Source organism: Hemicordylus capensis, chromosome 1 (assembly GCF_027244095.1).
Source record: "Hemicordylus capensis ecotype Gifberg chromosome 1, rHemCap1.1.pri, whole genome shotgun sequence".
Classification (NCBI taxonomy): domain Eukaryota; kingdom Metazoa; phylum Chordata; class Lepidosauria; order Squamata; family Cordylidae; genus Hemicordylus; species Hemicordylus capensis.
The window spans coordinates 448,745,059-448,817,147 of record NC_069657.1 but is presented as its reverse complement, the minus strand read 5'-3'; the positions used below and the strand labels follow the sequence as shown (position 1 = coordinate 448,817,147).

The window sequence follows — 72,089 nt, the reverse complement described above, 5'->3', positions numbered from 1 at the left end:
GGATCATCTCTGAGACCTTGCTTGCTCTTTTGCTGCTGGTGTCTGCTGTGAGTCCCTGCTGACTGTGTGTCACATTAGTGTGTGTCTGTCTCTCTGCTCTCTCTGTGTGTTGTTGTGTGCCACCTTGTCCATCTGCCCTCTGTCTGTCTCTGTCCAAACCTCTTTAATACTTTCCCCTCAACTTTTTCCAACTTTTCCTGTTGTGTTTTCTGTTCTCTTCACCCTTTCTCTCTCAACCCTTCTCCCAAAGTTTTGGCTTTCCCTCCTCCCCCCCGCCATCTTCTGCATTGCTTTCCTGTTTTTGTGCCTTGCCTGCCTTTTGTTCCACTTTTTGAGTTTCATTCAATTATTGCTTCTGTGTAAATTTATATATTTGCTGATTTTGGTTTTTAATTAATAACTTCTGCTATTGTTATTGCTGGCTGCCTGTCTGAGTTGTGTTTCTGAGGATTTAGTTTATATTATTGCTGCAATTTGATTCCTTGTGTTCTGATTTTGATTGTTAATTTGTTCCCCTCTGGCCCTGCTCCTAGCTTCCCCCCTCCCTCCCTCCCTCCCTCCCACCCAGATAAGATTGTTTCCCTCCTCTGCTGCTGCCTGTTGAGCCTTGCATTCTTTGGATTTCTTTGTGGAATTAGGTTCTGGTTTTGGTTTTGCTCCCTGTGTGTGTCCCACCCACTCCCCCAGTCCCTCCCCCTGGTAGTTGTTACCCCCCCCCCCGCCCTGAGACTTTCTGGCTGCCCTTTGGTTTCCTTTTTTTTACTTTGTGTATAGATTGTTCTGATTCAAATTTGATTGTTCCCCTGTGTGGTCCTGCTCCTAGCTTCCCCCCTCCCTCCCCTCCAGAAACCCACTCCCCCCACTGCCACCTCCTCCTCCTCCACTCCTGCCCTGCCTGCCCCCTCCCACCCAGACTGAGTGTTGTTCCCCATCCTCCCTGGTGCTGCTGCTGCTGCCTGTTGAGTCCTGTCTTAGTTACTTTGGTTTTTTGTGTGAAATCAATTAGCTTCTTTTGGTTCTGGTTTTGCTGTGTGTGTGTCCCATTCCTCCCTGCTGGTTGTTGTTGGTTCCTCTCCCCCCTCCCCAGACTTTCTGCCCATTGTTCCCAGGTGTTTTTTTTTTTTTGGACTTTTTTTCATATTGTTTGGTTTGCTTTGATTGATTCATTGATTGTTCCCCTCTCTGTGTGGCCCTCTGCTCCCAGCTTCCCCCCTCCCTCCCCTCCAGAAACCCACTCCCCCCACTGCCACCTCCTCCTCCTCCACTCCTGCCCTGCCTGCCCCCTCCCACCCAGATTCATCCCCCTTGACGCATACTAATCCCCCCAAAACACACCCTGCCCTCTGGTCTCTCCCCCTCTTGCCCCCCTGACTCCCCGCTACATACCCCAGACCCCCTGAAACACACTCCACCTCCCAAACACCCTCTGTTGGTCTCTCCCCCTCTTGCCCCCCTGACTCCCCGCTACATACCCCAGACCCCCTGAAACACACTCCACCTCCCAAACACCCTCTGGTCTCTCCCCCTCTTGCCCCCCGACTCCCCGCTACATACCCCAGACCCCCTGAAACACACTCCACCTCCCAAACACCCTCTGGTCTCCCCCCCTCTTGCCCCCCGACTCCCCGCTACATACCCCAGACCCCCTGAAACACACTCCACCCCCCAAACACCCTCTGTTGGTCTCTCCCCCTCTTGGGACCGTCACCGCTGCTGCTGCCTCCCACACCCGAATCCCCCTCCCTGCTGCTACATTACAGCTCCTCCTCTCTTCTTCCTCTCTCTCTCTCTTTCTCTCTCCTCATCCCTTCACTTCTTCTTCCTCCCACAGCTGCAGCCACACAGTATCCTACCTCCGACCTCACCTGGAGGTCCCCGCCATCGGTTATTTTTCTTTTGAAAGTTGTTTTATTTCATTTGTCTCTGCTTGGGGGTGAGTTGAGCAACAACACATAAATAGTGTGGTCTCCTCACTTCTGCCCCTCCATCGTTGAACTACCCCGGTTGCCTGTGCCTCGTGCGGCCGCCCTGTTGTGTCCCAGCCCAGGGGGTTGGCTGTTGGCGGCGCATCCGTGACCAGCAGTGAGCGGCAGGAGAAGGACCGGAAGAAGAGGGGTTAGTGCGTGTGCAATTGTGCACCTTTTGTTGCCCCCTTTCTCTCCCTAGCTGGCGGTTTTAAATAGGGACACCCCTATCTTGAAATGCATTTGGGTGTGGGGAGGAGGGAGAGGAGATGTACCGTTGCAACTTGTGTCTTCATGCCCAATAAAGAAATTGCTGCTGCTGTGTGTTGCGTTGCATTGCATGCGTCTTGCAGGTGGTTTTTGAACAGGTGCCTTCTTCCAGAGTGTTTCCTTGCCTCTGGGACAGTCTGAGTGGGGTCAGGGGATCGGATGCTGCCACTACATGCTGGGCCAATGCCATGCCAGAGTGTTTCCTTGCCTCTGGGGCAGTCTGAGTGGGGTCAGGGGATCGGATGCTGCCACTACATGCTGGGCCAATGCCATGCCAGAGTGCTTCCTTGCCTCTGGGGCAGTCTGAGTGGGGTCAGGGGATCGGATGCTGCCACTACATGCTGGGCCAATGCCATGCCAGAGTGCTTCCTTGCCTCTGGGGCAGTCTGAGTGGGGTCCTGGGTTCTGATGCTGCCACTACCTGCTGGGCCAACACATATGATGATGATGTTCAATCCATGATGCTGCCATCAAGTGTTTGCTGCTGCTTGCTTGCCATGGCATTGGGCGGGCAGAGTCACAGAGTGGGTGGGTTCAACCTCTGTTTAGGTGTGACTGGGTTCTGGTTTTGGTTGTGTGCAATTTAGAGTCACTAAATAGGCTGCATTGAGTTTGATGCTCCCCCCACAGGAGCATTACTTGAGAACCACCCCCCAGAACCCACACTTTGTGTTCCAGTTCACTAAATAAGGCTTTCCTCCTTTGATCTGCAGGTTCCCAAGCGTTGACTGCGTCCCTCCCCCACCCCCGGTAGGTGCTGTGCCCTCCCCCCATCCACTCTCCCCCCAAAAAAACTTAAAAACTTGCCACCCACACCACAACTACTCCACCCAACTGCCCGTGCCACCCACACCAGGGGTCCACCCTTTAACCCCCTATTTTTTAAAAAAACCCTCCCAGACCCATCTCCCCAATTGGCTTGGTTGACTCCCGAGTCCCAAATTCTAAAAGGACACCCTCCCCCTCACTTCAATTGGCTTCCCCCACCCATCAAAAAGTCTTCCTTTCCCCCCCCAATTGGCTTCCTTTTTTAAAAACAACCCCCCCCCCGCTGTCTCCAAATCAGCTGCCTTTTTTTTGGCCCCTAAGCCCCTCGAAATTATTTTTTTGACCCTGTCTCTGGCCTTCCTCCTAAAGTCTCCCTCCTTCTGACCTAGCAGCATGTCTGAGCGCCGTGTGGCGGGCAGGGCTCGCTCAAGGCTGGCAGGCAGAGGTGGGAGAGGCCAGGTGCGGGGTGCGCCTGCGGCACGGGGAGGGAGAGGACGCAGGGAGCCTGAGGACACCCCAGTTCTCCCCATTGGAGAATTATTTGCTCCGGCCCCATCTTTGGTGCGCAGGATTCAGTTCCCCACGCCTGCTGCCGCCAATCGCGGCAGAGGCAGAGGCACCGTTAGGGCTGTGGCGGGTCCCTCCTCGCCGGCGGCACCAGGTGCTGCTGAGCTACCGCCAGTTGTTGAGGTGGAGGAGACTGTGGAGTTGGAAGAGCAGGTAGAGGGCAGTGAGGACCGTGCGGCTGGCAGCGATGCAGCCAGGTTCTCCCTCCCTCTGGGGCCCCTTCCCCCTATCCTTTCGCCGCTCAGTGGGGCCCCCCCTCGTGAAGCCCGACACTCTGGTGGGGAGCGGTCTGGCGAGGTGGTGGAGGAGAGGCCTGCCTCTCCGATGCCAGTTGAGCCGGGCCCTTCCTCCGCTGTGGAGGGCGGAAGGGGCGGGTTGGGTGGCAGCAGTGGGCAGGCAGCGGCGGCCGCCCCCCCCCCAGGACTGCAGCCACCCTGCGAGAAACGGCCTAGGACGGTGCCCAGGGCGCAGGAGGCCAAGGGCAGTGGTGCATGGGTGCATTTTGAGGTCCCTCAAGATGGCCCATTCCACGCCCGCTGTGTCCACTGCAGGATGCTTGTCAGCCGTGGAAGGGACCCTGCGCACCTGGGTACGACGCCTATGTGGAGACACCTAGAGCGTCACCACCCAGGTCTCAGGGGACAGGCTGGCAGCGCTAGTGCGCCTTGTGCATCTGCCACTAGGGCGGGCAGCGGCAGTGTGCCAGCCAGCAGGCAGGCTACACTGCCCGTCCAGCGGTGGACGCAGTCCTCGGGCAGCCAGCGTATTGTTCGCGTGGACCATCATCACCTCACCCGCCTCATAGGGGAGATGATTTCCACAGATGACCAGCCGTTTCAGGTGGTTGAGAACAACGGCTTCCGCCGGATTCTCCAATACCTGGCTCCCGAATACGTCATCCCCTCAAGGACGACGTTCAGCCGGAACGTGGTCCCCTCCCTGTACCGCCGGTGCAGGGAGCTCGTGTCGGCCGAGCTGCGTGCAGCTCTGGCAGGGACAAGCGTGCATTTCACGACTGACCTCTGGACCAGTGTCAGTGGGATGCACGCTTCTTTCCTGGCCCTCACTGCCCACTGGTGGGGACCGGAGAGTGAGGGGACCTCCGCGGGCGATGCTTCCGGGTCCGGCGCGGCTCCCGCTGCACTACGGCACAGGTGGGCCGTCCTGCACGTGGAGACGATGGACACGAGGCACACCGCGGAGGAGGTGGCGGCCGTACTCGACCGCCAGATAGAGGAGTGGATTGGCGGGTGTCCACACCTCTCCCGCGGCTTCATTGTCACCGACAATGGAGCCAACGTTACCGCCGCTGTCGAGCCAGTCATGGACTGTGTGAACATACGGTGTATGGCACACACGCTCCATCTGACCGTCAGGGACGCCCTTGGCCTTAAGGAGCTGAAGGCGTCCCGGGAGAAGGGGGCCCGCCCCATCCCAGCTGCTGTTGCTGCCACGGCCACGCTTGTGGATAAGTCCCGCAAGCTGGCCGCCCACTTCCACCGCAGCGAGAAGTCCAGGAGACTGCTTCGCCAGAAGCAGGATGACCTTGGCCTTCCTCGCCATCTCATCCCTACGGATGTGGAGACGCGGTGGAACTCCACCTTCCTCCTGTTCCAGCGCCTGTTGGAGCAGGAGAGAGCCCTTGTCGCCCTGGCGAGGGACGAGTCCTTGGATGTCTGCGACTTCTCGAACGCAGAGTGGAAGCAGATGTCCGAGGCGGTGTCGGCACTCGAGCCCTTCCAGCTTGCCACGAAGGGCTTGTGTGGCGACACCACTCCCTTGAGCCAGGCGCTGCCCACAGCTGTTGGTCTCGAGAAGCTGATGGGTGGACTCCATATCTCTCTGACCACGCCAGAGGGTTGTGCTCTGGCTGGGAGGCTGAGGTCTGGGGTTGACAAGCGGCTCGTTGATGTGCTGGGAGACAGGGAGGAGTATGTCCTCGCTTGTCTCTGTCACCCAGCCCTCAAGGGCAATGCCGTGAGTGCCGACAACTTGCCCAGGTGGAAGGGCATCCTGGTCGAGAAGGTTAGGGAGGAGGAGGCCGCTAGGGCCCGCAGAGACCAGGGTGTTGGTAGTGGTGCGGGGGCAGCCCTCGCGGCCCAACCCACACCCAGCAGCATCATGGGCGGCCAGCCGGCGTCAGCTTCCCCTTCCCCTCCCTCTTCCCAGTCCAGCAGCGCGGCATCCCAGTCGGCGCCATCGCAGCAGCCATTTGCTACCGACTCGAGATCCGCCCAGTGGTTTCAGCGGTTCTGCTATGGCGCCATGCCTGGTATGCGGGAGGCTCGACCTGCCAGGCCCCCCTCCAGTGCTGAGCAATGCGTTGCGCAGTACTTGGAGGAGCCTGTGGAGGGAGACGGCGTGGACTGCGCACAGTTCTGGGCGAGCCGCCGCCAAGTCTGGCCGGACCTGGCGGTGGTGGCTGTGCGCCTCCTCTCCTGCCCCCCAACCAGTGTCCAGAGTGAGCGGGTGTTTTCACGTGCCGGGGACGTGGTGACACCCTCTCGCTCCCGCTTGGACCCTGGTCTGGTGGAGCAGCTGGTCTTCCTTAAGGTGAACCTCCCCCTGTTGGGCTACCCCAAGCTGCAGTTTGAGATGGGCGAGTGATTACCGTGGGTTGCCCCATGGTTGGTCACCTGCCTGGCTCGACCTCTGTGCTTATCCCTACCCTCCCCCCTTCCACCTCTAGCTGAGCTGACATGACAGATGCTGAGCCGTGCCAGCCAGTCGCAGCGTGTAGTGTGCCCACACAGAGATGCAGTTGTAGTAGTAGTTGTAGTGCTGCGACTGGCCAGATGTTTACAATGCCCACGCCCACCTAAAAAGAAACCCAATGCTGACCAGCACAGGCCCTTTATCTATCCACCTGTCAGCATTTGGGGACCTGGCATGGGCACGGCACACACCCCCAAAGTAGCACAGCCCACGGAGTACTAGACTTAGCGGCAGCGGCGGGTATACGTTCTAAAATGCAGTGTAGATATGTAAATACTGTATGTAAATAAACATGTAAATAATTTTTTCTTTAAAAACCCCATGTCAAAATCAAGCCTCAAAATTATGCAAAAGAAAGAAAAAAAGGTGACAGAGGGAGAACAAAATGATGAATGCCAAATGAATTGATTTTATTGAAAATGTTGCCAGAAATCATGTGTGGGGGGCTTGGTTTACATGGAGAAAATGACTGGGTGATTTTTTCAAATGAAACGAATGAATTATTATCATCTTATGTTCATCTTGATTGTGGTCACTGTTGATGTTGGCTGATGGCAAAAAACCCAAAACCATCAGAATAGCAATGAACTGGCTGCCAACACAACATATTGATTGATAACTGTGCAGGGGGGGAATTGGGTCTGTGTGTGTGTGTGTGTGGTGCAGGCTCAGTCTGTCTCTTCCTGTTGTGTGTCTGTCTGTCTGTCTGTCTGTGTGAATGGATGCCTAGCACTGTCTCTGTGTGTGGATGCTTTCTGTGTGTAGTGTGTGTCAGTCTACATGTTTTTTTTCCTCCCCCCAACTCCCTCCCCCCCATGCCTCCCTCCATCCTTCCCCTCTCATCCTCTCCCCTTCCTCTTCACCACCTTCCATCCTCCCTCCCTTCCAGCCCACCACCGCCTCACCTGCCCCCAACCCCGGTCTGGCAGATGATGAGAGTCTGGTCTCTCCCACCGAAGCACACACGTGAGCACGTGTGTGCACAAATATGTGGCTGACCAACTCTGAGCCGGACCCTCCCCCCTTCAATCCCCTCTACATCCCTCTCCCCCTCCCCTTTCCTCCCCCCTGCCTCCCTGCCTCCCTCCCTGCCTCCCTCCCCCCTCCTAGCTAGCAGCGCACACATACACACACAAAACACCTGTGGTGGCAAACACCACCAGCACACATGCACTCACACTGGTGCCACCACCTCTGCCTTGGGCCTCTGTGTCCTTGAGCAGATATGTGGTGGTGGACCAGAGAAGCATTTCTTTCCAGCAAGGCAAAAGGCATGCACTCACTGCACACACACACACACACACACACACACACACACACACACACGAAGAGGTGAAAAGACGAGAAGAGGCAACTTCTAGAACCAGCAGCAGCAGGTGAGTGTCGTGTAATTGTGTTGCTTCCCAAGGCCACTGCCCATGCTCAATGCTCAGTCTGCTGAAACTAAAGAACTAGCTACAATCATCCTTCCTCACACGCAGCTCAGCTGCACAGCACACTGACTAACTAGACACTACAGCTGGTGGTAGAAAAAACAGAAGTCTAGATTCTAGAAGATGTCCTGGTGGATTTTAAACTTTCAAATCTGTGCTAGGATTGCCTTGCCTCCTCCTCCTCCTCCTGCCTGTAATTGTGCCCTCTCCCCTTGCAGTTGCGCCGTCGTGATGGGTTGGTGATGTGCGTGCGCCGTCTACTTAGCTCTCTCCTCCTCATGTTGGCTGGGCTTGCCAGGCACTGGCTGGCAGCAGCTGTTGGCTGTGTGCTAGGCTCAGGCTGTGGCGCGCGTGACTGGACTGGGAATGTTATTGTAGCGGCAACACTGGTTGTGGTGGTAGCAGTAGTAGCTGTTGTTGTTGCTGGGCTGGTGGCTGCTGGCCTGTGCTGACTCTGCGCACTTGGTCTGGTCTGGTCTGGTCATTGGGATGCAGATGTAGGGTGTGTGTGCATCATCCATGGGGAGCATCAGAGCAGAGCAGAGCAGGTTGGCTGGCTTCTGTCTGTCGGGCCTAGTCACTGGCAGGCACTGAGTGAGGCGGTGGTTTCTTTGGGCATCACGTCACCCATCATGCAGAGCGGCAGGTCTGCTGCTCTGCTGCTCCGCCTCCTGCTTCTTCTCTGTGTGTGCTGCTCTTGTGCTTAGTGTGCTGCTCCGCTGCTGCTGCTGTGCTGGCAGGCAGCACAGCAGTGGCCTTTTTGTTAGATCAGAGAGTGGGTGTTGTCTCTCTGAGCGTCCTCCTCTTACTTGCTTGGATAGGAGTGGTGGTAGTAGGTAGGCATTAAGATGGACTGACTAGGTGTTACGTGTTAGGGCGCCCAGAGAGAGGGGCCAAAAAGATGGGGTGGCAATTGTTGGGTTGCTCCTAGTATTATTGGTGAATTTCTGAAGAAAATTTTTTTTCCATTGGCTAGAATGGGGGTTCGGGGCTGCCCCAGACCCGCCTCTGTGGGGTGGCAGCACTGCCAAAGTGGGTCCGGGGCCATGGCAAAAATGCCCTCAGTCCCTCCCAGCAATCCCCGTAGAGATAGGAGTGATGGTTCTGTTGTTTTTCTGAGGTGTTCTGAGTGAGTGTGGATTCTGTGATAGCAAATGAGAGTGGATTCATGGTGTCTCATTGGAAATCTCATAAGCTATCATAGAATCTACACTCAGAATACCTCAGAAAAACAACAGAACCATCACTCCTATCTCTACGGGGATTGCTGGGAGGGACTGAGGGCATTTTTGCCATGGCCCCGGACCCACTTTGGGGGTGCTGCCACCCCACAGAGGTGGGTCTGGGGCAGCCCCAAACCCCCATTCTAGCCAATGGAAAAAAAATTTCTTCAGAAATTCACCAATAATACTAGGAGCCACCAATTGCCTTGGGATTTTTGGGGTGGAGGACACCCATGGGTGGCTACCACCCACCCCAGCTTTTTGCCCCTAAGGGCTCCACATTGTGAGTTATGGGCAAAAATTTATTTTTTGAAAAAAAATTGTAAAAAATCAGAGGAAGGTCCAATCGACTTGAAATTTGGGTGGCAGGTAGAACACAATGTCCCCTTCAAAACCAGCCACTTTTTGTGATCCGAACCGGTTCGGTTCGGATCCGAACCGATTCGGATCCGAACCGGACCGGGGGGTGGTCTGGCAAAACCAAAACCGAACCACCCCGGTCCGGTCCGGACCCGGTTCGGACCCGAACCGGGAGAACCGGTTTTATGCACATCCCTAGACCAATGTCTTGATCTCTCTAGCCCTGTGACTCACTTGTCTGTCCCCCTCTGTCATTAAGACATGAGACAGTGCAAAGTCCTGCACATGCAACAAGCAGTGCCTTCCCTGTGTCCACTTTCCCTCCCACCAGCTTTTAATTTTATTTTATTCAGTGGTTATTTTAATTTGTTTGCTTGGGTGGGTGGGCAGCTGGAAGGTTGTTCATTCTGCCCTCCCTTCACCCCGGCTGTGCCCGCCTGCTGCCAGCCAGCAAATGGTCAGGATGGAAAGCTTCTTTTTTTTCCCTCACCAGTGTGTGGGGCAGAAGATCTTCTGGACAATGTGGGGTAAGTGGTTTCTTTTTGGTACCCACTTTGTCCCCTTTAGTTTTCCTTAAATAGGGCCTCATTTTTTGTTTGGGTGTGGGAGGTATATTTTCTGTGGGGGGTTTTCTGTACAGGTTATCTCTTGTTATCTCAGATTGTTTCTCATTTTCAGATCACCTACTCAAGAGCTTTAAGCCTTGGGGGTGATGACTTGGGCAATCCAGCTTGGATGCTGCAGATGATATACTACACAACCATCAAAATACTCAGACTTTCACCTAGCAATAAATATTAGACAGTTTAACTTTGTTGACATCTATGATTTATTGGCACAAGATACAGAAATTCAGTGAGTAAATTTTCCATTTGTGAAATATTAGCATATTAGCAACTGGATTATTATAACAGGCCCCACCGGGATCCATAAAGTTAGCATGACAATAAAGATGTGATGCAAAAGAATGCCTATTAATCACCATATCCAAGCAATGAAAGAAAAACCATTGCAATCAGGCAAGTTGAACGTCTGAAGCATCCATGTTTCTGTATTTGTTCCCCAGTCATCTTTGGTGGGTGTGCGGATTATTCAGCATCAGCAAGTCAATTGTGGATATTGCTGGTGATGGTGGTGCGGTACCCAAAGATGGATGTAAAAACAAAAGTTGTCTAGCAGTTGACTGCTTAGACCTGCAAAGGAAAACAAGGAAGCTAAAATATCTGAACCCAGCATATGCTGAAGAGGTGAAGGAGTTAAAGCTCTCAGGTTCCTGCAACTGTAAATCCGCAAATGCATTTGGGTGAGATAAGAAACTAGTAAACCATCTCTAAGTAAACGCTATAGCAGTTTCTTACTCCTGTAGCAGCATCGAAAGACTGTTGGCTTCTGTCTCCCTGACTGCCATTGCCCCAACCATCTCAGAGGAGTCAACCTGGATGGCTTAACCTTAAAGTCAACTTGGATGGCTTTAAGAGGGGTTTGGATAACTTCATGGAGGAGAGGTCTACCATCGGCTAGGAGTCGGAGGGCTACAGGCTACCTCCAGCCTCAAAGGCAGGATGCCTCTGAGTACCAGTTACAGAGGAGGAGTAACAGCAGGAGAGAGGGCATGCCCTCAGTTCCTGCCTGTGGCTTCCAGTGGCATCTGGTGCAAAACAGGATGCTGGACTAGATGGGCCTTGGGCCTGATCCAGCAGGGCTGTTCTTATGAGTCAGGTAAAGCCCCTTCGTGACCCTCAGATTTGAAATCCTGGGCAAAGGAGCCAACTGGACAAATCCTGGATAGCCCTGGAAAATTGGAGTATTCTCCAGGAGAAAAGAGGACTCCTGGTCACCCCACAAGGCTGTTACATCTGAGGCAAGTCATTAAGGAATTGCACTGAATTACTATTGGAGACTACATGTACCCAGAAGCCACTGCACCATAGCCTTGACTATGGGGAGAGAGGAAGCTAATCTTGGGCAGTAGGCAGCATACTGCCACGTCAATCTAAACAGAACAGAGGAGAGAAGGTTCGCCTGCTCCTTTTTGCCCTGGGAACGGGTAAGTAAAGGGTGGGAGGCAGTGAGCTGTTTTTTTGGGGGGGGAGGGTGGCGGCTGGTGGAGAGACTGCTTTCAGGGGAAGGAGTTGCTCAGACTCCATTTCTCTAATATGAGAGGAAAGAAAGATTATTTCCAAGAAATTTGTGGAGGGTGGTGGTGGACCCATCACAAGAGTTATAGAGTGCAGTAGACCCACTACCATCTTTGAGGCATATTTCACCATTCTGGTACCAGGGAGCTTTACCCACTGGTGATGCACCTTCCCAGTAATGGGATATTATGATTCTCACACAGCAGTAACTTAAACCAATGGAAACGTGGCAACATTATCTCAAGTCTTCTGGCCCCCAAATCCTCTTTAGTCTGTTCTCGGTGGTATGGTTTGTGCCATCACTAACCTATGTGATAAAAAATAATGTTTAACTTGCATGTGTGTGGGGGGGGGGGCGGATCCAAAGGCTTTTAGATCCAGGCTCCAAAATTACCTAGGTGCACCTCTGGGGTGTAGCATCAATTGAACCAGAAGGGACAATTGTCCCCAGGCCTGGAGGTTTGGCGGGGCCTCACAAGGCTCTCCCTTGCTCAGGGTGCTACTTTGCCCCTTCCTGTATCCAGTGGGCTGCTGGGCTGGCTGCAAAGTGGCTGAAGCAGCACCCACCCAAAGAGCCTGACCATGCTGGCAGGGAGGAGGTGGTGGCGGCAGGTTTCCCAGTGAGTTCTGTACAGCAGTTAATTGCCTCCCCTCCTTGCATCTGGTATCAGATGCAGGGGCTGTGGCTTGAGGCATGAGTGCACTTTGCACATGCGATGGGAAAAGGGGGGGGGGCGCTCCTGGCTGCACGTTGTCCTCCGGCCGCCTGTAAGCTCGCGATGTCACTGCTCTGGAGATAAGGAGAGAGGAAGGGATGGGGTCGGGAACCCAGGGTATGCTATATAAGGACAGCAAGGTCAGTGATGAGGCTGCTGTAACCAGACTCTGGAGTAAGCCTGGAAGGCAAACAAAGGATGAGGAAAGGCAAGCAGCTTTGGGAGGTGAGGGTGCTGGAAACCCTTCACTCCTGGCTCGGAGACACAGCTTGGCCTGAAGCCAAAATCGTAAAGGCCTGTGGAGAGGCTTTACATTAGAAACAATATTTTCGTTCTTTCTTCCTGCAGTGTTACCAGTCAGGCTTTGGGCTCACCTTCTGCAGCAGGGATACTCATCTGCACATTTCCCAAGGAAACTTTCACTTTCCGCACATGTCGACCTGGTGCATCTGCCTCCCTGCTTTTTACAAAGTGCTACTGGATCTCTGCAGAAACAGAAAATATAGACCTTGAAGAAGAGAGGCCAAAAAGCTCGTAGGCCAGCTGAATTAGGGAGCCAACAGAGGCTGCTGGGAGGTGAGACCCTAGCAACGTGTCTGAAGCAAAAGGGTTGCAGCGGATGGCCCTGTAGCACCCTGGCCTAAGAGCTTTCTCCTTTGAGCCCCTTGCGTCTGGTGAGAGGGCTCTTCCCCAGCTTCTGCTTCCATTTCCTCATTACTGCCTTAAATCGTGGCTTCTGCCTGGCTCTCTCCACATACCTTATTTTGGTCCAAATGGAAAAGCCATGGGATCTATTCTTTCCCACTGGAGAAAAGAGCAGCCATGTGGTGTACGCGCACACACACACACACGCACACGCACACACATATACACACTACAATCTAAATTCAATCCCATGTCCTTAACACAGTCCGAAGTCCCCTTTCCCCCCCACCTTATCCAGATCCCTTACTGCACAGCTGCTCTTTAGCACACGCACAAAAAATCTCCCACCGAAATCAGAAAGACCAAACATTGGAGGGTTGTAAAAGTTTCCATATAGAGGGAATGTTTCATTAATTGGGCCAAGAAGTTGTTCTCCCCAGCAACATGAATATGTGTTTCCACACCTGTGTACACACACACACACACACACACACACACACACACACACACACGTTTCCCTGAACCATCTGTCTGTTTGCTAAGCCAAATGCCACAGTCCAGTCTGCAGCACCCAAAGTTATTACTTTACAATCTTATCTTCTCCCTGACTGAAGCTGGGAGACAAACTTCCACCTTAGCTTTTTCTGCTTTGATAGGATCCTTCCATAGTTGCATAGGAAACTGCCTTATACTAAGTTCAGACTATTGACTGACAGTGGCTTTTCAAGGTTTCAGGCAGTACCTGGAGATACCTGGGACCTTCTCCACACAAGCAGATGCGCTACTACTGAGCTACAACCGCATCTCCTATGGTGAATATCTTATAACAGATAGTGCTCACATGTCTTCACCCATCCAGTTACAAACCAAGATGAACCCTGATTAGCAAAGAACAATTCATGATTGCTGCCAAAAACCTGGTTCTCCACTGAGAAAATCAACAGAATCAACACAACTGACACCTTTCTTAACTTGTCCAAAACCAGCAGTAATTTGGCTAAGGTGGTCTGTGAATTGAGCAAAACCTGTCCACACACTCTCCTTGCATTACCCATTTTTGCAACCATGTATGCTCTACTGCAGGGGTTTCTGGCCTGTGGTCCTCCAGATTTTGCTGAACTACAATTCCCATCATCCTCAGCCATAACAAATTGTGGCTGGGGTGCGATGGGAGGTATACTTCAGCAACATCTGGAAGACCACAGTTTGGGAACCAATGCAGTAGTGCAGGGTTTCTTAACCTTGGGCCTCCAGATGTTGTTTTCCTACAACTACCACCATCCCCAGAAAATGGCCCTGGTGGCTGGGGATAATGGGAGTTGTAGGCCAGCAACGTCTGGGGGCCCAAGGTTAAGAAAGCCTGCAGTAGTGCATGTGTTCATTTTTTTGTAGAGGCATCTACAAGCCTTCTCAATGGCAACACACAGGCACATACATGCGACTTATTATTGATTGATTGATTTGATTTGATTTGATTTGATTTGTATACTGCCCTTCCAAAATAGCTCAAGGCAGTTTACAATTAAAAACAAACCACTAAAACAATAAAGAGCTAAAAAAAAATTAAAACAATATGACAACAGTTAAGAATTTTAAAACATGTTAAGACAAGAATTAAACAATTGCAGTAATTAAAAACCCTGAAACCGGCATAAAATATTAAAACCGATTTTAAAACCCTGGAAAGCCAGGCTAAACAAATATGTTTTAAGGGCTCTCCTGAAGGCTAATAGAGAATTCAAATTACGGATTTCTGCAGGGAGTGCATTCCACAGCCCCGGGGCAGCTATAGAGAAGGCCCGCCTCCGAGTCTCCACAGGACGAGCTGGTGGGAACTTGAGACAAACCTTCTCAGATGACCTTAATGTGCGGTGGGGGTCATGCAGAAGAAGGCGCAAACAACAAACTTAAATTTTGTTTCCACAGTATTGCTTACCCTTCATTGTCACCTTTAGGATTTAGCATTTACCTTTTACAACAGACAACTTTAGGTGCACACAAGCCATAGAAAATATCATCTTCGCCACAGTAAGTTCTGCATGAAGCACCAACTTTTGCACAATCTTTTTTTGTGCGAACCTTTTTTGGGCGACCTGTAAAAAAGAGAAAAACTTTCCCATTGGACATTTGCAAGTAGACACGTTTTTGTTCATTTAGACTCAAGTCCCCTCTAGTTAAGTATAAGTGGACTTTGAGGTGAATTTCAAACTTCCTGATTTGCCAAAACATCTGAGAGTGTTAAAAACCAATGACAGTGGCAGACATCCTGACTAAAGCTGCACCCATAGAAGCAAATAAGCCATGCATATGCAGTAGGCATGTTCCCACTTCAGCAGCCTGGGCGCTCATGGATGGGGGAGGAACCATTTCCACTGATCTCCCCTACCCTTGGAAGTACTCTGTGCCACCCAAAGTTATGTTCCCCGAAGGCTTCACAGCTTTAGTCAGAATGCTGGCAATTTTAAATACGATACAAACGTAAAAGAAATGCATAATCAACCAATGGCATTGCATTCACTTCTGTGACAGAAATACATCGCACAACCATAGAAAGTGAAGGTTTCCAGATATATTAAAAGATAAAAGTCTAAAAAGCACATCCACATCCATTTAGCCAAATGTGGCTTTCAAAAGAGCCTGAGGGAATTAGGAAGAGGTGGATCCCAAGAACGTATCAGCATTTGCCAAGTCCAGCCTGATGGATCGATTTCTCTAGGAGAGCTCCTGATGTGGGTTAGGAAGAGTCCAACCCTTGTTGTCATGACGATGAGGCATGATTGGCCAGGCTGGTCTGGAACACCTGTACACTGTGTCAGAATTGTCTTTCCAACAGTGTTGCTGGTAGATCAGGACACAGATGTGTTGTCGTTTTTTGTGGGGCTTTGGCCATACATGGGCTTTGCTGGCATGTTGAGAGTGCAGAAGGAGCTGCCTGAGAGAAGCCGGCTGCACAGTACTTGTTCCCAGGAAGGCAGAGGAGGGCCTGAGGGATGCCAAGCTCCTGCCTAAATATATCAGAAATCAAAGGTGTGGGTGGCATGATTTGCATCAGAAGGGTGGTGCTGGAGCTCTTGAGATGGATAAACAACACCACTTGCTGCCCATCACCTGCTATAGCAGGCAAGCATTTTATACAAATAGAATCTCCCTTGAGAAGTCTGACTCCACTCCTATTTGTAATCCTCCCCTAGACCAGGGGTCAGCAACCTTTCAGAAGTAGAGGCTATTCTTCTGACCTCTGGAAAGTGGGCTAAAAGAGCCCAGCCCACATATATAAGAACATAAGAACAGCCCTGCTGGATCAGGTCCAAGGCTCATCTAGTCCAGCATCCTGTTTCACACACTGGCCCACCAGATGACACTGGAAGCCTACAGGCAGGATTTGAGGGCATGCCCTCTCTCCTGCTGTTACTCCCCTGCAACTGGTACTCAGAGGCATCCTGCCTTTGAGGCTGGAGGTGGCCTATAGCCCTCTGACTAGTAACCATTGATAGACCTCTCCTCCATGAAATCATCCAAACCCCTCTTAAAGCCATACAGGTTGTTGGCTGTCACCACATATTGTTGCAGAGAATTCCACAAGTTGATTATGTGTTGTGTGAAAAAATACTTCCGTTTGATGGTCCTAGATTTCCCGTAAATTTATTTCATGGGATGACCCCTGGTTCTAGTGTTATGTGAGAGGGAGAAGAATTTCTCTCTATCCACTTTCTTCACACCATACATGATTTTATAGACCTCTATCATTTCTCCCCACAGTTGTCTTTTTTTCTAAACTAAAAAGCCCCAGGTGTTGTAGCCTTGCCTCATAAGGAAATTGCTCTAGGCCCCTGATCATCTTGCTTGCCCTCTTCTGCACCTTTAGCAGTTCTACAATGTCCTTTTTGAGATGTGGTGACCAGAATTGTACACAGTACTCCAGGTGTGGCCACACCATAGTTTTGTATAAGGGCATTATAATATTAGCAGTTTTATTTCCAGTCCCCTTCCTAATGATCCCTAACATGGAACTAGCCTTTTTCACAGCTGCCGCACATTGAATTGACACTTTCAATGAGCTCTCCACCACACTTCCAAGATCCCTCTCCTGGTCAATCAGCAACAGCTCAGATCCCATCAGCGTATATTTGAAGTTGGGATTCTTTTGTCCCAATGTGCATCACTTTACACTTGCCAATATTGAAGCGCAATTGCCATTTTCTTGCCTACTCCTCTAGTTTGGAGAGATCAGCTTTCTTCTCACCATACTCCTCATTTGGGAGAACTTTCTTTTTCTGAAATTCAAAGTCTCTGTGTTACACTCCTTTGGTGATTCTCTTTCCACATGTATGCTGAATTTTATCACACTATGGGCACTGTTCCCTAAAGGGTCAATGACCCTGACATCCCACACCAGGTCCTGGGTGCCACTCACGATTAAGTCCAAGGTCACCTTCTCTCTGGTTGGTTCCAAGACCAACTGTTCTAGGGCACAGTCATTCAACATATCTAGAAATTTGACCTCTTTGTCCTGACCTGACTGTGAATTTACCCAGTCTATGTGTGGGTTATTGAAGTCACCCATTATTACTGCCCTGCCTCTCCTTGAAGCCTCCCTGATTTCTTGCTGCAACTCCCAGTCACTGTCAGCATTTTGATCCAGAGAGCAATAGCACATCCCCAGTAGCACATTTCCTTTCAGGCCTTGTATTGTTACCCACAGGGTTTCTGTGGAGGACTCCGGTCCACCTAGCTTTTCTAGCTGGTTAGATTCTATCCCTTCTTTAACATACAGTGCTACTCCACATCCAAGGCGCCCCTCCTCCCTGTCCTTGTTTATATCCAGGGATAACAGTGTCTCACTGTTCTACCATGTTTCTGTTATGCCCACTATATCTATTTCTGTGTTAGCAACCATGCACTCCAGCTCACCCATCTTGGTTCGGAGGCTTCTGGCATTGGCATATAAGCACCTATGTGCTGAATCTCTTACCTGGTGTATGCTACCTTTCCTTGGACTCTTTGCCCAGCTGGCCCAGCCTCCTGTTTGCTCTTTATGGCATTCTGCTCTGTCCTCTTCTGTTTTACCTGAATCCTCTGCACCCTTGCACTTTAAGGGATGGCATTTACCAAACCAGATACTGTCCCGCTCCTGTCGGCTATTCCCCAGGCGTCATTTTAAAAGCTGCTCTGCAACCTTTCTGATTTTAAATGCCAGCAGTCTGGTTCCATCTTGATTCAAGTGCAGGCCATCCATTTTGCACAGGCCTTGCTTGCCCCCAAATGTATCCCAGGGCCTAACAAATCTAAACCCCTTCTCCCAGCACCAACGCCTCATACGCACATTGAAACCCCTCAGCTCTGCCTGTCTCACTGTACCTGCGCGTGGAACAGGTAGCATTTCTGAGAATGCTACCTTGGGGGTCCTGGACTGCAATACGCTACCTATCAGCCCAAATATGGCTTCCAGGACCTCCCGACTACATTTCTTCACATCTTTGGTGCCAATGTGCACCACGACTGCTGTCTGCTCCCCAGCACTGCCTAACAGTCTATCTAGATGCTGTGTGATGTCCGCAACTGTCGCTCAAGGCAGGCAAGTCACCGTGCGGTCCACATGCGAGTCACAAACCCATCTCTCTATACCTCTAATGATTGACTCACCCACTACAAGGAAGCCACCCCCCCCCCGAGGAGTGTTCACTATGCGAGAGGATATGGGCTCATCATCCATGGAAGGGGTCCCTTCTAAAGGAGCATTTCCCTCTTCCTCAGACTGATGTCCTCCTTGCCCAGGACCGTCATTCTCCCTGACAGCAGAGGAGCTATCAGCCCTGGAGTGAGATGCCTCTACCACATCCCTGAAGGTCTCTTCCAGATGCTTCTCTGTGTCTCTGAGTTTCTCCAGATCCACCATCTTGGTCTTGAGGGAACGAACTTGTTCTCTGAGAGCCAGGAGCTCCGTGAACCAAGCACACACCCATGGAGCAAATAGTCATATATGTTACACTCTGTGCAATACACGGGGAAGTGCCCCCTCCCCTGCTGACCTTCTATCTTCATACTGTTTTTGTTGGCAATTTACAGTATTTAGAAATAGTTTATTAGAAGGATAGGTCTCAGTTGTAATGGTCAGCAATTTAACTGTCCAAACATCCTTTCTGAGGAATATGAGGGAGGGATTTGTACTTACCTTCTCTTCTCCACTGGGCTCCTTGTGATCAAAGGGGCTTGTTCCAGGCTCCCCCGCACACTTCCCGCTAAACTCCTGCAAAACTCCAATGTCCTGTTTGCTATCCCTGCTCGCTATGCTCTGTTCACTATGCGCTCAGGCCTTCACCTCTTATGTAGACAGTAGGCTTCCAACTGAGACACAGTATGTGGGTCAAAGGAATGTGGGGCCTTCCCCAGCCCTAGCTGACCGCACCCCCTCCAGGCAGGGACAAACTAAAACACAGTAATTTGCTAGCCCTGGCAAATAACACACAGAGACTGTGCTAGCCCTGGCAAATAACACAAGCAGACTAGGAATTATCCCTTAAAGAGGAACCAGCCCCTTGAAATCTCCCCTTCTCCTGTTAGTTAGTTTAAAGGGGAGAAAGGCTAGATGTTGTTGATTAGAGAAGCTTGCTCACCCCCTGAAGCTGCTCCTGCACTTTCCAGAGTAGGCTTCCAACTCCTAAAATTTGGACATCCTAAATTGGGAGCACACAAAGCTCCCAGACACAGTTTATGATTGTGTGAATGATTTTGTTCATTACTTTCTCATCAATATACCATTAAATTGTCCATCACACTTCAATAGCTCTTACCTGGATCAACCAAGAGTCCCACGAGGAGGAGAAGGCCAAAGCATTTCATGGCAAAAGTGTTGTCCGATATTCTGATGTCACTAAACGGTGGGGAAAGATACTATGATTCCAACACTGCCAGTGCAAAGTCCTCTCAGTGAGTGTTAGAAGAAACATTTCCTCTGGACCAGGCCAGTTTTCTGTTTTTGTTTGGTGAGTTGATTTGGTTTTTTTGCAAAGGAAATGCTGCTTTCTCCAGCTCTGTTTGGAGCATGTGTGCAAGGGCAACTCGGATGAACACATGCACACCCGATGCTATTAAAGGATGTCATAACAGCATGTTGGGATGTCCTCCAATGGTGCCAGGTCAACAGACTCCTGACATGACACTGTCCTTCTTGTGTCTTGTGGCCGGCACTCATCTGAACCAACCCAACCTTGCTCTAGCTAGGAGGAATAGTATGTGTTCCTTCCTCCTCTACCACCCTATTTATTTATTTATTTATTTATTTATTTATTTATTTATTTATTTATTATTAAATTTATATACCAGCTTTCATTAAAACAATCCCAAGTCAGTTTACAGCAAAATTTAAAAACAAGATTATAAAAATGAGACATTAAATGATTTATGCCAGTTAGGCAACTCTTTCCAGTTCTTTTTCACTTCCCTTGGCCAGGATGTCACCTGCAATTCAAATTAAAGCTGGCTGTGGGATTAGTATGCTAACCTTTACTCCTTGTTCTTGATGCTTAATGAAACCACCCCCAAACAAGTGGAGAAACCAAATCAATTTTGCTTTATTTCCTTGTCCACAAGAACAGTAGTAATGCAAGCAGGTCAGCTGATAATTAATAAAAGCACAGCACTATAAATCCTGTTATTACTCAACTGAACTCCATAATATTGATATTTGTGCTTAAACATAACATAAATACATATGTCCATGTAATCTGCTTCATTGGTTTTCAAATATGTTCAGACAAGCGTACCACCCCCACACAAGGGTTTTCCATTACACAAGAGAGAGGTGGTAGGATTTTTGGTGACCTCCTCTTTCCTCTGCAGCTTCCCATGCTTCCTGGTGGTAGGGTCGGAAGGATCCCCAACACTCAGGGACATAGGTTTGGGAGGCAAAGTCAGCTTCAGAGGAAAGAGAAGGTTGCTAAAAATCTCACCCCTCCCTCACACAATGGAAAATCCTGGCATATATGTCAAATATGTTGAAATGATATTGCTCCATTTTTCCTTACTAAGGATGTAAAGAACCACTTCTATTGTGAACTGGTCCTCTGTGAACTGGGCTGGTTCAAGTGGTTTGATTGTGAACCATTTTGCATTGATTTTAACTGCTTCATCGAACTCAACTGGCCCAGCTGTGTGGGTTCAAACAAACTGTTTTGGGGACCGATGGTTTGGTCTGAATTTAGTTTGAATTTGCACCAAATTGCAGCAAACAATCTGTGCATACCCTTATCCCGTACTTCTTTTGCTTGAGCTAGGACTAGAGATGATGACCTAATTGCAACTAGAGATGTACACAAATTGATTTTAAAAAATTTGATTTCTGCCCAAATTAAATCACCCCTGATTTGTTTTGTGTCCAAATCTGTCCCTCTGAGTCACTCTAGATTTGATTTGGATTTGATTTGATTCTATTTGGATTTGAAACAATTTGGACCACTTATAAAGATCCTAGGGGCACCTAATTTGGATGGTGAGCAGGTCCCCGTGGCTGCCACCAAGCACCCAAATTTTAATGCAGTGGGGCACTTGGTTGATTTTTAAGGATTTTCTTTCAGTTTTTATCGATTTTGTATATTTCCACCATAGAAAATAATGGGGATTGGAAGTTGCCCTATCTTAACCATAAAATGGATCTCCAGCTTTCATTTGTCAACTGCCATATCTACACACACACACACACTGGGGCACTCTGTTTATTTTTTAGGAAATTTTAAAGTCTTTAGATTCTTTGGTGTCTTCATTACACACCTTCATTTCGACCCCACTCCTTTGCAGGGCGCAGAGGAAATTTGAGGCATCCCATCTGCCAACTACCCCTCAACCTGTAAGCCACTGAGTACTCAGTTTATATTTTAGGAATTCTCAAGGTGTTTTGACTCTTTTGTGTGTAATGAATCCTCATAGGGCTTTATACACCATAAAGCTTAAATACTTGAAAAAAATCCTAGAACATATATTGAGTAGTACCACACTGCCTTGCCGGTGGGAGAGGGTGTAGTTGGCCCATGGCAGTTGACAGTTGACACTATCCAAAGACAGTCAAAATGAACAGAAGAAATGATGGTGTGTAATGAATCCTCATACGGATTCATTATGTGGAAAAGTTATTTATACATCAAAGAATTCAAACACTTTTTTGCACTTTATTTTTATTAGTTTTCTACATATCAATGTGACTTCCAGTTGATCTTTCAACATAGTTATACTACAACATCCAATTTGCTCTCATGTGAACATTTTCTTTGTATTTATATATCTAGTTATTATGTCCTAGTCCTTGTTTTCATCACCATAGTAATCTATTAGTTTCATTACTATAACAAATTCCCCAATTGTTATTTTTACATTTCAACCCCTATTAATAAATCCAAATTCACATTGTTTTTCATATACCGCAAAAAGGGTTTCCAATCTTCTACAAAATTTTCTATATGACTGTCTCTTACTAATACAGTAAGTTTTGCCATTTCTGCATATTCATATGCCTTCATCAGCCATTCTTCTTTTGCTTGAATTTCCGCAGATCTCCATTTCTGAGCAAGAACCATTCTAGCTGCCGTCATAAGATATAGGAATAAATTTCTATTTTCTTTCGAGATTTCTTCATTAAATATGCCCAACAGAAAGGATTCAGGTCTCTTATGAAATACATATTTAAAAATCTTTTTAAGTTCATCATAAATCATTTCCCAAAACCTCTTTACCTCCCTGCAGGACCACCATATGTGGTAAAAGGACCCTTCACTATCTTTACATCTCCAACACTTATTAGATACATTTTTGTACATTAAAGCTAGTTTCTTAGGTGTTAATTACCACCTGTACATCATTTTAATAAAAATTTTAAATTATAACACGCTGTAAATTTAAGATCTTTCTTCCATAGCTTCTCCCAGGCCTCTAAGTTAATATTATGACCTACATCTTGTGCCCACTTTACCATTGTTGATTTTACCACTTCATCTCTTGTTTCTTCACATAATAACAGATTGTACATTTTGGTAATTAGTTTTACATCACTTTCACATAACTCTATTTCAAATTTTGATCTCCGCTCTTCAAAGCCTATTTTGAAATCTTTTTTAAAACCTCGTTTGACTGATAATATTGAAACCAGTTAGTCGCTCTATCTTTTAGCTCTTCCTCCTTTTTCAATTCCCATTTATTATCACACTTATTCAACATTTAATTATAAGTTGGCCATCTGATTTTCATATTCACTTCTTTACACATAACAGCTTCTAACGGAGATAACCACAGAGGTGCCTTTTTTTCTAAGAATTTCTTATTTCTTTCCCAAACTGTTATCAAACTTTTTATTTTATTTATTTATTTTTGCATTTCTAGCCCCTGGTGGCGCAGTGGTAAAACTGCCGCCCTGTAACCAGAAGGTTACAAGTTCGATCCTGACCAGGGGCTCAAGGTTGACTCAGCCTTCCATCCTTCCGAGGTCGGTAAAATGAGTACTCAGAATGTTGGGGGCAATATGCTAAATCATTGTAAACCGCTTAGAGAGCTCCGGCTATAAAGCGGTATATAAATGTAAGTGCTATTGCTATTTCTACACTGCCTTTCGTTAAAAGACAACCCCAAGGCAGTTTACAAAAGTTAAAAACATACAATAAAAAGTCAATAAAAACATCAAGCTGAAAAATATAAAAACATATAAAAAACAGGCATAAAACCAATACAAGTAAAAACACACAGAAGCAGCAGTAAAAACGATTATGTAAAAGCCTGGGTAAAAAGCCAAGTCTTTACAAGCTTTCTAAAAGCCGTGATGGAGTCCGAGGAACGAATGTCCACTGGGAGAGCATTCCAGAGTCTGGGAGCAGCAACAGAGAAGGCCCTGTCCCGAGTGCACGACAGCCAGGCCTCTCTCATTGTCGGCACCCGGAGCAGGGCCCCCTCAGATGTCATCGTCAAGCGGGCAGCAACCCTTGGGAGCAGGCGGTCCCTCAAATACCCCGGGCCCAAACTGTTAAGGGCTTTAAAGGTCAAAACCAGCACCTTGAATTGGACCCGGAAATGAACTGTCAGCCAGTGCAACTCTTTCAGAATGGGGGTGATGTGTTCCCAATGGGCAGCTCCGGATAAAACCCTCGCTGCCGTGTTTTGCACTAGCTGCAGTTTCCGGATATTCTTCAAGGGCAGCCCCACGTAGAGCATGTTACAGTAATCCAGCCGCGACATGACTAAGGCATGGGTAACCGTGGCCAGATCTGCCTTCTCGAGAAAGGGACACAGCTGGCGCACTAGCCAAAGCCTTACAAAGGCACCCCTGGCCACCACCTCCACCTGAGCTTCCAAAAGCAGAGCCGGGTCCAGTAGTACACCCAAGCTGCGTACTTGCTCCTTCAAGAGGAGTGCAACCCCATCCAGAACCAGTAAAATCTCCTCATCCCGATTGGCTTTCCTACTGACCAACAGTACCTCCGTCTTATCCGGATTCAATTTCAGTTTGTTAGCCCACATCCAACCCATCACGGCCTCCAGCCCCCGATTCAGGACATCCACCGCCTCCCTAGGATCAGATGACAAGGAGAGATAGAGCTGAGTGTCATCCGCATATTGCTGACAACTCAGTCCAAATCCCTGGATGACCTCTCCCAGCGGCTTCATGTAGATGTTAAACAGCATGGGGGACAAGACCGATCCCTGCGGGACTCCACAGGCCAACGGCCACGGGGCCGAGCAGTAGTCCCCCAGCACCACCTTCTGGACCCTCCCCCCAAGAAAGGACCAGAACCACCGCAACGCAGTGCCTCCAATTCCCATACTCGAGAGGCGGCCCAGAAGGATACCATGGTCGATGGTATCGAACGCCGCCGAGAGGTCCAGCAGAACCAACAGGGACGCACTCCCCCTGTCTAGTTCCCAGCGTAGGTCATCCACTAGAGCGAACAAGGCAGTCTTAGTCCCATACCCGGGGCGGAAGCCAGATTGAAAAGGGTCCAGATAATCCGTATCATCCAAGACCCTCTGCAGCTGGGACACCACCACACGCTCCATCACCTTGCCCAAAAAGGGAAGGTTAGACACAGGTCTATAGTTATCCAGGTTGGAGGGATCAAGGGAGGGCTTTTTTAATAGTGGTCTTACCACCGCCTCCTTGAGGCACGATGGCATCCAGCCCTTCCTTAATGAAGCATTAACGATCACCTCCAGCCATCTGCCTGTCCCCTCCCTGGCAGGTTTTATTAACCATGAAGGTCAAGGGTCAAGAGCGCACGACGTCGCCCGCACACTGCCCATGATCTTGTCCACATCCTCAGGCTGCACCAACCATAAAGAATCCAACACAATGGGACCAGATGGTACCAAAGGCACGTCTGCCGTAACTGCCAAAACTCTGGAGTCCAGGTCAGCACGGATGCGAGCGACTTTATCTGCAAAGTGACAGCCAAAATGATCACAAAGAGCTGTAGATGACTCCTCCCCCATTGTCTGGGGGGATGTGTGGAGCAAGCTTTTTACCACATGAAACAGCTCTGTTTGTCTGCACTGAGCAGACACAATGGAGGCGAAGAAAAAGCATTTCTTCGCCGCCCCCACCGCCATGGAGTAGTCCTTAAAATGGGCTTCAGCCCATTTCTTCTAATGTAATGGTTAAGAAAGTCCCTATGTACTTTGGTCTTATAAAATAAATACACACGCCAACCAAATCTTCTATCAAAGCCCTCCAAATCCAAAATTCTTGGGTTTCTTAACACTATCCATTCTTTCATCCATACCAAACATGCTGGATCAAAATACAATCTTAAATTTGGAAGGGCAAGACCTCCTCTTTCTTTAGCATCAGTTAAGTTTTTAAAATTAATTCTGGGTCTTTTCCCTTGCCAAATAAAATCAGAAATATTTTTCTGCCAGCCTTTAAAACAGGTCAAAGTATTAATTACAGGTATCATTTGGAATAGAAATAACATCTTTGGTAGTACATTCATTTTAATAACAGAAATTCTACCCTGCAGCAATAATTTCATCCTGTTCATCTTTGTAAATCGACTTTGACCTGATCCCAAATAACCCCATAATTATTTTGAAATAACATTGAGTTTTTATCAGATAACCAAATATCCAGATATTTTACCTTCTTTTCAATTTTCAGTTGACATTTCATACAACTTATTTTTGGCTTGCGTGTCCATATTTTTCATCAGTACCTTAGTTTTTTGCCTATTAATGAAGAAACCCACCAGTTGACCATTGGAATCTATTTTCCCTATGCATTTGCCCAACTTTTCAATTGGATCTTCTAAAAAAATTACTACATCATCTGCAAATGCTCTCAACTTGTACTCTTGTTTACCATCATTGGTTAAGAATTCAAACACTTGAAAAATAGTGACCACACATTTTGCTCCATAACTCCACTGTTCTGTCTACAAATTGCCTGAGTCAGCTAGATTTGGGTACAAATCTATTTGTACCTGAATCGATTCTCACATCCCTGCTTACAACCTGTAACTAATATGTTTGCTACTGAAACTCCAGAATGTTTCAGGATGTATTTTTATGACCTAAGGGTTGTTGTTGTTGTTGTTGTTGTTGCCTGTGCACACGTATGATCTGATAAAACAATGCAATAAAGCAGCTTATATGATTGTGCATACAATTACATTGGAAGAGGGTTGGGGTTTTTTGCAGTACTTTACTGGTGTGAACATGTGCTCCTGCCATAGGCGTAACGATAGGGGGGGCAGGGGGGGCACGTGCCCCAGGCGCCATCTTCGTGGGTCACGTGGGGGGCGCTGCCATGACCCCCACGGATCCAAATTTTTTTAAAAAATATTTTTTTAAAAAAAATTCAGCAGTCAAGGGAGCGCGTTGGCGCCCCCTACCCCATGAGCGGCCCCTTCCGTGCCCGCCCCCCCCATAGCTTGACGCCGTGGCGGCGGCCTGGCAGGCGCCTAGTTTCCTGCTGCAGCCTGCTTGCCTTGCTTCAACCACAGTCCCGACCACAAATTCATGGGTCCGGAGTGGCCAACAGCTTGGCCAATAGGGGTGGAACAGGGGCGGGCTTGTGACGAGGCGGGAACCCACACTTCCAGCTTGGAAACTCCTCGGGGCACCAGGAGCTGCAGCAGCAGCAAGAAAGCCTGCAGGATGCGGCGGCGGCAGTGAGCAAGAGGCGGCTGCTGCTGCTGCCTCGAAGAAGCGTTTACATTTTAGTGTGTGTGTCTTCGTTCCCCACTCCCCATTCCAGGACTCCACAGACAAAGATTGAAAGAAAGACAAACAGAGAAGCCTGGAATCTGCTGCAAAAATCTGCTCTAAACCCTAGAATGTTTTATTAGTAACTCATTGGCAATCAAGCCCCACCAGAAACAATAATCAGTGCTTCTCTAAAAAGATTGCCCGAGATTATAGCCTCTTACTTAGACTTTGAACGCGGGCGGCAACAGACTGGTTGAGACAGGGACTTTATCCTGCTTGAAGATCAGGCTGCGGGCCTGAGAACCCTTGGAAGCAAACAGTGGCGGGACGTAAATAAAAGCCATTGGGCGGCGGCATCAGCTGATGGGTAATGCGCGGCCACCTTTTCGCCAAGTCCATCAAAACGCTCTATCGGGCTGCAGGATCTGCTGAATGGGGCCGCCACCGCCTTATCAGAGCTCGGCGCTGCTGCCTCTGATGAGTTGTTAACTGCGCGTGGGCTGCCGAAAGTGCCAAACAGACAGCTCTGGGCAAGCGCCTTCAGGCGGAAGAAAGCGCTCTGGCTCCGGCCCCGCCCCGCTTGGATGGGAAAGACGCCAAAGGTGAGGAGTGAAGGGGAACTTTGACTGTAGTGTCTACGTCGGTGGGGTGGGTGGGGGAGTGGGCTTGGGGGTCAAGGATTGATGAGGGCAGCCCCCAGCCTGGCACTGGCAGCCCAGCGGAGGAATCGGGGCGGGCATTCGGTATGTGGAAGACGTTGAGTTATTGGTTTTTGGATTTTTAGAAATACAGCACCATGACTCTTAATTTTCACTGGACTCTTGTAATGCTCTCCATTTAAACAGGGATCTGCATTAAAATAATCATTACTTAATGTTTCAAAGAGCTAAAAGGCAGTAGAACCAGCATTTAAAACAAGGATGCCCAACTGGTGGCTCATGAAACTATCTGTGCTGCAGAGCAATTTCATCTGACTCCTGAGCTTGACTGCCTCAGCAAATTTTAATCAAAGAATGGTGGTAAATTTTCTCACAGTTTTGCCTGTGAGAAATATTGTGAGATTATTACATCTCACTTGGGTGAATTTCATGTCTAATGCCCATGACTATGCTGCTTGAGCACCTGTGCTCTTATCTGTGAAGAAGTCTTTGTTATAGATCTTTTGAAGATTGATTTTAGAGCCGGAGTACAAGTCAAGGAGATGGTTATATGCCAGCGTGGTGTAGTGGTTAGAGTGCTGGACTAGGACCGGGGAGACCCGAGTTCAAATCCCCACTCAGCCATGAAACTAGCTGGGTGACTCTGGGCCAGTCACTTCTCTCTCAGCCTAACCTACTTCACAGGGTTGTTGTGAAAGAGAAACTCAAGTATGTAGTACACCACTCTGGGCTCCTTGGAGGAAGAGTGGGATATAAATGTAATAATAATAATAATAATAATAATAATATGGCAAAATAAACATTTGTTCCCTTCTTCTGCCAAAAGAAAGTGGCCTCAAAGGATTTTTAAATTTATTTCTTATTTAAAACATGACTAATTTATTCTATCCAAGAGTCTATCTTGGCCATACTCAGATTTAAATAACGTATGAGTTATGGATCTTTTCTGATACATACAGGAATAAAGAACTGTATATTATGCAAATCAGAATCAGAACCTGTTCAGTACTCATGTCAGCTGAATAACAGACTCTTAAAAATATATATTTGTTCAGAGGGAGTGTTAATTGTGAGGTCTTCTCTTTCATCATCTCGTGAGCCACTTCTCTTTCAGTAAACTCCCCACCCTGCAGCTCCCCTGCAACCCTAACCCTAACCCTTTTAGACAAGACCAGTGTTCACATTAACTTAATTTCTTGTGTGCATTTCTTGATGAGTATTTAAATAGTATGTAAATAAAATACAGTTTATTGTTTAACAAATTTTATTTTATGATATTATTTTAATTGCAAACTGTCCAGAGATGCAAGTTTTGGACAGTTATAGAAGTCTGTTAGATATATAAAATAAAATTAAACTTGAAACCCCTTTACTAACTGCTGGTCCTGGAAACGGCACACAAAGAATATAGCGGTCCTTGACACTCTGCACAAATGATTTAGCGGTCCTTGAGTCCAAAAAGGTTGAGAAACACTGCTCTAGTGGCTTGCCGTGTATCTAGTTGTGAGGAAAAACCTAAGTGTAATGTGGGATGTATCATCAGATGTATGTTGGGGGGGCACGGTGGGGGGAGTGCCATTTCAGTGCTTGCCCCGGGCGCCGTTTTCCCTAGTTACGCCTCTGGCTCCTGCACATTGGTAAAAGAGCTCAGAATCTGGGGATTAAATACAGTTGTATGTATCTTCAATCAAGTTGCCTGCTTTTTGGCAGTGCTTTCTGAAAACACATGTGGACATCTGCATCACTGAAATGCCACACAAAAAGAACTTTGATGAAATCATGGATACAATTAAATTGACACCATTTTTTCCAGTGTTTTACTAATGCACATATGTTGATTGGTAATGCAGAGGGGAGGGAAAGACCTGAATACACTTCAGGAATGGAAATCTATTACACGTACGTAGTGCAAGTACAGTGCTCTATTAGAAATTCAGAAATAATTGAAATAATGATGAATTCCTTCTTAAGTAGCTCCCTTTCAGAAACATAACCAAGAAATCCAGAATTCCAAAAATCTGGAAAGAAATTCGGATGAGCAGAATTTCAAAAGAAACCCTATAAATAGCTGTGTTGAAAAGCACCATAATATTAACGTTATAATACAATACAAGCAAAAAATATTCAGTTGACAGCATAATTATGGGTGTGGCAGCTTCAGCTGAACTCTAAAAAGCAAGGAGATTTGATGATGGTCACACCATGGGGCCATGAGACCTGATGCCAAGTCTGAGATATTGTACTGGTTTACATAATCATAACCATGGAAACACATATTGGCTAGGTCTTAACATAAGAACAGCCCTGCTGGATCAGGCCCAAGACCCATCTAGTCCAGCATCCTGTTTCAAATAGTGGCCCACCAGATGCCGCTGGAAGCCACAGACAGGAGTTGAGGGTGTGCCCTCTCACCTGCCATTACTCCCCTGCAACTGGTTCTCAGAGCCATCCTGCCATCCACAATGGAAGGAAGGAAGAAGTGGGTTCCCTCAGGGATCTTTACTGGGACCGGTGCTTTTTAATTTATTCATAAATGATGTAGAAGTAGAGGTAAGCAGTAAGGTGGTGAAATTTGCAGAGAATACCAAACTCTTTGGGGTAGTTAAATCCAAAATGCATTGTGAGGAGCTCCAAAAGGATCTCTCAAAACTAGGGGAGTGGGCGACAAGAAGGCAAATGTATATGTGCTTCAATGTATATGTTCTTCAGTGTTGGCGTAATACACGTCTTGTGTTTGATTGCTCAGCAACCCTACTAGGTTTCCTCATCATGTGTAGGCTTGCATGTGTAGGAAGTTTTTTTTTGTACTTTTCCAATAGTAAAGAGAAGGAGAATCTCCCTGGACATTCACCCAAATCCAGGGGGAGGGGTGTGTCACACTTTGTAATAACTAGGGTGTGGTGGCAGCATATTATCTACCAGGAAGGTTTTGGGGAGATTCCTTAGTGGGTGAAAGCATAGAGGGGGGATGATTCAGTATTTTTCTTCCCGTCGTGTGGGTTTGCCCTAAGACAAAGGCTCGGTCTGATCCATTACAATACCTGATGAAGTGCACTGTAGTCCAGAAAATGATATGCTGCAATTAACATGTCACTGGTGGCACAACTTATTGTGCTAGCACAACACTAGCACAACACACAACTTCCAGCGTTAGCTCACTTAGATGGTGCAAGAATCTTGTGCTAGTGAAACGCTAGCCTGGATCGCCACATTTCTCATTTTTCTTGCAAAAAATAAAACTTCTACCACTGTGGAAACAAATCCTTTCACAGAATCTCTTCTGCTCTGTGGCTAACAGAATAATTCCATTCTGCTGGAAAAGCTGGAATGAACCACTTGTTTATTTTACTGGTGGCTACTGGTGGAATATTCTAGTCTAGAATATTCATCCTTACCTTTTGGAAATCCCCTGAACTGTGTTTGATACATGAATAAGGGTGATCTCTCATTGAGGTGGTGATGGATTCCACATAGTTATGAACTGGAATCATTCCTCTCATATTCAAGTGAGCTGAGAGATTGCCCCATAGGTGGGTTTTTAATTCAGGAATCCAATCATGTTCTAAACGGATGCCTTTGACTCATAGGAAATGAATCACTGGGCTGGTTCTCAGAATAGCCACTATGATGGGAAATGAGAATCAGGAGATTTGCACGACTCACATACTTCCCAGTTCTGATTCTAAACATTTGGGAATTGTCAGCAATATTGTGCTCATGCAGCACCAGCCCAAGGTGTCACCAGAACCAAACTTTGTAGATCAAATCAAAGATTAACAATCCCAGTTAATTATTGGATTGGCATGCTCCAACATGATTGGGTCCTTACAACCAGAGATGGGGTGTGCACACATCATGCAACCCTCCCAATACCATTTGGGAGGGATTGGGTGGGTTGTACCAGATAAAGACAGTGGAAATGGTTGAGACTGTGAATTGAAGTTTATTCATGATGAGCAGGATGTGGGTGAAAACATTCATGTCATCTGGACAAGAAAAAGTTGATATCTGGGTGATTTGAATTCCCTCCCTGGATGATTTGAAATCAAAATGTGCAACAAATCATCGTCCGTACACCACAATATCCTATTCTGTAAGAACCGGGGTAGAGACATGTAATTGGCACACAAATTGATCCAGCTTCATGACATTCTTCTGTAGTCACAATATCTGTATTTATTCCTGTAGTAAAGAAAAGAATCTGAACTGGAGAAACCAAATGAATTAAATCCACTTTTAATTCAGACAATCAACTTCATGCAGAGCTTCTCTTCAGCACCAGAATCAAACTGTTTGGATCTATAACCACAAGTAGACCCAGGAAAGGAACTCTTTGGGCATTGGCAGAACATGACACTCGGCTCCACTTATGAGTTCTAAGTACTGATTTAATACATTTCAAAGCAGAGCCAGGTCAGTCCTACACATTGTAAGTCTGACGTTCTAAGAATGTAACAAAAAAAAAAATCATGCATGCCTGCAGTTCTTTTTTACCGGGCCAGGGGGCAAATTATACACATACAAAGAATGTAAATAGAAATCAGGTAGTAGCATGGCAATATTTGCTCAACCCAGGGGAGGGCAACTGCCCACTTTCCCCCGACCCATGGCTGCCAATGGTGACCCCCTCTCCATCTCTATTGTTGACCAGAGCAGAAGAGATTGAGCAGCTTTGAGCATCCACTCAGTCTTGTACAGAGAGTCCATCACCATTAACATTTACTAACATTTACAGCTTGGGGGTATTACTGGATCCGGGTCTGCTTTTGGAAGCTCAGGTGGAGGTGGTGGCTAGGGGTGCCTTTGCACAGCTTTGGCTTGTGCGCCAGATGCGTCCCTTTCTCGAGAAGGCAGATCTGGCCACAGTTACCCATGCCTTAGTCACGTCACGGCTGGATTACTGTAACGCGCTCTACGTGGGGCTCCCTTTGAAGAATATCCGGAAACTACAGCTTGTACAAAATGCGGCAGCTAGGGTTCTAGCTGGGGCTGCCCGGTGTGATCATATCACACCTATTTTGAAAGAGCTGCACTAGTTACCAATGTGTTTCCGGGTCCAATTCAAGGTGCTGGTTTTGACCTTTAAAGCCCTTAACGGTTTGGGCCCGGGGTACCTGAGGGACCGCCTGCTCCCAAGAGTTGCTGCCTGCTTGATGAGGTCATCTGAGCGGGCTCTACTCCGGGTGCCGACAATAAGGGAGGCTCGTTTGTCATGCACTCGGGACAGGGCCTTCTCTGTTGCTGCTCCCAGACTTTGGAATGCTCTCCCAGTGGCCATTTGCTCCTCGGACTCCATCACAGTTTTTAGAAAGCTTGTTAAATCTTGGCTTTTTATCCAGGCCTTTACATGATTGTTTTATTGCTACTTCTCTGTGTTTTTATCCATGTACAGTTTATGTGTTTGTATATTATATATATTAAATCAGATTTGTTTTCATATATTTAGCTTAATACTTTTAACTGTCATTTTTATTATATGTTTTTTAACTTCTGTAATCCGCCTTGGGATTGTTTTTAATGAAAGGCGGTATATAGATTTAACAATAAATGAATAAAATAAAAATTCTCTTTGACCCATATGAAAGTATATAGTGTAAGCAGGAGGGTCACTGGGAACCTATTTGATCAGCAATTGAATTTAAAAAATGGTTCTGTTCCATCACTCTCCCTTTCTCTCCATCAGGCCCTGCAGAACATAAACTTCCAAGTATGCTTGGAAGGCATGGAAAGCTTCAGAGGATTTTTGATGGAAGTGCAGGGCTTTGCACTTGGCTTAGTCATCTCACTTTTCCCCCAACTCTGCATTCTCAAGGTCAGAGAACTGGAATTCTCTGTCAATCACCCCTGCATTTCATGCACAACTTACCTGGAACATCCAGCAGCAGCAGCAAGCAAAGGAGGACTGAAGGACTGCAGAAGTTCTTCATGTTTGAGAATTAGCTGAAAACTCTGTGCTAAATAAAAGGAAAAGATTATTGTGACCAAGAAACAGGGGCCAACATAAGACTATGTAGATAAGTAAAGGCTTTATACAGGTTAAACTCGGAAAATTAGAATATAGTGCAAAAGTCCATTAATTTCAGTAATGCAAATTAAAAGGTGAAACTGATATATGAGACAGACGCATTACATGCAAAGCGAGATAAGTCAGGCCTTAATTTGTTATAATTGTGATGATCATGGCGTACAACTCATGAAAACCCCAAATCCACAATCCCAGAAAATTAGAATATTACATGGAACCAAGAAGACAAGGATTGTAGAATAGAACAATATCGGACCTCTGAAAAGTATACAGTGTACTGTGCTTGATTGGCCAGCAAACTCGCCTGACCTGACCCCATAGAGAATCTATGGGGCATTGCCGAGAGAAGGATGAGAGACATGAGACCAAACAATGCAGAAGAGCTGAAGGCCGCTAATGAAGCATCCTGGTCTTCCATAATACCTCATCAGTGCCACAGGCTGATAGCATCCATGCCACGCCGCATTGAGGCAGTAATTGCTGCAAAAGGGGCCCAAACCAAGTACTGAATACATATGCATGCTTATACTTTTCAGAGGTCCGATATTGTTCTATTCTACAATCCTTGTCTTCTTGGTACCATGTAATAGAAGCAAGATATCAGGAGCAGATATCAGGTGGAGGAGGGAGGATGAGGAGAGAGAAAGCAAGAGATAGGCTGGGGCAGGCAGCTGCTGCAGAGGAAGAGCAGGTGCCAAGAGGAGGAGTCAGAGACTGGGAGGGTTCAGATGTTCTGTGCCAGGCCAGCTAGTACAATGTCTACGTACAGACCCACCTCTCCCTCCCAGTTACATCCTGTCCGGTTAGATAATCTCAGATTGCCCTTTTGTCGGTCCCTGATTTTCGAGAGGTTCGGGGCTCTAGGACCCACAAAAGGGCTTTTCCAGTTGCTGCCCCACTTCTTTGGAACTCCCTTCCTGTTCAGATTAGTCTAGCCCCTTCCTTACTGATCTTCAAATCTATATTGAAGACTTTTTCTTTTTCACCAGGCTTTTACCCTGTAGGTTACTTTATTTGTTTTTTGTTTGTTACTTTAGTTTTCCATTTAGAATGTAATTTTTAATGTTGCCTTGTTTGCATGTTTTTGTGCACCAGCCAGAGTCTTCGGAGTGGGCGGTATATTAAATGTTTCAAATAAATAAATAAATAAATAAATAAATAAATAAAATGTGAATTCTCTTCTCATTTTTTGTTGGCATTGCTTTTTCCAATACCTTTTCTTTTTAACTTTTTCAGAAATGTACAAAATAAAATAAATCACAAAAACAGCAACAACAGAGGAACAGACAAATAAGAGCACTTTGGGATCATCCATTCACTTGATTCTTTTAGGATATCCATAAATAAAATTACAAATGAAAATAATGATAAATAAATGATAATGATAAATAAATGATAAATGAAATGATAAATAAAAATACAAATGACGTACAACCTTTCGGCTCTTGTATATGCAGGAGTTTGGGCATCAATAAAATGAAAAAAAGGGTATTCAACATTCTAAAAAGACACTTATAATTGGGACAAGCAGAGGCTCTTCGCTGGGAAGAGAACTTGTCCTGAACCAATAACTCCCAAATTTTATCAAACCAACATTTAATTTTTGGAGGGTTCCTATTTTTGAGGGTTCCTATTCCTTAGCAAAACAAACTTAACCTGCCAAAAATAAATGCATAACCAATTCGCCGTGTGAAATAGACCGTGGTGGCTCTTTAAAGGAGTTGAGCAACATTATTTCAGGTTTACAGAACACCACCACAGATGTAGTCTCCTTAATATATTCAAGCTCTTCACACAGTCTGTGTTGGACTACAACTGCCATCATCCCCAGCCACTGTGACTAGTAGTCAAGACTGATGGGAGTTGTAGTCCAACATCTGCAGGAGGGCTGAAGTAGCTTCAAAATCAAGAGAGGCATGGAATGGCTTAAGAAGTCTTAAACTGGCACGGGAACACCATTGGGGTGGGTGCCAGCCAGAGCTTTTGAGGGAGGGAATTCCCTAGGGTACAGTCTCTCTTCACAGTCTGTGTAAAGAGCTTCAGGTGGTTCTGCAGGGAGGGCAGATTTGCCCGACCTTCCCTGCAGATGATCCCTTACCTTTCCCTGGGCAGGCGGATTGCCTGCCCAGTTGAGCGGCAGCTCTCCTCTGAGCCACCCACGTCTCACCTGGTGGTGGCAGCTCTGTGGGTCGTGTGTAGGGAAATGCTGCCACATGTCATCCCACACCCAGAGCCCCAATAATTCACCATGCAAGTGCACGGTGCATTATTGGGATCCCCATCCCCACCGAATGTGCCTGACGCAGGCACGCGGTCAAATAAACAAGGGTAACAGAGCACTCGCTCCCTTAACTCATTTAATGAGGAGGCTACATAGGTGGGTTTGCTGCCATGTGACCACTGGGATCAGCTGTAATCCCAGTGATTCACATGAGTGTGCAAAACCAAGCTGGGCTCCCTTTAGCCCAAGTTTGCATGCTTGTGAGAATAGTCTCATTGAATTACTATCTGCCACCCCCCCAAAAAAAAGTTGTGGGCAAGGCAACCACATATGACGATATGATCCCACTTGATCACAAAGTATCCAATACTTATTAGAATATCCAGCCATGGGCAAGTTTTGCTGGTGTTCTTTACCATCGAGACATGACCTTGCAGTATAAGCAGATTCCATTACATTTAATGGAGAAGAAAATAGACCTTTAGACCAAATATTTGTCCATTTTAACTCCTACAACTCTTCCCAACTTCTCACACAACCAGGAGCCCATTCAGATAATACTTTTAAATGCATGATATTAGTATATCTGTGGTTTTTTTATACCCACTTGAAAACAAACTCAGACAAACACCTTTAGTTTGCTCCCATCCTAGTGTTAGAGTACTGGCTGGACGCTGAGGGAAGGACGCTGATTCTCTCTGCTCCGCTTCTTATCTTAGTCACTATTTGTTTTATTTTGTTTTTTCTACTCTATTGTCAGCGTTGAAGCTGATAAGGTGGCTGAAACCTTAATTGCAACATGAGAAGAAAGCAAAACAAACAAACTACAAAGTTGAATAAGCAATTAGAAGAGAAACCTTCAGCTCGGGAATCCCTGGGAGAAGAGATTACTGCATCTCAAGTAAATCAAACATTCCAAGCGGAGAAGGATATACTCTATGAGCAACCAGGACAGCTGCAGCAACCTCAGAACGAAAGTAAGCTGAATTGCAGAGGCATTGAAAATATTCTTGAGGGTACTCTCGCTTTTGATTAATTAGGTGTTGGAGTGAGAAGCAGCATGGTTGGGAGTTGTTCAGAATCTAAGTGTGAAGGCTATAAATCTTCTAACCCGGTTAGTAATCCAAGTGAAGCGGATGAGCCTTCCTTGATACTCTTGAATGACTCAGCTGATATACCTCCCTCTACTCCCAGGAATGCGTCCTTATCCAGCTCTAGTGAGGATTTCTCCTCTAATTTGGCTTTATTAATGCTGGAAACTTTGAAATATCTTTTCCAATGCCTTTCTAAAGTCTCAGAACAAATGGAACAGCAGGCTTTGGAATTGAAGAAACTATCCAAGTTTATTTTAAAAGATAAATGTAGGGCTCCTATAGCAACAAATCTGAAGGAGAACCACCAGCCTGTGGATGCTAGCATGCAGACAGAATTTCAGCCCCCACTCTCAAGTCAAACACCACTGTATGCTGGTTCCAGTACTCGTGGAGGGGTCTCCTCTTCGGCTCACTCTGGATATCATAATTATGGGGGGAATGTGAGAACACTTCAGCTAGTATACCAACCTAAACAACTAATTTTGGACATTTGCTTGAATTCAACCAATTGCCAGAGGTGGTATTCAAAAAAGCAAATCTGTAGGTCTCTCGCTCAGATTTTGGCTTTTCCTGTACTACAAGCCATTGATTTGATGACGTTCTTAGAACTAAGACCTTCCAAAGCGCATATGCTTAAACTCCTGCTTACATTTGATCATGCTTTGATCCCTCAATCATTGATTAGAATGAGGAATCATTTGGCTGTGTGGGAAATTTCCTCAACGAGGGTCTTTGAGGAGTTTGTGGACATGGATGTGAACCGGTTGAACTCTCCCAACAAGGCTGTGAACCCTAGTCTGCCAGAGTGGAATTATACGCAGAATGAGATTCCCCAGAAGGGAGTTCTAAGGAGACACTCCTTTTCTGTGGCGCAGAATCCTCCTCAGGACTGTTGGCCCGGAGACTCTGTCTTGGATGGCCATGTTTCATCTAGCCCGATTCTCCCGCCTTCTGATGAATACAAAGATCCATCTTTTACAACAATCTCGGAAGTTGGAACACAGTCAGCAGATTTTAATTTCTTGCAGATTTTGGAGGATGAGGAGTCTCCTCAACCAGAAGATTTGAATGGTCTAAACTCTAGGGATCCTTTGATAACTCTTGGGTCTCAGAACTCTTGCTCCCCTTTTATTCCTTCTAATTCCAGCTCATTGGGATCCTGAGCTGAGGATAGCATTTCTGAAATAAATGATGGATCCCTTCTTAAGGATGGACTTTGGGCTAATATCAGGAAGCTAATCTCTCTTGAGAACATTTTAGCAGAAAATTGTAAGCACAGAAAGAAGTTGCCTGAGGAGGCTAATGGGAGACCTGTAATGGCCAATGCTGCTTCCTCTAATCAATTGAATAACTTGCCTATTTTAGATTCCCACCATCTTAGGCAGACTAAAATCTCCAATTTCTTCTTCCCCTCTACAAATATAAGTGGAGTTCCGGCAAAGTTCCTGGAATCCCCTGTTCAGAAGTGACATTGTCTGCTAGGTTCTTCTAAGCGGGGATTTTACAATTTAAACGGTGATTCTGCCTTACTTGCTGGCGGAGAGTCTAGTCTTCCAACAATGTATCCCCTGATGGTTACATCTAGGCTAGGAAGTGGCTCTAGATTTTCACCTATAGAGACTCCATCCGATCTACAGCCCCACGCCGAATTGGAGGAACATATCACAAACTGCAGGCAATCTGATTGGAAAATTCTTAGTTGGAACATAGCTGGGTGGCTTGGGAAATGGTTTGACATGGAGTTTATTGCCTTCTTAAAATGGGACATTTTATTGTTTCAAGAGACTAGGTCCAAAGAAGACTTGAACATTAGTGGTTATATTGTTTATGCACTAAAAGCTCATTCGGATAATAATAGGGGAAGGTCTAAGGCGGGTTTGGCATGTTATGTCTTGTTAGCTCTCAATGTTGAATCTATCCATTTGCCTGACCTTCCTCCATATGCTATGACTATTCTCCTCAAAGATGTAAGTGGGGATATTTTGTTGTTCAATGTATATATTCCTCCTGGTTTAATCTCCAGTCTGTCCAATAATATTTGGCAACAACTAGATCTATATATATTAGAAGCAACACTAAAGTACCCGCATGCCGTGGTTGTCCTTATGGGCGATTTCAATTCTAGATGTGGCACAGATGATAGTGCCTTAATGGCTTCCCACTTATGGAACTGGGGTGATTGCTTTGTTGGATCTTCTGTTCCAACCCGGCAATCCAAAGATCAAGTTATCAATAGGTCTGGAGTCCAACTGATTCACTTGGCTAGAATGTTTGAACTGGTATTGTTAAATGGCACTATTTCGCCGGATAGTCCAGGCAAATATACATTCATTTCTTCGTGGGGGAGTAGTGTAGTTGACTATGTTATGGTTTCTCGCTCCCTGCTCCCCCTGGTTACATCTTTTGAGGTGGGCGAGCAAATCTTTAGTGACCATCTTCCGATGCTCACTTGTTTAGCTCTACCTCGGGTGAGGGGGGGATACCCCTTTCCCTTGCCTTTATGAGCAAAGATCAGCTAAGCTGGGTTGTAAAATCAAGTGGTCAAAGAAAGTTGAAAATGAGTTGAATACCTTATATGATTCCCCTGAGGGAAGCAATTTGTATAACTTAATTGTATTAGACCAACCGGGTCCACAAGCAATTACTGCATATGAGGACCTAGAAGGTATGGTGTTTCAAAAGATTTTGTCTTCTAGATACCCACACCCTTCTTATGTGCATAATGGAAAACGACCTAATAACTGGTATGACTCCCATTGCAGGAGGCTGCGTGATCAGTTGAAAGGCATTTATCGAGATTATAGATTGAGTTTAGATCACAATCTCCCACCAACATATTTTTTGATAAAGAAGGCCTACAAAAGGAGCCTTAGATCTGCCAAGACTCAGGCATTAAAAAATACCTGGGGTAAGCTAATATTGGCTACAAACCAAAAAGATAGTTGTGCTTTTTGGAATATTGTTTCGATGACGAACCATCCTAATATGTTGTGTAGGATCCCAGCTGAAACATGGGAATCCCATTTCTATGCTCTTTATAATGATGCTCAACCCGCACAGCTTTCTGCATCAACCTCATTTGAGAAGTTACCCTTATGGCCCCCGGTTGTGCCAGATGAAATAGTTGATCTGTTTAGCTGTCTCAAAACTGGTAAAGCCCCAGGCCCTGACGCCATTCTTCCTGAGGTCTTGCTAGCCTATGTAGAATGGCCCCCGTCTTAGCTAATCTGTTCACCTCAATAAACAGTACAGGTATTTTCCCTGCTAAGTGGGGAATAGCAATAGTGGTTCCGTTTTTTAAACGGGGTTCCCATCTTGACCCATTTAATTACAGACCCATTAGCCTGCTTTTGGTAGTGGGCAAAGTATATGCCCTTTATTTGCTATCCAAACTTGAAACATGGATTTCTGACCAGCAGATCCTAGGGACCAAACAGGCAGGCTTCAGAGCTGGTCGCTCTACACTTGACCACTGTATGATTCTGAACCATCTTGCATGTAAATATTCTAGTGCGCCCAAGGGTAGACTTTTTGCAGCTTTCATGGATTTAAAAGCTGCTTTTGACCTTATTTCCAGGGAATTATTATGGTCTAAGTTTGGAAAATCTTCGATGGACAAAAGACTGCTGTTTCTGATTATGCAGCTTCATGCTAACTCCTCTATCTGAGTCAGATATGCTTCTAATGGGGCACTAACCGATTTAATCCCCGTCACTTGCAGGGTTAGGCAGGGATGTGTTCTGGCCCCTACCTTGTTCAATCTTTTCATCAATGATCTAGCGCAGTGTTTAGAAAAGGTAGATTCACAAGCCCCAAAGCTGGCTGACATTCATGTGCTGCTGTATGCGGATGATGCAGTACTATTATCCCAGACTCGACTCGGTCTTCTTAGATTGCTGACAGCCTTTGCCCAATATTGCAATGACAACAATTTATCCATTAATTATGAGAAATCCAAGGTCCTGGTTTTTACTAAAGCTAGGAAACTTTATAAGTGGGAGATTAATAAGGAAAATATCGAGCAGGTTTACAAATTTAAATATCTTGGTATACATTTCCAACACAATCTCAACTGGAAATCTCAAAGATTGTATTCTATCCCTATTGCCCGTAAAACCCTCAACGCTTTTTTGCGATTTTACTATTCTAAAGGAGGCCAGTATATGCCTATGGCCCTCCAAGTTTTTCGAGCAAAGATTGTAGCCCAATTACTTTATGGCGTCCCACTTTGGATTCAGGGAGTAACATCAGAGATGGATACGGTTCAGTCATTATTTCTTAGGGCTATCTTTGGGGTTCCCAGGTGTGTACCTTACTCTGCATTGTGTTTGGAATCTGGACTTTTTACTGTTCTCTCTAAAGCATGGGAACTTACTTTTACCAGATGGATCAAACTCTGCTTGGATACTCAGGAGCGCTCCTATTTTTTGTTCCTATGGAAAGACTCCTTTCCTAGCCCTTGGTTGTCATATGTTAATAACAAAATAATGCAAATGGGCCTATTTCGCTCTGAAATTCTACTCATGGGAATTGAGAAGGTGAAGGTTACACTTATACAACGCCTTTATGATATTGAGCACCAAAATCTTGTTTCTAGGAGAAACAGGACCTGTTCTCCCCTATTTTTTGGCATCATGCCCCCTTTGGGGAATAAAGTTGCTAAGTATTTAACTTCCCTACACTTTCCTAAGTTTAGGATAGCTTTTACTAGGGCCCATATGAACGTGTTGCCTTCAGCCCTTCTGGAAAAAAGATTTTGCAAGGGATCTTCAGATTATGGCCTATGCCTCTGTGGTGCAGGCCTTCCTGAAACTGTTTTGCATGTGCTGCTCTATTGCTCCCTGTATTCTGATACCAGAAAAGAACTCATATTCCCTCTATTGGAGCATTTTCCAGGAAGAGCTGACCCCTTTTATTTGAATTTTTGTCTTGAGGATCTAGACAATGAAATTACCAAGGTGGTGGCGAAATTCTTTTATGTTGCTATTAGACTAAGATCTTGTTTAAGATCTAAATTTTAGGAGCTACTGTTCATTATTATGTACCAAACTACTGCTGGTATATTCTGTTTTTAATTTTGTTTTAATTCTTGTATGTTTTCTGTATGGCCTACGGCCGCAATAAATTGATTGACTCGATTGACTCGAGTACTGGCAAAACTCAGACAAACAAATCAATGAGAGTAGAATGAATGATCTTCTCCTCGGCTCTATTGTGTTTACACAGTTTGTACTCAATGATTTTGGGGGGCGGGGGGACCACTTATTTTATTTATGTATTTACTTACTTACTTATTTTTATTTACATTTATATCCCGCTCTTCCTCCAAGGAGCCCAGAGCGGTGTACTACATACTTGAGTATCTCCTCACAACAACCCTGTGAAGTAGGTTAGGCTGAGAGAGAAGTGACTGGCCCAGAGTCACCCAGCTAGTATCATGGCTGAATGGGGATTTGAACTCAGGTCTCCCTGGTCCTAGTCCAGCACTCTAACCACTACACACCCACACTGGCTCTCCGGACAATTCGGGCAATAATCTAATCACATAATAGTGATGAATTCACATTTTAAATCCTATATTACTAGTATTTAAAACTTTGGTAGAGAATGTATATTTTGCAATGTGGATGTACTAAACATGTGGAGGAATTTAGCCATGCATAGAAAGCATCACCTGAACTTGTCCGGTGCCAAAATTTGTCCCATTTTAGCATAACAACAGAGTTATAAATTCTAATTTGAGAACAATCAAGCTACCATTAAAAAAGACATTGACCATTTATATGATTAAAATCCAAGGAGCTGCTTTCAGTTACTTACCAAGTGGCTGGAAGACTCTGTAGTCTGCCAAGCTATGTTTCCTCTTCCTATTTATTGACCACTCTGTCATCATAACCTTGCTATAAGTTCAACCTTCAACAGTTCTTTAAGCTATGCTGCTGGGCACTCACTTGACAACAATTATTATCACCCAGATACCTATTATTAAAGAAAAATGTGGATTGTTAGAATTCCTTTTCTTGAGCCATTAGATATTAAGATAGGAGAATACTTTAGATGACTTCTAGCCTATAAAATATACAAACAATGAGCTATTCACCCAAAGCCAAGGATTAAAAGATTAGTCTTGTGTTCTTTTTGGTAGGTTTGATTGACACTCAGTGTTTTCACATGAAAACACTGAGCCGATGCACATGCCCCTCTTGCCATGACCATATATGTTGAGCAATGCACATGTCAACTGATTAGTTGGAATTGGTTGAGACTGGGAAGATCTCAGGGGAGCAACCATAGTTCCATGGTGAAATACCTGCTTTGCATACAAAAGGGCCTATGTTCAATCACTGTCTCCAGGTAGGGCTGAGAAGTCTCCTGTCTGAAACCATAGAGAGTTAATTCTATGCCAAAAGGATCAGACTGGGAGGGAGGGAGGGAAGAGAAGCTTCCAATGAACAAGAGTGTGTTCAATGAGTAGCTGAAACACTCACAGCAATAAAAATGGAAAGTATTAAGCATATTGATTCCGTTTCAGTGGGAATTTATTGGTTGGTTGGTTTGTTCGATTTCTATACTGCCCTTCCAAAAATGGCTCAGGGCACTTTACACAGAGAAATAATAAATAAATATGATGTTTCCCTGTCCTCAAGGGCTCACAATCTAAAAAAAAAAAAAAAAAAGATACACACCAGCAACAGTCACTGGAGATACTGTGCTGGGGGTGGATAGGGCCAGTTAATCTCCCCCAATAAAAAAGAGAATCATCACATTAAAAGGTGCCTCTTTACCAAGTTAGCAGGGGTGTTTGCAGAGAGAATTAGCAATAAAATCAGTACATTTAAGGCAGAGTAATTGAAATGCATTAAAATCATAGAGTTCTGGGAGCAGAACTCCTAGATAGGTAGGAAGTAGATTCGAGTGCTTATTGCAACAATAGAGAAGCATAGAGACTACAGAGTGATAAAGTCCTAGAAAAGGACTTTAGTGAGAGAGTGAAACTGAAAAAGAGAGAGGAGGATTAGGAAGGGGAAGGTATAGAAGACAGTGCTGCAGAGAAATTACTTATCCTCTATAAGTAATTATATGGGGAGCAATTTTAACTGAGAAACAAAAGTTTGATATTTATTACTAACACATAGGCTAAGAAAACAATAAAAGGCAACAAATATTCATGCAATCTTTGTGTGCATTGCACATTCACTTGCAACATTAGCTTGCTACCTTTTGCAATCTATTTCATACAGTTCACCATCTTTCAGCATGCCTTTCATCAGAAATGTTCATCCTTTGAAAATAAAGCAATCATCCATTCTGAAAAGAATTCTACATCCACATTTTGTAGCTGTTTTGATAACACTCATTAAACTATTTTGCAAACTTGGAACATAGTATGCCCCTGGACTTCATTCTCTCTACTTGCACCAAGATTACACTGTCTTGGTGGGGCTGTCACAAATTTCATAAAAAGATTTGAATTGGAAAGACCCCAAGGAAGAGGAGGAGGAGGACAAGGAAAATAAGAGGGTAAGAGCAGCATTTATTTTTTATTTTGTGTGTGACATGTTGTAACAGAGATGGGGGCAGGGGTGTGTGATGTGCACGTGGATGAACTGTTACACTGATAAGGTTTTTATTATTAGATGTGATTGTAAATCAGCGTATTGATTGCAAAATGAGAAAGTGATACGAAAGGGTCTGAAAGTATAGATGTATTCATTTATTTTCTGGTCTGTTTCTTCAGGTGGATGAAGAGCTCAAGCCGGCTATGGAGAACCTGAACATTGATGATGATGAAAAAGCACAGTGATATTCATGTTATATGTGCCCTGTGCAGTTGTATGATTGCTGAGAACTAATAAAATTGTCAAATGTTATTGCAAATGACATATACCCCCCATTTTTATCTATTACTATGTATCAATAAATTCATTTTGTTTTAAGCATGTGTGTTCATTTGCGTGTCAACAAGCGATATGGCAGACTCTGAAAAAATTCTAAAGAAAATATATTATACCCTTGACCACGTAGGGAGTTTCAGGGGAGTGAATCCACTATTTCAAGAGGCCAGGCGACACAGCAAAAAGATCACTAAAAATCAAGTAGTAAACTGGCTTTCAGAACAAGATGCTTATACTGTGCATAGGCCCGCTAGAGTCCGGTTTAAAAGGAACAGAATCATTGTTTCACAGGTGGATGCACAGTGGCAGGCTGATTTGGTGGATATGCAGCAATTTTCAAAATACAATAAGGGGTACAAGTACATTTTGACGGTGGTGGACGTCCTGTCTAAATATGCCTGGGCTGTGGCTCTAAAAGACAAGACAGGAAGAGAAGTATCCGGGGCTTTTAAAGCTATTTTCAGTCTAAGGAGAAAACCCAACAAGCTCCAGACTGACAGGGGAAAGGAATTTCTAAATAAGACTATGAGTAGACTATTGAAGCACTATGGAGTTCAACATTTTGTCACCAATAATGAGGTTAAAGCCGGTATTTCTGAACGGTTTAACAGATCTTTAAAATCAAAAGTGTGGAACTATTTCACAGCTAACAACACCTTCAAGTATATTGACGTGCTACCAGATCTTCTACGAAGTTATAATCATAGTTTTCATAGAACCATCAAGGCCAGACCTGCGGATGTCAATCGCAGCAATGATTTGGCCGTCTGGAGAACTGTTTACAGGGATACTATTCATAGAAAATCCGAACCCTCAATGCTCAATAAAGGAGATCATGTTAGGGTTTCTAAAATCAAGGGTTTTTTTGAGAAAGGTTATGAGCAGACTTTCACGGCTGAGATTTTTATAATAGATCAAGTCATCAGAAGAGCACAGAGACCTGTATTCCTGTTGAAAGATTACATGGGGGATTCTGTTGAGGGGAGCTTCTATCCTGAAGAACTACAGAAAGTTAGTACTAAAAGGGAGAGGGTCTATAGGATTGAAAAAATTCTAGCCACAAAAGGCAGGGGTAAAGCAAAGCAGCATTTAGTGCGCTGGCAAGTGTGGCCTGATAAGTTCAACAGTTGGGTGTCAGCTTCTGATCTTTGTAGTCCCACGTAGAATGGAGGAAAGGGGTTTTTATATCACCCTTCCTAGTAATGCAGGTGCAAAAGCATTCCCACAGAACACGAGTTCAACCTTTACTATCCGTTTAGCACAACCCCTGGATCTGCAGGGGCATTGGGAAGTCGGTTTGGTTGAAATACAATACCCTCACAGTTGGGACAATCTTACACAGAATGCCAGATTCGAAATTGTTAGGGGTATGAAGAAATGGATCTTTTGTTTACGAACAGGGTATTACGCCAGCATTATGGAACTGTTGGGTCATATGAATGCAGAGATGAAGGACGGTAATGCACCGGCAGAAGCACAGATGTATTATGATCCAGTTGACAAAAAAAGTTGTGTTCAAGAGCTCTGGTAGATTCTTCTTTTCAGCTGGAGGAGACCTGGCCCATATATTAGGCCTTCTCCCCGATACGCCTGTAAAAAATATGCCTTACCCCGCTGATATTACGGGTGGGTTTAATACTCTGTATATTTATACAGACATCGTAGAGCAGCAGATGGTGGGGGATCATCACGTACCACTACTGCACTGTGTTCCAGTTCACGGTGAGGCCAGCAAGTTTGTCACTGTTACATTTGACAAACCACACTATATTCCTGTGAATAAGGACCATATAGACATCATTACGGTGGAGATAAAGACAGACCAGAATAGAAATGTGCCATTTCGTTTTGGTAAGGTGATAGTGAAACTACACTTTCGCCCACAGAGAGCCCTAGTGTTTTAACAAAACAATGGGGGTTCTGAAAAGTTATGGTGACCCTGCAATTTAAAGAAATTATTACAGAGCACAAGCGGGGAATGCTCTCCCCGGCTACAGTGGATCACCGGTCATGTACGGTGCGGGGCTTGGTGGTATATTTCGGAGTCTTTTTCGGAAAGCTGTGCCCCTTTTGAAGAGGGGGCTACAGATCATTAAACCACATGTGAAATTAGCAGCGCAGAATATTGCTAAAGATGTAGTCGGACAAGCTTCTACATCCGTCTTGAAGAAATTTAATCCCCTTCAAGAGGGGTAGGGTCTCATGTACATTAAGAGACATCGTGGAGTTAAAAGAAAGGTTTCTGATAGGCGCATGCATGGACCCCCGTGACCCCTTAAAAGAAAATGTCAGAGAGGTTTGATATCTCAGAAGAAGCGGGGTGTGAGGAAGCGAAAGAATACACCAGCTCAGGATGAAATATTTTAAAAGCACTCATGGCTTTTATTCATGGCGGGTCAGAAGAATGTGCTAAATCTGAATTAGATCTATTCCATATAGGCCCTACGCAGACAAGTATTGAGAGAATTATGTTTATTGAAGTTCCGCCTCTGACAGCCCTGACTGACACGGCCCCCCTGCATAGCGGGGGCAGGTGAGACATATTTGGATCTGAACAACACACTTCTTTATGTAAGCTGTAAGATTGTAAATGAAAATGGAACCAACCTGGCACAGGCCACGCCAGTGGCCTTGACAAATTACCCCATAGCATCTCTGTTTAGCCAGATGGATGTGACCATAGGGGACAAGCTGGTGAGTCAGAGCAGCAGTACCTACCCCTATAGGGCCTATATTGAATCCATGTTGAACTACGGTGAAGATGCTCTGGCCACACAGTTCTCCGCCGGTTTATTCTACAAAGATTCCATGGGAGAATTCGAAACCCTGGCGTTGGACGGCCATAATAAGGGCTTTGTTAAGAGAGCAAGATTTACGACTGAAAGCTGGAGAGTAGAGCTGCTGGGTCGTCTCCATGCAGATCTATTTTTTTCAAGAAAAACTCCTGTTAAATGGAGTAGATGTGAAAATTAAATTAACACGCAACAAATAAACTTTCTGTCTGATGGCTGGTGGTGCTAATCCACGGTACAAGGTGCAGATTTTATCATCTTCCCTTTTTGTGAAGAAAGTTGTTCTTGCTCCAGGAGTTAGCTTAGCCATTCCTGAAACACTACTCACATCCACCGCCAAATATCCTGTGGACCGTGTGAGTATGAAGGTGTTCAGCATTCCTGCAGGAACTCGAGTCACCAATCAGGAAAATTTATTTCTCGGCCCACTACCTAAGCAGATCGTTTTAGGATTTGTTGATAACAATGCTTTCAGTGGAGCCTACGCTAGGAACCCGTTTAATTTTAAGCATTATAACATTAATTTTATATGTCTGTATGCATTGGGTACCCCCATACCCTTGAAGCCCTTCCAGCCTGATTTTGGAACCGGGAACTGTGTAAGAGAATATATGAATCTTGTGCAGACTTCTGGCAAGCATATGAAAGACAAAGGTGTGCTCATTAATCGTGAGGAGTTTCCCCGTGGCTATACTCTATTTGCCTTTGATCTGACACCCGATCAAGAATGTGCAGATCACTACTCGCTGATCAAGAGTGGGAATCTGAGGGCTGAAATACGTTTTGGAGCGGCTCTTCCAAACACTGTCAATATGATCGTGTATGCCTTTTTGACAGCATAATCGAGATAAATCGCCAGAGAAATGTGTTGCTTGACTATATGTAACATGGACACTGATCAGTTGACACGTCTGTTAATGACAAACCCGTGCACCAGAAAGACATTCTTTGGTGTGTTTCCAAGTGATTGGCTCCCTAGAGAGAAGCTGTCTCGGAGGCCTCTAGGATTGATTGTCAACACTCATCCGCACGACCTACCAGGAGAACATTGGCTGGCAATCTACTTGACAGAGGACAACCGTGGATAATTTTTTGATTCCTACGGGCACCTGCCGACCCACCCATTGTTCCCCATAACTTTCATAACTTTTAAAAGAAAAAACGCTGCCGAGATTGTATTTCAGCCTTATCAGTTACAGCCCCCTGATTCTGTTTCATGCGGTTACCATTGTGCATTTTATTTAGAGCAGAGGGGCCAGGGGCTGACTTTAAACCAGATTTGAGAGCTGTATTCTGATGACTTAGAAAGAAATGATCATATGGTTAAACAATATGTAAAGAAGAAGAAGAAGAAATGCATGCACAGAAGGGTCCCCGGCATGTTTCAGGCTACACAAATATATGTGTATCATGTAATGATTTCCATAAAGCTGTTACTCAATAAAACAGCCTGCTCTTGCAGTGTGGTTCAAAGAATTTGTGTGTGTGCCTATTATTGCCATACCACATAAATCAACAGGCAGAAGTCTGTAATACGGTTTTAAATTGCAACCAACATTTTTATTTTGTTTTAAATTACATGGTTAGCCAGTTAAATGGCCGCTGTGTGGATTGTTTGTTTGTTTAGAAGCGGATGGTGATGGTGTAACTGCAGCAGGGCTGTCCGGGTTCTTCAGGGTGTCTAAAATTGACCTGTTGGTGGGGTTGCCCACTATAGAAGATGGAACATTTACTTCAGCCAAGGCCTTCATAAAAATATCCCAACCACTAGATGTGTGTTTAGCAGACAGCAAATGGCTCTGAGTGACCCCCTTGACTAGGTCAAGCATGTTAGAGCCGCTGACGGTCTCACTCCGGTATATGAATGTGCCCTTGTCATCCCACGAAGAAACACGCTCATTCTGCTTCAATTTATTCAACAGGGTCCTAGCCCGATTCTTATATCGATCAGACATACTGTCCAGAACTTCATGGTAGACAGCATCAGGTTTATCAGAAATTAGAGGTGTTTCAGCGGGTGACTGCTCAGGAAACGGTAAAAATAAGTTTAGTTTTTCTTTCTCGGCGGCCCCATGTCTCACATGAGTTAGATACTTTTGAAGCAGTGCATCATAAAGCTTAGCTTTCTTGTATTCTGTTAACCCCAGTCTTTGAAGAATGCTCATCATCTCGGCATCTAGAGAATTTACAGCCGTTGCTCTTATGTCTGCCTCTTTTGGGGGCTTCCCTTTTAATTGTTCCATCTGATGTTTAGGGATCAAATACATCTTTTCAGCATACTCCATTATTGACTGGTCAGAAGACCCGTTATCAGAGGAATGGCAATGCTTAATAGCGGGCAAGAAAAGCCCCAGATTGTTTCATCAGCAGTCTTTTTCTCCCAAGAGAGATGGTCCTACTGCTGAGATTTCTGATTACGTTCCTCTTTTTTCTTAATATGCGGAGTTGCTTAGGGGATAAGGGTATGTTACCCTTTAAAGTATTGAGGGCAATCTCTGCTATAGCGGCAATCAGATCATTTGATGCTGCACATAGAATAGCCCTCCGCTGGTGCGGCGTTGCCTTAATAAGAAGTTTTAAAAGGGGTAGGTTTCTCCTTACGCACCCAGACATGTTCCCTTCCTGAGAAATCCAGCATCAATATTGTGTAGAAGGCTAGCAACCGTGCCTTTTGTAACCACTTTGTGATTTTTTCAGAATGTACACCACAGGCCAATCAGGTGGGAAGAGACCCGTTCTCAGCCTATAAGATTCTGGTGTGTTAGGGTTTAAATCCACCATCAGATAGCCATAAGGATTCTGAGTAGCATCTCGATAGGCCTCCATAAAATACCGTGCATCTCCGGCAAACATTTGACAGGCCAGGATCCCGATCTGTAATTTATCCGTGGGATTTTTAAAAATGACCATATATTTGATGTTAAGACTAATGGTCCGGTTACTTTTCCCTTGGCAGAAAATATTCTGTGTAATAAATATAATACTCAGATTTCTATGGTGAACATATTGTGTGAAAGCTTTTTCTAGCTCCAGGTTTCCACATGAATCACGCATCAGATCATCAGATATAAGAAGGTTTATTTTATTTGGTGGAAACAATTCATCATCACTAAGTTTCTCAGGCAAACCTTCTAAAAATTTAAAAAATGGGTATTTACAGAGAAGTGCTCTATACAAGGGCTGCCAACAGTTGTAGCAACAAACAACATTTTCAGGTACAACAGAGAGAATTGTATGAGCATTATCCAGCATATTTTTAATTAAGAAACTCTTGCCACAATTACTAGGCCCCACTAGAATAGCAGAGAAGGGGTGTTGCCAGCGGGTATCCATTAAAAAACCATAAGGTAGAGTTTTAAAGCGTTCTGTAATCACCCTCTTGTCATACACAACCCTCAAGGTTTTTCTGAGAGTTTTTGTTTCAAGGGTCCAGTGCTTTTTATCTCTAACGATACCTGAATTTTCCACCACAATCTCACTTGCTGGCTCGTGATCTGAGACATAAGCAAAAACGAGATCTTTAAGATTGTCGAAGTTAATCTTCTCACAATTGTTGGCGTTCAGAGTGATTCCTTTGACCTTCATGCACACACCTCCTCCAGACAGCTTGTACCCATATGTTTTGGGACCTGCTGACACAAACTCTGTAATAAATTCACCAGGGGGGAGTTCACTTGTGAGTCCTACAAGATAATCATCTAGGGGAGGGTTCCACTCCCCCGGCTGACTCACAAATATCACAGAATCTGTGTCATGGTACAGGCAACGTTCTTGTAGATGCTCCAGGAGCTTATATAACTCTAAGCGGGCATAGGCTGTTGTAAAACTGGCAATAAAAACATTTGTGGTACCTGATGTGGTTAACATATCTTGAGCATGTTTCCAAGATACACAAGCCGTCTCATCATCAACAAATTCACACATTGAAACATCATAAGAGTATGAAAACAAATACTGGAAAAGCTGATCGGGATCTCTCAAAATGGTGGTGTTAGGGAGGTTGGATCTCTGACCGAATTTACCCCCACAGAGAATTTAGAAATAGTTTTGCAATTTGACGCTTTGCGGGTTTGATGGCTATTTGCTCGGGGTGCAAAGCCACACCTTCTCTTTTCTGTTATTCATATATGTATTTCATTTTATCACCAGCCGTAACACACCATTGTGGATACCCCGATGCTTCCTGCTTTTGATGGAGGTGTAATTTGATGTATTCTGAAAACAACCTGTCAGAAGCTTTTTCAAAGTGCCACACTTCATAAATTTTGGCTAGTTTGTAACCCCTGTCTAAGGCTGCGTTCAATTCCACTGTACACCACGTACCATCCAGGGCTCTTTCCTGATCAGTGTGGGTACATTTTTCCAGCTGTCGGGCTTCTGCACAGGTCCTGCACAGAGGGAACATGAGTTTTTCCCCCACTTTGACAGGCAGCACAGGAAAGAAGAGTCCTCGTGGTGGGTACACTTTAACTTTAGCGAAACCAAAGTAACTAGACATAGGTTCAAAGTTCTCATAGATGATCTCAGGATGTCGTTTCAGGTAAGATTTGGTCCGGTTACAGAAAGGGTAGAGGCTTGTAAAATCCACGTAAGAGATTGACTGCCCCTCGGTCGCCTTGTGGTATAGAGAAATTGCATTTGTTCTACCACCAAATAAAGAGTCTCTGGGGTTCAAGGGCTCAGGAAATTGGGCTTCAGTTAGGAAACTCTTGAGGTCATCATCTGCTTTTAACATTTTTATCCATTCATGTTCCCAAATAGACCTGACCTCATACCCCATTCTTTTAAGTACGGCGGCCTTTCTTTGTGTGGCATTGTGAAGAAATCCATACGTTCTCCCCAACAGAGGATTGTAATTCTCTGAAGGATAACACTGAAGGCAACCGTGCCAAAAACAACCATTAAATTCAAAGGCTGTTTCCTTTCCCCCGATGACTGAATACCCATCAAGATAGTAGGTTTTTACTACTAACCGCTCGTCCTCATAGAGGGGTACAACTTGAACCTCAAATTCCCCACCCTTCAAAGCATGCTGAACCTGAATTTTTTCTCTGTGCTCTATGTATGACAACCACTGTATTGTCGGGGATGAGAACCTTTTAGTCCGATGATGATAATGGTCTGGGGGTGGGAGGGCAATGGCCCATTCAGGCATGAACAAGAAGCAGTACATTTTCATAGAAACAGAAGCTAGGGTCAAATATTGTAGAGGGTCCACTGCCACTAATTTACAGACAGACCCCCTTTTATTCTGATACACCTCTTCTACCTTCACTGTCATTTCTACAATCTCATGCCGGTACTTTGTGCAGGCTTTCATCAGGATTTTAACATCCTGTTGACAGTAATGGGCCAAGTCCCTCTGCATGTCAAATGTTTTGGACTTGTTCTCTTCATACCATGCCAGGAACTCTGCTTTTTCCTTTGGCATCTTAGTCTACCCCATAATATTTTATTTCTGGCATTTTCCCCACATAATTCTCATTTTCTGCTGTATTAAAGTAGTGGGGGAAATATCCTTTGGACCCTTCAAATCCTAGGGCTTTAGGCAATTTTGCCAGAGCCATCGGCAAATGGCTCAGAGAATCTATGAATTTTATATCTAAGTATTTTACCTCAATAGACATCAATTTCCCCCCTTGAGTAATCAGAGAAACAGTGACCTTTTCTTTGATAAGCCCGCTCAGAATAAAGAAACCGTCGAAGCCACGGCTGTTGTGGGCATAGAAGATTGTTCCATCAAAGGGGGTATCAATAAACATTGTTATAAACTCTTCTAAGCATGAATCACCCCTAAATTCCCAACTATGACCCACCCATTTCCACGGGGTCCGCTCTTTGTCTTCCTTAAACGCTTTGACTGTTTGACCCTTGAAAGCACGGGCGTATATGTAAACAGCCTTATGGGTGCCAGATTCTTGATTAGTCTCAATATTAAAAAAAAACATATTTATCTGATACTGTTAAATCTTTAACCCGGCCCAGATAGCATTGCTGGCCCTCTAATTCTTTTATAAATGTCCAACACACTCTGCATTGTTTTCCCAGACAGTCCCTCACATCTTCATGATCTGATTTGACAAACTGTCGACACCTCTTACAATATGTTCTTAATGTACATTCTACCCTCCCCTCCAGAGCCAAATTTTTGTGCCTATCTAAGCACGCTGTAGATCTACACTGGAACTTACAGTTAGGACATCTATTAATTTTATCTACATGGTTTCTGCAATCTTCACTCAGACAGAACCTACATAATTTCATGCAGTTGTGTGAGTGAGAAAATGGTATGTGACACAAGTCGCAAAAGTTTTTAGCACCCAAGAAAGCCTTTATACATGTTATACCATAGAAATGTTCATTGTGTAATAGCACGAAGTGTGTTTCACTGTAGCTCTGTTCAGGAGTTTTTTTTTTAAAAAACCCAACCATTTTTTTTAATTCCATTGTAAAATTTGAATGTTTATTTTTAGGTGTGCCTCTACTGCCGATATGTCAGAGAGGCAGACCTCCTTCTGATCTGACCACCCTAATTCATGATGGAGCTTTCTGGCTTCAGTCAGTATTTCTGCATCAGTGAGAGATCCTGCTTTCAAAACACCGATTAACCCTCCCGCAAAACAGAGCTTGGCATTCAAAATATTTATATCTATCAGATGCTGCCATTTTTTGGCTATAATATTACTGTAGGGTATAGACTTTATGGATCTGGCTGCTCCTCCTCCTGGTGGTCTAATTATTAAAACCACCAAGCTCAGAGTAACATCTCCTAATATTTCTGCATTGCTTTGCAGTAAGTTACTTATGTGTGTTAAAAAGTCCTCAACATTCAGAGTATCTCTATTTCTTCTAACCGAGTACAGTGCATTTGCTAACCCCCCACCTTCTAGGTGAAGCTGGACAAAATCCTCTGGATTAACCCGCCTGTTAATTTCATCAAAGATTTGTTGAATACCCTCAAATAAAACCCTCACAGCCTCCTGGTACGATGGTATTTGATCTAAATTCACAAACCTGAACTCCTCACCAATCATTAATGCTCTGCGTTCGGGGATGTTTCTTTCCCACCTGCGTACACGTTCCACGTATGCATTATGTGGGGGGGTTTCGGCCGGGGGTGATACAGGGGGGTCTTGTTGGAGACCAGCATCAGCAGGAGCTTCTACTTCTTCTGCTTGTACAGGAGGGTGTTGTTGGAGACCAGCATCAGCAGGCGCTTCTACGGCCGCTGCTTGTACAGGAGGGTGTTGTGAAACATTTGCCCTTTTATTTGAGTGTCTAGACCCTTTGCCACTTTTTAATCATTTTAACGCATCTTTATAGATATCGGCTTCTTAACCTGGGGGGTATTGGTTTCCTGCCCTCACCTCTACCCGTTTGTATAACATTAATACATCGTGAATACTTGCACCGATCTTTAATAATGTTCTGCAGTTCACCCAATCCAGATAGCTCACCCACTAATCTTTACAATATTTGTCCAATGCCACTTTACATTCAGCAACAGATTTGAGCTTATTATCCAGCATCTCATAGCATTCTGCAATCATCGCGACACGCTCTGCATAGCCACGCAGACTTGCAACACATTCAGAAGCCTGGAGCTTTGAGGTGTTCCCCCGCTTTGGTTGCGGGGGTGTTGTTCCATCATCATCATCATCATTGTTATGCCTTTGGAGGGATTTCATCCTTTAGGACTGACCTAGCAGTAAAAACAGACAATGACTATACAAATGGTCAACACACACACACACCTGTATAATACTCATTAAAATTGCTTACTAATTCTTTATCATATGTTAGAGACAATATATCAGCTACCATACAGAATAAATATTATTAAAATCAACCCCCTGACCCCTGACTAAAACATAAAACATTTAAAAAGTCTGTATATGTACACACACACACACACACACACACACACACACAATAAATAATGGCTAATACCTTTCCTGGCTTGTTTTGGAGGTGCTTGGGTGCTGCCCGCAGTCCTTACTACAATTTAAAACACACCATTGCTTTGTTACATGGCTCACAACAACAACAACACATAATAATACATTCAATGTATGTATGATTGAATTTTACCTAAATTAGTACCAAAGGGTTGCAACTCTTGTGTTGTCTTTCCACGTTTTATGATCACGGGTGGAATAGGTGGTTGGATCTCTGGTTTTGCCCTCTTGAATCGTTTTGGAGGTGGTGAGATGTCATCATCATCATCACCATCATCAATGTTCACTACAATTAAAAAATAAAATAAAGCAGTGTTACACAGTGTAACACAGCATTACATAATATCATTTTGTCTATGTAAGGTTAAAAATGTACCTATCTCTGTAGCAGCAGTAGCCGCAGCAGTAGAAGATAAAGGATTTTTTTCCTCAGTAGCCTTTCTAGGGTGTGTGTGGGGTGTGTGTTTCCGCTTTAACAATGACCAAATTAGGATTGAAAATTTGATCATCGTTTGTGATTAATGGAATGAAGTCCTCATCACCAGCCATTGGACGCTGTGTAGAACTGTTGGTTGCGGCATCCTCATAGCCTGCGGGAAAGCACAGATTATATCAGAGGCCTGCTTGCCAGCGTATCAGGAACACTGGAATTTTTTGGCTCATGGAGCATCTAACAGAATCTCATATTTACAGCATCATCACAGAATACATGGAACATGGCATTATTCGTCTGAAAACAGAGAGTCTACAGGAGATCGTGTCAAAACTAGAACATGATATTTCTCTCTTGCTAGAAAATATAGATTTGAAAACTATAAATGATGCCCAGAGTTTTTTCATCAGCGTGATGACTGAAGAATTTGCAGATAACAAGATTAATTTAGGGAGAATTTTGACCCTAATAATCTTTGGATCTCTTGTTACAAAACATATACCATTGAAGAGCAAGAGAGATATGACTCATTTAGTCTGCAAAGCCATCAATCAACTAATACAAGACAATGTAAGAGAGACTTATCTTAACATTACTAATACATTATTATTTATTATTATTTTAGAATTACTAGCATACTAGTAGCTAAGACTTCTTCTTCTTTTATTTCTACAGAATCAAGAATGTTGGGGATTATACTATCTTAGACATTCAGCTTGGACCATCTACAAATATCTAAAGGCTTGTAATTGTCTGATTTTCCCATGTTAAAATAAAAAACATAAAGCCTACCTGCTAATTGAAGAATTAGTTATTTTTAACACACACCGTTCACATATATGATTCAAAGTTATGTGAAATCATATATGCTACATGTAGTTTTTAGAAGTACACAGCAGAAACAGCACTCATAGAACCAGAACAGCATTCTGACAATTAAATAGGAAAGACACACACACACCAGGGGGCCAGCATCCAGAGCAAACTTTAGATGCTCTAAACATACAGAAAGTACAAAAAAGGACACTAGATGGCAGCAAAGTACATCTTTTAAAACTTTCCATGAATAAAACAGCACGCGGAATATGTATTTTAATATCTGGACGTCCACGTGTATACATAACTTATTAAGAATGTAAAATACCTTGGCAAAAAGCCAGTTCACATATATGATTCAAAGTTATGTGAAATCATATATGCTACATGTAGTTTTAGAAGTACACTGAAGGACAGCAAAATACACACACACACCACCAAAAACACAGAGAGACACTGCAGAAACAGCACTCATAGAACCAGAACGGCATTCTGACAAAAAAAATTAGGAAAGACATACACACAGACCACAAAAACACAAGAAAGAAAGAGCTTGAGAAAGAGCTATACTAAAGGAGCTGTGATTCTTTAAATGACACTAGATGGCAGCAAAGTACATATTTAAAATCTTTCCATGAATAAAACTGTGCGGGAATATGTATTTTAATATCTGGACATGCACGTGTATACATAACTTATTAAGAACGTAAAATACCTTGGCAAAAAGCCTTCAGTTCTTCTAATTGCGAATTATTGTAATCTAAGAAAATAATAAGACAAAGATAAGAAAAATATCTTTAGTAGTGTAGATTTTTCTCCCTTACCCCAACCCCCCCCCACAAAAACTAAATGTTAAAATTAATCACAGACCTGATTCATTATTCAAATTAGGGTCCATATTTTGTAGTCTATGAATAGGGGGGGAAATGTAGGGACATACATTACAAAGTTTGTACTGAGAACTTCTACACAATTCTGCTTTGAACAGAGGAAAGAAAGAAAGAAATGGTATGTACTTACCAAATGCTTGGACAGAATGAAGATTTGGGGATCACACTGACTTCTATGATCTTTTGCAAGTAAGTAAGATATATATAGTTTGGGGGGGCTGTAGTTTTTTTTATGTTAAATGACGTCACAGGATGTCTGTTTGGACAGTCTCAAATTTTGGACACTCACAAATACTTAACCTGTAGAGGCCCCCTGTGAAGATGACCCCCCTAATGGTGCATGACGGTTTCAAATTTTATTTTTTTGACCCACATTAACCTACAGAGGCCCCAAAGGGATGACAGCCTAAGGAATTCTCCATATGTTTTTTCCCCCCTACATTCATTCCATCACTACATATTTTTGTGAATTTTTCCTGTCTGTGGTCAGGAAAATAGCTACATACTTCATTTCACCCCACCCCCCAAAAATAAAATTAATCTGATCATCTGTAGATGGGTGATGATATTCAAAAAACTCTTTGCTTCCAAAAAATGCTTCACAGATTTCTCCTATGCAAATACCTGTGTTGAAAAGTCTTCGGAACTTTTTCTGAAGTTTGGCAGATATTAGACATCTGTTGCTAACCACCGAATCAGTTAAAAATGTGGAAACTGGCCTAAATAATTTTTAAAGAAGCTTGCCAGGAGGAAGCAGACAGGAATAATGAGTACTCCCTACTACCTACTACCTACTGAAAGGAGATGGGCATACTTCTATAAGTGAAAACTATCTTTGACTAACAATTACTTGTAATAGTGAATTTCACAAAGCACTCTCCTATTGAAAACAGCTTGTGCTAAAATTAAGCATTGTGTATTTTAAAAAAACCAACCCTAGCAGGCAAAATCATCTGCAATGATAGAATAGGTTCTGACTGGGCATTTTCTTCAGTTTTCTCCACATGTATGGCTTCCTGTTTGAACTTCATCTAGGGGAGCCCATCACTAAAAATATTCTGCTGTTATTATCATCTTTATTAGTAAAATCAGATCTTTTTCCTTCAGTTCAGAAGAATTCATCCCTGACCTGCAATTGAACCCACAAGCAAAAACAAAACAAAATAAAACACCAACAAAAACAAACCTGTCCTTGCCCCTCTAAGTTCACATACCTCCCCTTGTTTTCCCAAGCCCCTTAAATGATCGATTATATGAATGGTTAATGAACCATAAAATTAGATATGCACCAGGTCCTGTGGGGTCCTGTGAAGATGACCCCTTCATGCCCTTGCAGAAAAAACTCATTTTCCTGATCTGAACCAGATGCTACATACTTTTTCCCCACCCCATACCAAATGATAAAGACACAGCTAGTTCATATACTTTTTTTTTAATTTGAAGATACAAAGCTATCTATAGTTGAAATTACTTTTTACATAGGCAACCATTTTCTCAGAACATAATAATACATGGCATGTTTTTACAGATAGCATCATCAGCACCAACAAAACAATAACATTTGAATGTTAGGATATGTTCTAAATATACATAGGAGTTGGGAGATGTGTGGGAGATGGGAGATGTGTTTCTCTACCATCACAGTAGAGAAACGTGGTATAAGGTCTGTTTGAAACGATAGTTTTCACATGAAGTAAAAACACTGGATCACAGGCATTCTTCAGCATTTGATGTAAATATTTTGTTGGCGCTTCACTATTTTTACAATTTGATAATGATAGTAGAACCATATCCATAATTTCACTGTTTAATATCAAACATTTCAATGCATAGCCTAACACAACCATGACATTGATAATTTCCTTATAAGATACAGCATCTAAGATCCTTTTAAATTGGATCTCAAAATAATCTTGTTCCCATGTCAAACAATCATGGGACATTTGTCCTGGTGCTGATATTCTGCAGCCTTCACATAGCAAAAACAACTTCTCTTTGTAGCAGTGATTCAGAATACCAAAGACTGTAGCGTGGACCAGAGATATCATTGCTGCTTGCTGTTGCTGAAGTGTCATTGCAAATTCTTCATCATCATAATCAATAAATAAGCCTAACAATTTTCTTAAGTTAACATGTGATTCAGGTGTCTGTTGCTGTGAAACCATCTTCCACATATTTCTTTCAGCTTGTACAAACTGCAAGGGGAAAAAAGGAAAAAGTCTTAATTTTGTACCATATCCACCACACACACCCCAGCCTCCCTGTAAAGAAGAGAAATGTTACCTGATCTCTCTCTGTTGCAATGGACACCTCATCCTATATTTCTGAAATCTCCTAATCTTCCACTGTGGCTGAAGGACTCTGCTCCATAGACTCTTCTGGAACGTTAGACTCAAAATTCATAGCCATGTTTCTCCCCACAGTGATGTCCCTCCAAATTACCCCTATATAAGCGGCCACCTCTCACGTGCTCCCATTACCCAATTAAAAATCAACCCTCACGCATCATGCCTACCACACGGATGAAACACGTGGTCTAGGGGCCTACGCCTATGATGTAAGCCTGACCCCCCTGACCCTAGGGTCATAAATCATTTTGAAATAAGGTATGGCCATTCTACTACTATTTCCCTTGCTCTTTACTAGGAAAAGCATTTCTCAAATGCAAGATGCTTCCACATATAAAACATTGCATACCATCAGCAACTTTGTAGGCTTGATTTTTAATTGATTTCGCCCTTTCCCTTTGCTTTTACAAATAAAACCCTTGAAAATGTTAATGCAAAAAACTCAAAGTCACATTTTATTTAATTTGCAGAAAATTGATAATATTATCATATTCTTTAGGCAAGGTATTAAGCAAAAGTCCAATTTTTGTTGGTTCTGGCATATTTATCTCTTGCAGTTCCAACTCTCTCAATGTTCCAAAAAATGAGCATAGGTGCTCTTGCAGACTCTCTCCTTCTTTGAATCTTTTGTTACACAACTGCAGCATAAGAATGGCTTAGGTCTGGGTTACCTGAGAAAGCTCCTTTCTCTACAAGATCCCTGCCACTCATTAAGGGGTCAGTTTTTGGGTGCCATTGGTTTTTCTGGCAGTAACCTGAGATAGGGCCAGTTTTGCTGTCACCCCTAGGTTGTGGAACACACTTCTCATGGATATTAGATGATTATCTTCCTTGGAGGTTTTCAGGAGAACCTTCAAGACCCATCTTTTTAGTTTGGCTTTTAATGATACCTAATTTTAATTGTAATTTTAATCTGCTTTTAATTGGTTTTTAATTTTAATTATGTAATTTTTTATTTTAGTAAACTGCCCTGAGCCATTTTAGGAAGAGTAGTATAAAAACTGAATGAATGAATGAATGAAGAGAAATTTGAGTATTGCTGGTTCTTTGTAGAAAGACCATTAATTTTTCCCACATTTCTTTTACTGTGTTTTATCTTTGATATGATAAATTAACTGTTCACTTACAGTCAGATATGCTAAGCATATCTTTGCTAAGTAGCATCTGCCCTGGTTGCTTTTGATTGGAAACTACATGTGAACAGTGTAAGATATTCCCCTTTGGGATTGGGGCTGCTCTGGAGAGAGCATCTGCATGCTTGCATGCAGAAGGTTCCAAGACTCTCCCTGGCAGCATCTCCAAGATAGGGCTGAGAGAGACTCCTGCCTGCAACCTTGGAGAAGCCGCTGCCAGTCTGTGTAGACAATACTGAGTTAGATGGACCAATGCTCTGTCCCGATATATGGCAGCTTCCTATGTTCTTATGTCCTATGTCCCATGGCTTACTTATTTGCAGAATCCCATACTCATTGTTTCTCTTCATTCACTGTTGGTCTTTGTTCCTCCAGAATATAAAGCCAAGTGTATTCACAAACATCTATTGGCTCTGGATGTGAAAGGGGCAGGGCTTATGGCCACACTGCGGCTGTCCGCCTCCCTCAGTCCATTTTGAACAGGCACCCTCCCTAGGTACAGTCTGGGCTTGATGGTCGCCATTCAGGGCTGGGCAGGAATTTTGGGAGCTTTCACCTGATTGGCTGGTGGTGCATGCCCTTTTTCACCTGCTCCTGACTGTACCTTGTAGTTATTTAGTTAAGGTTCCTTGGTCACAATTATTGGCAGGTACAGTGCAGTGGGCAGATCCAGAGAAATTCAGTGAGCACCTTCAAGTAAGCAATTGGCTGTTGGATGGGCAGGTCTAGGCGGCTCAGGGAATTTGACCTTGCACGCTCTACTCTGTCAGGTGATACCCAGTGGAAAGCTTGGCAGCTTCTGGGGGGTGTCGCTGAAGGCAGAGACCTGGCCTTGGGTTGGCTAAGAAGGGCAGCCCCTGCTTTAGAGCAATGGGGGCTGTCTGGAGCCAAGGTGGGTTGCCAGTGCTCAATAGGCAAGGCACGCCCTGAAGGGGCCTGCCTTTAGTTACCACACTGTGGGGGGTGGAGCGCCAATCCCATCCAGCATCTGCTTTTGTTTAATTAATAAAATTGTGGCCCTTCACATATTTGTGTCTTGTGTCTTTTTGGCGTGTAGGGGCAATGGCTGCTGGTGAAGAATAAGGGGAGTGGGCTTAAAAGAGCGTTAGATGGCTTAGCGCTATACTGCAGAGAGGAGCATCTACAGATCAATTATGACAAATCTAAAATTATGTGCTTCACCAATAAAGTAAAAAAAATGTATGGATGCTAGATGGACATCGACTAGAACAGGTAAATCAAATCAAATATTTGGGGGTAATTTTTCAACAAAATGCTGGGAAATCAGCACATATAAGTATGGTCACAGAGTCAGCAAAACATAGCACAGCAGCAATCTTAAGATTTTTTAGAACTCAGGGTGCAGGCTTCATTCCAGCTGCTTTAAAGCTCTACTAGCTGAACCCACACAGAGCTTCTGTGTAGTAGTTTACTTACTTTTTGGAGTTGTGTTGTGAGAATTTGGCTGGTTGTTCAGCTGTTTCTTTATTTTCCCATGTGTCTTTGTTGTCTTTTTTCAGTTCTTTCTGAGCATCAGTGCACTTTGTTTTTCAATGTGTTTTTTGTGGGGGTTGGGGGTGGTTGGTGTTTCAAGTATTTGGTTAGGGGTTTTTTTTTGTTGTTTTTTTTGTCCCTGCTGTTTTGTGGGGTTTTTTTTCTGCCCCCTTACTTGTTTTTGGCTTGGGTTTTGGTATGTCTTTGCCTGTTAGTGTATAGTCATTGTGGGTTTGATTTGTTGTTTTTCGGTTTTTTGTACTTTTCTTGTCTGCGTTATCTGCAGTAATTTCTTCATTGCTGGACACGTTGTATCTAGGATGTTTGGGGTTTTTAAAAAAGATTTTTGTCAGGTGGTCTAAGCATTTTCATGGTTTTTTGTTTTTGTTTTGTTTGGGCAAAGGTGTTGCTCTTCCTGCTTGTTTGGTGTTTTAAGCTGGGTTTTCTATGTTATTTAGTATGTGTTTGTTTGTTTGTTTGTTGTGGTCTTGTTTGTGTAGTCTGCATTTTGTTCTTGTGTCTGTGTGACCTTTTTTTTTTTTTGGTCTTTGCAGAGAAGTTTGGTAGAACTTTGGAGTTGTTTTTGTTACTTGTGGCACATGCAGTTTGTGTTTTTGCTAGGGTTATTTTGTTGTTCCTGGTCCAAAGCCGTGTTTTGTTCTTCTGCTGTCCTGTGTTTCTTTGTCTGTTTCTTTCTGGTTATTGTCAAATATTTCTGTGTAGACGCAGTTTGGGATGTCTTGTTGTGCTGACATGATGGTTAATGAGTCGAATGATCTGACTCAAGACAGGGCAACATATAATTGTCCATGGCTGAATACTGGATCTTTTAGGTAAAGGCATATTCTGTCAAAGGTTTGTCCTTGTGACTTGTTGATGGTCATTGCAAAGGACAATCTTACTGGGAACTGCCTTCTTTTGAATTTGAATGGCATATTTGTGTCAGAGGGTATTATTGGAATCCTTGGGATGAGAGCAATCTCATTGTTTTCAGAGTGCGTTATGGCTTTTGCTTCAATAATGTTGGGTTGAAGACGAATGACTGTGAGATGTGTTCCATTGTACAGTCTTCTTGTGGGAGCTAAGTTCCTCAGCAGCATGATGATTGCTCCTGGTTTAAGATGCAGTTGGTGTGGTGGCATGCCTGTTGGTGTAAGGCTGTTTAAGAATTCCTCTGGGTATGCCAGGTGATCTTCTTCTTGCTCACTTTCGATGGTGTCTGTACTTTCATATATGACTTCCTCTCCTGGCATACGTTCGAGGACACGGTTATTGAGTTCTAGGGACATGTGGTTTGTCACAGTCAGTATTGCTCTTCCTTTTAGTTGCTGTGGTGTGACTGTGGTGAAATCAATATCACCATATAATTGTTCCACAGGGTCCTGTATCACTGGGTAGCAGTTATTTGGTAAATGTGTTGTCTCTCCGTTCCTTCCGTCGCCTACTGCTAAGAGCCATGTTGCAAAGTCTTTTTCATTGTGCAGAGCACACATGTTTTTGTTGAGTTTGATTACATGAATGTGTTTCCAGAGGTGGTGTTTTTTTAAGCAGCTGGCTAGGGTTAAGAATCTTGAACCTCTAATGATGACAGGGAGGATTTGTTGGAAATCACCCCCCAGCAAGATGGTTTTGCCTCCAAATGGTTGTGTGGATTTTGTGAGGTCTTTGAGGAGTCTGTCTACAGCCAGGAAGGCATGTGTATGTGTCATTGGTGCTTCATCCCGGACTATCAATTTTGTGTCTATGAGGTGTTTTGCTGCAATTGTGTTTGGCTTTATGTCGCAGGTTGAGCTTGCATCCAGGAGCAGTGGAATCTTGAATACTGAGTGTGCTGTTCTACCTCCTGGTAATAGTGTAGCTGCTATTCCCGTTGAAGCAACTGCTGTAGCCTGGTCTCCTTTGCCTTGGATAGTGTGTATGAGTGTTGTATAGACAAATGTTTTCCCTGTTCCTGCAGGTCCATCTAGGAAAAAGCAGTGTGGCTTGTCATTTGGAGTGTCATATATAGCTTGTAGTACTGTGGTGACTGCTCTTTGTTGTTCTATGTTTAGCTTGCTGGTATGTATTTTGGCCTGCTCTTGCTCTCCCAGAATGTCTAAGGTGTCCTGTTTTTGAATAGCATCTGGTAGATGAAGAACTGGCAAATTCAAGTTCTTCAAAGTCATGCCATAAGTTTTTAACTGTATTTCAATTTCTGCAAGTGCATATTGTGGGCCAGTGGCCTCTGAATATTTATGTACTAAATCTTCACACATGGCATGTTTGTGTTGGTTCCAAAGTTCAGCCACATCTTTTGCTTCTCCAAAAGCACAGATTATAGCAAAGAGCATTCTAAGGGAATGCGGCATCTGACTCTGTTCTGCCTCAGTCAGTGTTTCATGCCAGTTTTTATCTCCTTCTAGAAGTCCGTGTGCTTTGCAGATTTCTAGGTAACTGTCATAGAGTACCCCATGGACATTTCTCAAACTGTCAAATCCAGTGCTACCTTTGGTTCGGGTGAGTAGCATGTGCAGATAGTACCGTTCTGAATCTTTAATGCTTACTACTGGCATTCTTCCAATAACTCCTTCCCCTCCGTGCTGTCACCTCTTCCATTTTGTGAGGATCTTATCGAAGACGTCATATTTGGGGATGTCTGTGTAAGTCAACTTGTTTGCGTCTTGGTCTTCATTATTCAGTGTGAACCAGGCAGTAAGCATGGGTTTTTGGGTAGATGCTATGGCAATGGCCTGCTCTTCTTGGCCTTCATGATATATCAATTGCTGGTGTTCTGGCAAATGAACCGGTAAGCGGATTATGGTGTGTAACTTCTCTGTTAGTGTAAACTCATTGATTCGCCACATTGCCTCTGGGGCACAAACATATCTTCCATCCAGAAATGTTGTTATTTCATCGTGTTCAAGTATGCCAGTTTGATTTTCTTGCTGTAGCTTGATTGATGCAGCATCATGCCCTTTGTACACATACTTGTAAAGGTACTTGACACTCTTCACAGAGGCACAAACTTCAACGTTGATATGTGCGTTATATTTTTTCAAGATCCAGGGATTATATGGGACAACCCAGCAATTATCAACATCATATTTACCAAGCCTGACTGGGGCTGATGTTTGTCTTCTGTAGAGAGGGTACCCATTCACATTCTCCTCTGTGGTGTTCCGGAGGTCCTTGGGAAAGTTCTTGGAGCATGTGCCATCTTTCATGCAAGGTGTGTGTGGATTTAGTGTGCCGCAAGGTCCATGAATCATGTGCTTTGTTACAATTTCCTAGAGTTTTGGGCTGACATTTTTGGAGGGTATCTCTGCATGCACATATCTGTCTATATCATCTTTGGTTCTCATTTTGTTTTTTTAATCTAAGGTAAGCAGGATGTGAGCATGCGGCAAACCTTGTTTTTGGAACTCGATGACGTAGATGTATGCAATGACCTGGCCAAAGATTTGGTGTTTCAAGATATCATCCAAGAGTGCTGTTAATTTCATTTTGAAAACACAGACAATAATGTCTGGCTGGTGCTCTGGTCTTTGAGTGCCTTGCATGGCCTTACTTATCTCTGGCCAAGTTGGGTTGCAAGTGAATGTGACAAATACATCTGGACGTCCAAATCTTCTGACTATGACCATGGCATCTTGATAGTTTTGTTGCATATATCGAGGGCTGCCTTAGAAGGTTGATGGCAATATTATCATCTTCCCTGTTTTCAAGTGTTCATTTTTGGCATGGGTTTCCAGAGCATCTAAGAGTCCACGGTATTGCTCTATGCGTAAATCTTGTTGATTTTGTCTTAGGTAGTTCAATCTTGATCCCTCAGTTCTGACATAAGCGTCAACAATGTATTGCTGGTATAATTTGCTGCTGCTATGTAGGAGACTGAAGCTTCTCTGTATTGCGAGGCGATAGGCAAAGTACTGCAGCTGTGTGACCTTCACTCACTTAGCTGAGCGTCTTTCTTCAACATGGGCCATTCCAATATGCCATCCACACTCACCATGTGGGAAAAGCAGAGGACATACCATTGGGTCGGTGTTGCAGTTCATAGGCGAGATGGTTTGACAAGTTTCTCCGATTGGGTAAATGCAGATGTCTCGATTACTGGGTGGTTCACCATCCTCACCGACAAATATTGCTGCAACCTCAGTGTGGGAACTTGGTGCGTTGTACCTTCTGAGGTCCAAGTTTGCTTGTTCCATGAAAATCATTTGGACTTTAGCTGTTTGCAAACTTTCTGTTAGTCTATGCATTTGTTCATAGGACTTTGCAAATGGGTTGATGTTTCTTACAAGGGTATCCAGACTTTCATTACTGTTGCTAAGCAGGCCGAGTTGTTCTGTAGGCGTTGTTTGGTTGCTTCTCCCATATCAAATATGTACAGTTGGCCATACCCTGCCTTGTGTTGTTCACTTGGGTAAAGTGGAGATACCTTATGGTAGATTTGTCCATGAATACGGAAGCAGTATGGTCCTCTGCCTGGAGGTGTGTTGATTTCAGCTCCCATTGAAGCAAAAGCAAAAGCAGCATTGTATTCTCTGATATGCTCTCTGTAATTTTTTGCCTCTGTTGATTGTGTGATAAGCAGTTCTTTGAGCAAGTCCGGTGGTTCATTAAGTTCTTTGAGTGTCACTTTTCTATCATGACAGCATTTGGTGTATTTTCTTGCACAATTGAGTTCATCTAACCAATAAAGTACACCACAGTAATGGCAGCTTTCAGTTAGAGTTCCACAGTTATGTTCGTCAATGCTGTTTTCTGTATAGATATTTGTGGCATCAGGATGTTTGTCTAGTAATCTACATTGTTTTGCTTGTCTTTCTTTGATTAATCGATGTTCTCTGGATTCCGAACTCTCATCCCTCCGTTTTCTTTTTTGTGCCTGGTTTTTGCATTGTCTTTTCTGTTTGTTGCATGTGTTTTCTTTGTTAGCCTCTTTGTTGAAGTCTGCTTGATGATGTTTAAATCTTTTTTGCTTTATTTCCTCCCCCCACTTTATGATCTGGTTTTTTTACTTTCTGTGCAGTGTAATCAGAGTCTTGTGTTGTAGAAGGCAACTCTTTTTCTGTTTTCTGTCTTTTGTTAAACTTTTCTGTTTTTAGATTTCTGTCCCGTAGATTTCTTCCAGTTTTTCTCCTTTCTGCTTCTTCTGCAGATTCGTTTTTTCACTCTAGTCTTCTTTTGGTATTATAGGTGATTTTATATGTTTTCGGGGGCATGTTTTTAACATGCTGTGGTTCTGTTGTGTCAGAACGCAATTCTCCTTCTGTCCTCTGTCTATTTTTTTTTCTTTTCTGCTCTTCTCTTTCTGTCATGTAGATTTCTTGCAGTTTTTCTCCTTTCTGCTTCTTCTGCAGATTCATTTTCTTGCTCCTTTCTTTCTTTTTTGCATCATAGGCAATGTAATATGTTCTTTTTGCTCTCTCCTTCAACTGCTGTTGATCTTGCCTGACCTATATTTGGTTGTCCAGGGGAAATATAAAGTTGAAGTAGTTTATCAGAGTAGAGTCTCTCCGTGGCCTCTGTCAAAGTTGCCCCTAGACAAAGGGCAAAATCAATTTGTACTACCAATCACTCTCTGCAGTGGTTCCATTTTTTTAAAATGGAGCAACTTATTGGGAGCAATCCTCCCAAAACCCAACATGCAGCAAGAGGAGGGTTGTCAAAGACTTATGGGTGCAACCTCCAGCCTCCCAGGTTTTTTTTTTTTTCCCCTTTTGGCAGGGAGCTTTGCAGCTCTTTGTTCTCACTGTCCCAAGGCGGGGTTTTGTTTTGTTTTGTTTTGTTTTTTTGGTTTTTTAAAGAAATATTTAGGTGGACAGACTGGCTGCTGTTGGGCCTAATAGTCCCAGGAGTTTGGGGCCGCAGGAAGATTGGCAGTTGTTGGTCCTCACAGTCCATAGGTTATGTTTAAAATTATTATTATTTGGTTGGCCAGACTGGCTGCTGTTGGCCTTTTCAGAGGCTTTTTTTTTTTTTTTTTGGCGGGGCGGGGAGTCTGGCTGCTGTTGGCCCTCACAGTTTCAAGGTTTTTATCATTGTTATTTTGGTGGGCAAACTTGGCTGCTTTTGGCCCTTGCATTCCTTGGGGGGGGTTGTAAGGGAAGGGGAGACTGGCAGAAAATCTCCATCTCTCCTTTTGTTGTTGTTGCGTGCAGAGTGGCAGCTGTTGGCCCTCATAGTCCACCCCTATTTTTGTAGGGGAGAGGATTCTGGCAGCTGTTGGCCCTCACTGTCTGGTTTTTTTTTTTTTTAATTATTATTATTTTTAGGAGCGGGAAGTGATTTTTATTTTAGTGGGCAAACTGGCTGTTGTTGGCCCTTGCATTTTATTTATTTATTTTTGGTAAGGGTTTGTAAGGGAAGGGGAGTCTGTCAGGGAGTCTCCATCTCTCCTTTTTTTTTGTGGGCAGAGTGGCTACTGTTGGCCATCACCATTTGTTTGTTTTTGTTTTTTGAGGGGGGACTGATTTTTATTTTGGTGGGCAAACTGGCTGCCGTTGGCCCTTGCAGTCCCCCTCCCCCCACCTTTTTTTGTAAGGGAAGGGGAGTCTGTCAGGGTGTCTCCATCTCTCCTTTTTTCTTTTTTTCTTTTTTGGTGGGCAGAGTGGCTGCTGTTGGCCCTCACAGCCCACCCCTTTTCTCTGTAGGGGAGGGGATTCTGGCCTTTATCATTGTTTGTTGTTGTGTTGTTGTTTTTTGGAGGGGGGAGTCTTGCAGCTATTGGCCCTCAGAGTCCCTAGGGTTTTTTCCCCAGTTTTTGGTTTGAGGTCTTGCACTCCAAAGCTTTGCCTCCCCCACCCCCGCCCCTCAGTGTTTCCTCCCCTGCCTGTTCTCCTTCCCTTTATTATACCCCAGTCTGCTTTGTGCACTCAGAAAGCACATCCATCTGTTCACCAGTCTCCATCTCTCCTGTGTCAGGTACGTTGAGCAACCAACTGCCAAATAACTGCTGCCTCTTGTCTCATGCCTTGTCCTGGAGCTCAACCACCAACTGTCTCGCGCGGCCCTTCCCTAAGCGGCCAATTGCCGCCCTCATTTGTCTCGCTCCATGCTGCCCTCGTTTGCAAGCCATGACTCTCACTCCCAACTTCAAAGCTCCTTACTGCTTGCCCACTCCACTTGTTTTACTATCTGTCAATCTTCTCCGAGCAGCCCACCTGCAGCCACCGGCTTTTTTAATTCTTTGCAGCTGTTGTTCATTTTCTAGCTCCCTGCCGTATCTGTCCATTTGCAGCCAACTTGCCACCATTGTCCTTTTGCAGCCATCTTGGCCCCGCACCTTCCCCAAGTGGCCCGCCACCAGCTGTCCACTTCCCGAACTGGCTTCCTGCCTTGGCGCCTAACTGCCTGCCGCCCTCTTCCCCCAGCAGCCCACTGACAGCCCCGTGCTTTCCCCAGCAGGTTCTCGACAGCCGCGCGCTTCCCCAAATGGCAACCTCCGAGTGGTGCCTGCCAATCCGGAGAGTCTCCTACACCCATCCAATCAGCTGGGTTGCCGGGATGCATCCCCACAGAGGCACGTCTACGGGATTAAATATATGGATACTGCAAAGGTCATTCCGCAATTATTGTATGGTATTCAATTAGGTCCATACTCAAGGTTTGACATTCTGGAAAGAAGCCAATCAGGGTTCTTGAGGAACTTATTTGGCACTCCAAAATGTAAAGCAAATGTGACTTTAAGGACAGAGGCTGGCTTTATAAAAATTGAATCTTGGGCCTGGCTTCTAATTATCTATTTTTGGTTGAAAATACATCTGCAACCAGTTGGTTTAATTCCTGAGTTTCACTCAGCTAGTCCCCAGTCACTATGGTGTGCTACAGTAAGTAATAAACTCACCTTTCTAGGCTTAGATCCAGCTCAATTGCTGGAACTGGGTCTAGCGAAAGCGAAAAGAGCAGTGAGACAACGCCTTGTTGATACTGAGATCCAAGAAAACTGGGCTGTACTTCCAGAGTTTTATAGAGTAATAAGAACTAAGATGGACCTTTTCCCCGCAAAATATCTGTCAATAATCACTTTCTCTAAGATTCGATGGATATTTACGAGACTAAGGGTTAACTCCTTTCCATCTGCACTTCTAGCTGGGAGGTTTCAGGGTGTGCCTTTAGAAGAACGACACTGTAGTTGTGGGTCAGGAGATACAGAAACTGTTGCACACATTCTTCTCCATTGTAAATTCCATTTATATCCTAGGGAACGTAACTGGTAGATCAATCCAATGATAATCTTGTAAAACATCTGCTCTCAGATAAAGATGCTTCAATCTCTATTTCTGTAGCTAAGTTTAGTTATATTGCTTTTAAGAGGTATAATAGGACATCATCCTAATTCTAAACTCTGTGTGTGTGTGTGTGTGTGTGTGTGTGTGTGTGTGTACACACACACATATTTTAATGTCTATTAGTTTTTACTCTCTGTTTGGTCAATGACTGTAAATAAAATTACAATTACAATTACAAGGGGATTTTATTAAGATTTTTTTGGGGAAAAGAGGATGAGCAGAGAGGGGGCCAGATTCTTGCAGTTGAAGAATTTAATGGTGGTTTATCACAGATGAAAAAAACATATTCATCCTATAGTCCAATCCCCACTCCATCTCCTTGCTTGGAAGAATTCTGCATTCTTTCAACCACAAACATTTCATCTCTCTCTCTCTCTTTTAAAGATTTTTAATGTTTATTAAAATAATAAAAAGCAGAGTAGTTACATTTCTTAAAACATAAGACAAAATCAAAACTATAAAGCAATTCAGAAATCAGAGAGAATGAAGACAAAGAAAAAAATGTTACACTCTCCACTAACCAAAGTTCAAGAATAATTGCAGTAAGTGTACAAAACAAACTACAAATAAAACCCTAATCTCAAAGGTAAATGATGACCTTGTTGAATATTAAAGTTAATAAAAGGTTCCCAAACCAGCATAAATGCCTCTATAAAGGTATTATTCATATAAGCAGTGACTTTAGAAATAAAGGCACAGTCCCATAATTTAAGAAACCAGTCATCTAAAGATGGGATATTTGAAATACGCCAGTTAGTAGCACAGAAAATCCTAGCGGCAGTAACCATATATAAAGATAACTCATTACACTTGGTAGGAATATAGGGCCTATTCATATTTTAAAGGAAAGGTTCTGGCAAAACGGGGAATTTAATTTCCAAAATTTGTTCCATTTTTGAATGAATTCACTTCCAAAACAACTGGGCTTTGTTGCAAGTCCACCACATATATAAAATGTCTCCACTTGTTGGTCGCATTTCCAACATTCCTTTGGGAAACAGTTGTCAATCTTGTTAATAGTCAATGGAGTTATGTACCTAAAGAACATCTTATACCAGTTTTCTCGTAAGTTATTACTTGA

At 44.2% G+C, this 72,089-nt stretch overlaps 1 pseudogene; it reads right to left on the bottom strand.

Moving 5' to 3' along the window:
• Positions 1–63,514: 63,514 nt before the first annotated feature.
• On the bottom strand, positions 63,515–66,931 carry LOC128339485 (uncharacterized; annotated as a pseudogene).
• Between the last annotated feature and the right edge of the window lie 5,158 nt (positions 66,932–72,089).